This window comes from Phascolarctos cinereus, unplaced genomic scaffold (genome assembly GCF_003287225.1).
Source record: "Phascolarctos cinereus isolate Bilbo 61053 unplaced genomic scaffold, phaCin_HiC Scaffold_7;HRSCAF=346, whole genome shotgun sequence".
Lineage (NCBI taxonomy): Eukaryota > Metazoa > Chordata > Mammalia > Diprotodontia > Phascolarctidae > Phascolarctos > Phascolarctos cinereus.
The window spans coordinates 48,276,307-48,348,395 of record NW_027556180.1 but is presented as its reverse complement, the minus strand read 5'-3'; the positions used below and the strand labels follow the sequence as shown (position 1 = coordinate 48,348,395).

General features: G+C 37.5%; 1 long non-coding RNA gene across 1 annotated transcript; it reads right to left on the bottom strand.

Annotated features, from left to right (window-relative positions):
- Positions 1-40,944: 40,944 nt before the first annotated feature.
- Positions 40,945-42,599, bottom strand: LOC110203339 (uncharacterized). Its single transcript, XR_002322945.2, has 2 exons — positions 42,446-42,599; positions 40,945-41,481 (listed from the first exon to the last, which is right to left on the bottom strand). It is a non-coding gene; the product is annotated as an uncharacterized LOC110203339 (long non-coding RNA).
- Positions 42,600-72,089: the final 29,490 nt, after the last annotated feature.

Sequence of the window (72,089 nt, the reverse complement as noted above, 5' to 3'; positions counted from 1 at the left end):
TTCAGCTCCTTAAACTCTTCTCAAATATTCCAAAATTTTCCTTCTTCAAATTTAATCTTTTGCTTTCTTCTTAACGCAAATCCTCTTCATAATTACTTCCCTTAGTTATAAACTTACTCCTTTTGACTTTTTCTCTAGTATCCTTTTGCAATCTCATTTGCTTCCAGTGTTTCAGTTATCACCTTTGATCAATTTACTTCCGAATACATTTATATCTATATCTATCTAAATAATATCTATGCATGTACACATACATATATAGACGTGTGTGAGAAAGATTGAGAGAGAAAGAGAGAGATTAAGAGAGAAAGAGACAGAGAGACACAGAGATAGAGAGAGAGATTGAGAGACTGACTTTTACTTTCTTCTGAGCTCTAGACTGTAGTCTGCATTTCTGACTGCCTACCGAGACATAATCACTTGACTGTCCCACTGGCAACTTGAACACAAGAGGAATCTATGGAGCTGTGGATTTTGAATCAATAAATCAGAGTTTAAATCCAAGTTTTCTCATTTACTGCTTATGTGACATTGGGAGAGCCACTAACTTCTTATGTTAAATGGACTAGATGACTTTTCATATCTTTTCTAGCTATAAGTCTATGATCCAAAATTATGGCCATTGTCTTTTCCATTTAAATCTGCTCTTGTTGATTTGAGTTTCACTAACATCTCAATTTGTCTTACCAACCTGTCTTACCTTGTCTTATACCATCATATTTTATTTTTCCCTTAGGTTTCTTTTTCTATTAATTCATTTTGATTTATCAACAATCACTTCCATAAGCTTTTGAGTTTTAAATTTTTCTCCCTCTCCCTCTCCCACCTAAGATGGCTCACAATCTGATATAGGCTATACATATACATTCCTATTAAACGTATTTTCACATTACTGACATTGTAAGGAAGAATTAGAACCAATAGGAGGAACCACAAGAAAGAGAAAACAAAACAAAACAGAAGAAAAAAATAGCAAATAGTATGCTTCAATCTGCATTCAAATTCCATAGTTCTTTTTTTGGATGTGGATAGCATTTTCCATCATGAGACCTTTGAAGATGTCTTAGATCCTTGCATTGCTGAGAAGGGCTAAGTCTATCAGTGTTAGTCATCACACAACATGGCTGTTACTGTGTACAGAATTTTCCTGGTTCTGCTCACTTCACTCAGCATCAATCCATATAAGTTGTTCCAGGTTTTTCTGAAGTCTGTCTGCTCATCATTTCTTATAGCACAATAGTATTCCTTTACATTCATATACCACCACTTGTTCAGCCATTCCCCAATTGATGGGCATTCCCTCAATTTTCAATTCTTTGCCACCACAAAAAGAGCTACCATAAATATGTTTTGTATATGTGGGTCCTTTTCCCATTTGTATGATTTACAACCAGTGTCTCTGATAAGGGCCTTATTTCTAAAATATATAGAGAATTAATTCAAATTTATAAGAAAATATATCAATCATTCCCCAATTGATAAATGATCAAAGGATATGAATAGGCAGTTCTCAGATGAAGAAATTAAAGCCATCTATAGTCATAAGAAAAAAGTGCTCGAAGTCACTATTGATTAGAAAAAAGCAAATCAAAATAACTCTGAGGTACCACATCACACCTATCAGATTGCCCACATGATAAAACAGGAAAATGATAAATGTTGGAGATGTGGGAAAATTAGAGCACTAAAATGCATTGTTGGTAGACTTGTGAAATGATCCAACTATTTTGGAGAGCAATTTGGAATTATGCCCAAAGGGCTATAAAAATGTGCATACCCTTTGACCCAGCAATCGCACTTCTAGGACTGTATCCCAAAGAGATTGTACCACCATATTTTAGCACCAGTCTTCTCCTCTTCAACTAGCTTCTTTTGTATGTCACAGGAAAAATGAAATTGGGGGAGCAAGTAATATCCTTAATGAATAAAGTAGCATCTCTTTTCATTCAGCATTAAGGCAAATTGAGATACAGAGGAGGGAAACTATGGAAACTTCTGTCAAATAGCCTAAATCTTATTTGAAAATTATAAGACAAAGTGACTTGCTGTGGATGTAAGAGGTGGAAGACTGGTTTCGAGTGAAAGGAAAGAGGAAAAGAGAAGTTTAGAATAGTCTCCCTAAAGAATAACATAGAGGTAAGAAATAAGAGTATGATATAAGGTAAGAGTGCAAGGATTATTGAGTAGCAAGAAGGACCTAGATGAGGTTGCATATCACAAATTTGCAGTGGATGAACCTCCCTCAATTACATGACTTTCTCCTGAGATGCTGAAGAAGAGTGGGAGATGAGAAATTGAAAAACAGGGAAGAATCAAATGATGGGTGTTTCCGGGAGATGGTGATTTCTTTGTAGGTAATGCCCAAATGTTGTGGCAATATGGAAGTGGGAGTTAGGTATCCCAAGCTAGTATGACAATATGATAGTAATGATGTCATTGATGTTAGAAGTCTGAGGAGGGATCTGAACTCAGCTCATTCTGACTCCAAGTCCAATATTCTATGCACTATGCCACATCATGTCTCCTTAATTATTAATTAGTTCAACATTAAAATGGTGAATTATGGAGTGTTTTCAATTCAATTCTGCAAACATTATCAAGATTGGGCATAGAAGACAATGAGGCCGGACTAGGGAAGAGAGATTGGGAAAAGTGTTGGCTCAAGGAAACATAGATCAAAATAAGGGGAAGGGAACCAGAGCAGTGATGGCTAATCTGTGTGGCATATCCTGCCAGCAGAACTTCAGTGTTAGAAAAGTAGGAGAGTTAATCTTTACAAATGTTTGAAATAGAATGTGGAAACTGATGTTTTGGAGTTTTTCTTCCTGATAGCCTTCCTTTAGGTTGTTGTCTGTTCCTTAAGACTGTCCTATTATTCACCAACATACAGCCTACATTTAGTTGGACCTTTCACTATCTCAACAAAATGCCAAATTTATCCTTATATTCATGACCACTACAGATTTAGAACTTGAGGGGATGTTTGAAGTAAAACCCAACCCTTCATGAGACAGTTGAGAAAACTGGACCCTAAAGAGAAGAAATGATTTCCTCAGGGTGATACAGCTAGTATGTGTGCAAGGCAGGATTCAAACCTAGGTCTTTTTGGCTTCAAGTTTAATACTCTATGTACCATATCACACTGTTTCTCTGAGCCATTGATACTATAATTAGCCCTTGCATCCCCCAAGCTCACTCCAAACAAATTCACTCACATTCTAGACTATTATACCATGCTTTTAAAAATCGACTATTCTGAAGATCTAAAAGTCTATCATTTAGAATCTGCACTTTTTGCTACTCTTATTGTCTCTGCTTTGATATATTTTGGTTATTAACAGCTGTATTAGAAATTCTTGGGCTCATCACCTGAGTGTACAGGGTAGAAAGATTCCCTCTCTCTAGTCTGATTTTGGCTCTTTATTAATACACACACACACACACACACACACACACACACACACACACACACACACACACACCCCAAACCCTATTTGACCTTGGTGAGCTGCTGAGGAAGTTTCTGTCAAAAAAATTCTTAGACCTTGTGTCTAAGACTTTTGCTTTTTAGATCTCATCATGTTTTAATTCTGATATGAGTATATTTTTGATCTATAGTAGAATATTATTACAGATATATGGTAAAGACAGTGTGTCGCACAGGATAAAGAGTTGGTGTTGGAGTCAGAACGACTTGATTTCAGGTCCCACCTCTGACACATGTAAAGCTGTGTAATCCCAGATAAGTCATATAATATCTCAGTGCCTCAAGCTACTATCTAAGGCAAGTTACAGAAAAGTTGCTGGTCTGCATTGGTAGAAGGACTTCTCCATCTTTATAATACCACAAATTTAGATCAGCTGACAAATCATTAAAACACTGGTTATAGGGACAGGATTTCCAACCACCTTATTGGCTATATTATAGAAAGACAGGTTATACCTTATTAGGTACATGGAAAACTTGTTAGCTTTCTCTCCCTAAATGAGATTATAAGCTTCTATAGGACAGGGATCATATGTATTTCCATATTCCTCAAAGTGGGCTTATAAAAACAACAACAGTTAATGTTTATATAGCAATTTACAGTTTGCAAAACTCTTTACACTCAAAACCCTGTGAAGGAGGTACTACTATTCTGAGACATAGTGATTCACTACATATTTGCTTTATTGAGATTGATAGAGCGGCTATTTGTTTCACTGTGTATTTTAATGTCACTTTTATTTTGTTTCCTAGATTTCGTTCACCTGCCTTTTTTTAACGTTCAGGAAAAGGTCTATTGAAATGAAGGAATTATTTCTGAAAGCACTGAAGAGATTAACCTCTAAATAAATATGTTTATATTTTTATTTGTAAGCTACTGGTATAATAGAATGGGCTTTCGATTTTGAGTCAAAGAATATAGGTTCAAATCGTGAGTCTTGCTACCTTAGGTTAGGCACTTAATCCTACTTTGGGCCTCAATTATCCTGTGTGTGTGTGTGTGTGTGTGTGTGTGTGTGTGTGTGTGTGTGTGTGAAATAAGAAGGTTGGGCTAGATGATCTTAAAAGTCTTTCCCAGTTGCCAATTCACCTCCAGGGGCAGTGGAAAGCTAGTTGTGAAATCACAGGACATAGATCTGAATCTTGGTTTTCATGTCTCATTTCCTTGTCTATAACATGAATGGTCATTTGACTAGATTGCTTCCCCCGTTCCTTCTAGCTGGAGTCTTACGGTCACATGAAGTCTGTGAAGTTTGTTTCCGAATTTGAGACAAACTTGCTGATCTGGAAGCCCTTTTTTTTTTTGCTGGATTATCCCTCACTACTCCTCTCTTCCAACCTGCAAACCTTCAGAAGTCAGCAAATGAAGAATAAAATAATCCTAAATCCTGTGGCAATCACTCTATTTCTTTGGTATCTCTTTTAATACATAAGTAGATAAGTGGGTGCCATCTCCCGTCATCCTAATTTACATCATCTCCCCAGTGGACCCAGATGACTCCTGAGGAGAAAGTGAGGCTGTTGACTTTGCACAGCTCTCCCTCCCTTCAATCCAATTCACTTGTGAGTTGTGGCATCACCTTCGTGATGTCATGGTCGTCTTGGAGAAAGAAGGACAAACAACAAATCATTAAGTGCTATTGAAAGTATAAATGTCCATCTCTCCACTTTTTAGCTATTCTATTCCTTTTGAAGGAATAATCTTTTCTAAAAAAATTCCGATTAATATTATATGTCCTCTTCTCTCCCTTTCTGTAACTTATCCTCCACATACCTCTTCTTTTACATAGATAATGAAAGATGCTGAATCTCTATGCAGTTAGATCTGGTAATTAATTTAGCTTAGAGATTAACCAAAGATTTTCAGTCTTCACATACCAAGAAAGGTGAGCAAGGGTCAGTGTAGCTTAGTGGTTAGAATATTATAGACCTGAAGTCAGGAAATAGGTTCAAACTGCCTCAGAAACAGTTGTGTGAACATGAACAATTTTCACTTATCATCTAGAAGACTCACTTTCCCCATTTGGAAATCATAACAGTACCCACCTTAAAGGTTTTCAGTGAGAGGTTGTTCTCAGACTTTAACATGCTACATAAAATAAGCTCTTGCTATTAATGAATGCAGTTGTTTGGGTATGTATTTATTTTAAGTCACAAATCAGTCCTTCTTAATTTGAGAAGTCGTTAAGCAAATTCAAATTCTGTTGCAGAACAGGATGTCAAATAACCTGGGCCTTCCCAGGAATCAAGAATTGTTCTTCAGAAACAAGTGCTTCTTTTTTTTTGCTTGTAACAAAGTATAAATGGGCATTCTACAATCCCCACAACTCTCCTCTACAATGATTCCCATCAATGTATAATTAAAAGTGGATTTCCTTTTCCTTGTTTAGTTGGGGATAGGGGGAGGGGCTGGCAAACCTGAGGGATGGAAAGTGAACAAAGAAAACTTTCTTCCAGAGTCTTCCTGCAAACAGTTTATCAGTTACAATTCTTAGGGGTCGAATAGCTGGGCCATTCTAAAGAAGTTCTGGGAAAAAAAAAAAAGAGGGAGAGAAAGTCAAGCGGGGGTCTCAGAAAAAAAAAAATTCAAACTGCATGCCAACTAAGTGGAAGAAAGAAAAAGGCAGGAAAAACCCCTCTCTTTTGTTGGAAAAGGAACTAATGAAGCTGCTGTTAGAACTGGCCACAATGACCCAACAGGGCTGTGCACCCACACCCATTGTGAAGCCGCCAGTCACTCCCAGGAATGGGAAAAGGAAATACCGTGGATGAAGGAGCTGGCGGGAACTAATGCTTTCCCAGTTTCATGTGGGGAATCTGGTTGCTGGCATCCATCATTCTGTGCCAACTACCTCAAGTTAGAGTAAAACATGCAAGATTGTCTACTTCTATCTTCCAGAAAAGATGGACTGGTGGGGGGTAAAATCCCATTGTCATTATAAATTGCTAATTAAATAATTATCAATTAGATGGGCAGACAGAACTAATTCCAATGCATTCCTTAGAGAGCTGTCAGTAAAGAAAAACAGTAATTTTGATTTTTTCCCCCTACACTCTTTTGCCTTGAGGCTCTAAATAGAGATGATATATGGTAAGCCCTACACTGCTTTCTTCTCAACACATATTGTATATTAAGGCATAAAGGCCAATATGAAGCATGAGGAATATATTGAAATCTTAGGGTTTTTTTTTTTCATATAAGTGGCCTTAATTCTGCCATGTTAATTGGATACCAGGGTCAGTTTCCAAAAGGATAGAGCAACCTATTTTTTCAAGCTAGGTTAAACAAAACTCAGTTTTCTAAAATGTTAATTTTACATCTGATATGCAAACTTATCCCTAAAGTATTCTTCATATTGGACAATAAGTATAGCTAAATTTAGAATCTAAATTTTAGACATTTTATGATCAAATATGCTAGAACAGGTACACACTTGATTATTGAGAACATAATCCCTGAGTGATCTTTGCTTTTAAAAACACATTGGTAGACAATTAGGAGAAAATTTTTTTTTGTCAAATTTTTGATGATAATCAGAACTCTAAAGAAAACTTTTGTAATGAACATGAGAGATTCCAAATCAAAAAGAAACTTTCAATTCAGGTAACTTTCTAATAAATATTTGTTGAATAAGTTGAGTTTAATTGAATAGGTTGAGTTGAATTGAATTTATTTAAAAGGGATCTTTCTTTCTCGATAGGTAACTGTCAGACTCCCAGGTTCATCCCATGATGAAACATGCTTGTGCTTGGCTCAGAGTTTGCAGAAGCCCAAATACTAACCTGAAACGAGTAGGGCATGTTATTAAGAAAGATGTAAATGGAATTCCAAAGCCAGTCACATTAAAACATGAATACGCGTCATGGCAATCAATCCATTTGTTGGTTGGTTCTGTCTTTTGTCAATTCTTTTGAAGTGCTACAATCTCATTGTTGCCTTTTTTGTTAACTTTCAATTTTATTCAATACACATTTATTAAGTGCCTGCTATGTCCCAGATACTGTGAGGTGATCAAACTTGAGAAAATCTTGCAACGTGGCATATGAGATTTAGTATTAAATTTTTAAAAATCATTATTAAATGGCAGAGAAAGGAACTTGCTCTTTTTCAAGGATTTATATACCAGTTTATGTAAGCAAAAAACTCCATAACAATTAAATGCTATATAAAAAGGAAAAAAATGTGAGAGGGATGTGTGTGTGTGTGTGTGTGTGTGTGTGTGTGGGGTTTTGTTTTTGTTTTTGTTTTTGTTTTTTTGCCAGAAATTTGTTAGATTTTTTCGATAATAAAAATGATGCTGGGATTTTAAAGTTTAACTTTTGAATCACTGCTTTTTGCATACCATGTCACACTTGATGATAAAAATGAACTAGAATTTATTATTATATTGAATTAATTATTTTGTAGTATATTGATATTGTCCCTTCCAATGCTTCCATGCTCCTTATCACTAGAGCTTACTTTTGAGAACTTCGAATCAATTGGTATCTCAGAAACTTTAGGTAGGTTCATCATGGGCCAGGTCCTTAATTTGATTTACTTTAAGGAATACTTAATGGTTAAAGGTCCTCACTGTGTTGTATTATTGAATTCTTGTTCATGATTCAGGATTGATCCACTTCTGCCTTTCAGCAGGGAGTAGATTTCCAGTGTGGCACAGCATGATTTCAAATCAATAAGGTTAATAGATGTGGAGGCCACACAGTTAGAGGTGATGTGGCTGGCATTTCTGATGCCAATGAGGAAAATTTCTGATGATGAGATGTCACTTTTGTGCTGGCAACAATGTCTCCCAGATTATTTACAGAACATAGTTGGTTAGTAGACTATAGGACTGTAAATGCCCCATTAATCTGAATTAACTTTAAAGAAATTATTTCAATTTATCTTGGGATTTTTTTCCCTCCAAATTACTGGCCTCTATGATTTCTGAAATGCTAACAGCTCCCTTACTACAGACAAATGACAATACTTGGTGTGGATTTTCATTATACATTTAAAAATGTTCAACAGGTCTTATAATTCCATGGAATGTCAGTTCACTTGAAGAAGAAATACTTTTTTTTCCCCAAAACATTATATTTTTAAAATTTAAAATGTTACAATTAAACATTGGGTTTGCAAATCTTGAAATCAGAAAGAAGTAGGAAGTCAAGGTACAAAAAAAAAGTTTACTCTATGTTATATTTACACTGCTGGAACAAATCAAGCACAAAGATATTTGTTAAAGGAAGAATGAAAATGTCATTTTGTTCTTGTTGCATTCTAATTTGGTAAGACTGTTTTCTTAGATGGGAAGCCCACTAATAACCCCTTCTAGAACTCGACAGAACAGACAATGTCAGATAATCCACAATGAGCAAAACCAGCTGAATCCACTGTTAACGGTAAAACTTCCTTCCTTCCTTCCTTCCTTCCTTCCTTCCTTCCTTCCTTCCTTCCTTCCTTCCTTCCTTCCTTCCTTCCTTCCTTCCTTCCTTCCTTCCTTCCTTTTTCCCCATTCCCTTTACAAAACTAACCCATATTTGGAGATTTTACACATCTATAAAAAGATAAAAAGGGTACATCATTTCAGTATAAGATACATTTTAGCCACTATCCAAATTAAAGGAAGTTTGAGAGTGATCTGTTTAATCTCTTCCTCTTGTAGTCACTTATCTTGTAAAAGAAAAGAAAAAAAAGCATTTCCCAAAAGAAGGAAGGAAAAAACTTTACAAAAAATTTGTTTGCTGACCATGTGTCATTCTGCTCCCACCTACCATATGCTTTCAGTTTGTGTTGACTCTACTGTACTTTTACAGACAAATTGATAATTACTTCTCTTGGAAACATCAGCTAATAATTATTGTACTGTTTAGACAAATTTTGGCCAGAGGAAACAGAGCAGGCATTAGAGAAGTGATGCAGCAACAGATTGAATTATGGTATTATTTCCATTCTGACATGCTCATTAAACATGTTAAATAGTGGAACATATTAGGTTAACTTGAAAATGCTTAAAGATTGTAGAGCCTAGCTTTTTTTTTCTTCAGAAAAATGCACTGGAAGAATCTCTGTTAATTGAGTTGTAATCAGTTAGTATTGATCATTAGCCATTTCTTTTATCAGCATGGTGAAGCAGTTAATGATGATAATGACGATGATGATGGTGGTGGTGGTGCTGGTGCTGGTGTTGGTGGTGATGATTCAGTTTGCCCACAGAAAGGAGGGAAATGTGTTCCAAGAACCTGAAGATAATTTCTTTTCAGGGTAAATACACCCAGGTTTACATAATGTGGCCACCATAAGAAACAGGCCAAATAAAAGATTTAGATGAAGTTTAGAAAGCACTCTGCCTGGTACAAAAACATATTGCTTTTCCCTAATCTGCCTTGTCCATTTTTAGCCAAATCTCCCTTGAAATTAAAGATATTTGCTCAGGGGAAAATATCTAAAGTAACCGTAATAAAATTAAAGTTAAAAAAAGACACATTATTTTTACCTTAGCTTTCCCTCAGGAAAGCAGTCCTTTTGCCAATTACACATTCAAAAAAAAAATCATGTCTAATTTGAATAAATTAACATATTTTGTGTCAAAAATTAATTCTGAAGCAGGAACAAAAAAAAATAAAGAGCCATTTAAGTTTTGTATTTTACAAGGAAAAAAAAACCAACTAGCATCGTCAGGGTCCATGACAGCTCTGCTAATTTGATGGTCTTTGATGTTAATTTAGGGTTGGCTTTAATTTCAAAACATATTTTTCACTTAATAAGGGAAACAAAAGAAACTTTCTCCTCTCATCCCCAGTTTGTGATCTCAGAATGTTTTGGTTCCTCCAATGTGAGAACGTGATTGTTTTTATTTCCAAGAAGAGATAATAACACTGGAGCAATAAAAAAGAGTCAAGGCAGCTTGCAGAGCACCGGAAGTTCACAGCCAGAGACTTAATTTCTCACACAATGTACTGTGCAATGGGCCCATTAACATAGATGAATAGGCTCTTTAAAGGTTTTTTTCCTTCTTCCAGATATGCAGCTGCCGCTGAATGGTGATATGTTAATAAGGTACTCACATGCCTATTCTTCAGGTAGTCAGGCTTTCTCTACCTAGGTAATCTCCATATAGGGAAAGCTATTAGGGGGCTGTATCTTATACCACACCTTCAATTATATTAACACCTGCACAGATAATCCACGAAAGGTAAACTAGTAGGGGGCCTGTGGCCTTAGTCCACCCCTTTTCTCCCCTCAAAGTCACATCTGAGTTTTTTTTTAAGGGAAAAAATAGTAAAGTCACTTTTATTACACATCAGTAGGAGCATTCTGAAAAAGCTTTCATGCCTAGGAAATTGTTATTTCTTCAAACAACTGACAGCCTGCCGAGGAAACTCTAATGGAAATCCAGCTCCTGCATTGTTATGCATTGCCCTCATGTAGATACTGGGGGGTGGATTAAGTTGCTTCCAAAGGGTCTATTGTGTTCAGCATTAATTTGCAGGGCTCTGGATATTGGAGTTTGAAGGTTTTACAACCTTAGTGTTTACTTAGATGTTCTCCATTGTAGTTTTGTTTATTCGCCTCCATTGGCTCTTATTTCCCAGGAAATGTTACATTTATCTTTATTAACAGCAAATCTGGTGCTATGAGTCAGAAGGAAAGAAATAATTACAAACTCTCTCCCATTTATTAATTTTAGAGTCTTAGAGTCTTTGTCTTTCAGGGTCACTATTTTTTTTAAAACTGTTAGTTTGGTGAAATATTACACAAATAAATCTCTTTCTTAAGAAAACATTTGCACCATTCAGTTAAGCAGTAACATGACAACATATTTTGAAATGAGTGTTGAATTATATTCTTCTGAAAAACTTGTAACTTTAGGGGAAATTATGTTTCCCCTTGTTGCCTTCAGTATACTATGATTACAAAATATAATTCTAAGCAAAAAGAAATGTTTCTTGATTCAAGATGAGGAAATTTGCTAAGCAAATGGTGAGTCCTTCCAAAAAAAATGTCAAATTATGAGGATCGTATCTTAAATTTCAGTTATTACCTTCCTTTCTTAAAACTGGCTATTTTTCTAAGTGGACTTTTATTTTAATACACTGAATCCTACGTGTGGTGTTATACTTTTAGACAGTCTGAGGAAGTCTAATCTTTCTGTTAAGAGAGAATAAACTTTCATCTAAGAAAGTTCATTTGTTTGGCTTCTTTTCCCATTGGATCTTGAAGGTGATAGCTAAACATGCATTAAAATACATTACAGATTCAATCAAACTACATCCCCCAAAAAGTGTTCAATGGAACTAACTATGATCTTAATTTGAATTTAGAAGCTCAATTGAATAAAGTACATTATGCTTGAACAATTTCAATTCCTCCTCTCTTGCAAGCTTTGTTTGAGAAAGGAAATCAACAGTAAGCTACAGGTTAGACTCCAATGTAAGTAAATTCTTTTTGCTTTGAACAAATTCTTGTTTGTTTTGAGCACTTGGTTAATGTTTTGGACATCTCACAAATATTTTACAATATAAGTACCACTGAAAGCAACCATGGTGATATTATAGGTTGATAGGCATTGATATGGAGGAAGAGACTTGAATTGGATGCAGATGCTGGTTTCTAAATGCTACTAATGAGCTGGATGAACTTGGGCAAATCACTTTTCCTTCTGGAGACTCAGTTTACTTATTTATTTTAAAAAGTGAGCGCTTTGAATAAGTTGATCTCTAAGGTTCTCCTCAACTCTAAAATTTTATGAATCTGTCCCACAGCATTGATTGGACTCTTACTGGTTTCAAAGTGCACTTCTAAGCCAGGAGAAGTTCCTAGACAAAATCATTATCATCATATAACAGCCTTTACAAGTTCTTAATCATGGGGATTTATACTAATGAAGAAATGTTCTTATTGCTTATATCTAACTTTGAATAATTTCAGTCTATTAATTAGGTCCTTTTTTGGGGGGGGGAGCAACAAAGGAAACTCAACACTCAGAAAACTAGCTTTGATAGAACACAGTGAAGAAGATCCCAGTCTCCCCTGAGGCATTCCATTCCACTTTGGAGCAGTTCTAATTGGGAACAAGTTTTTCTTGATGTCAAGGCCAAATTGATTCTTTAAGACTTCCAACCACTGTTCCAAGTTCTGCCCTCTGAGTCCAAGCAAAATAAGGCAAATGCTACTTTCAAAGGCTTCAAATACAAAGCTGACAACAAAGTCTTGTTAGCTGAGAACAAAATCTCAAAAGTGAAATAATTTAAATCGTCCAACAGAGGAGACAACCCAAAAAGGGAGTGGCAATCCCCTCCCCTCCGATGTCTGTAAGTCCCACGTCATATAGAATTCAGACAAAAGAACAATTGGTTGGCACAGAGACAATTTCCAGAAAGGACACATGGGTTGCTTGAAATGTGTAAGGGGAGAAAACTCCCCATATTCCTTACATCGATCTTTGGATATGACTAGGTTTCTTGTCAGCATAACCTACTTCCTGAGTTAAGGATTAAACAAATCTGGTCTCTAAAGGTACAAGTCTGTTTTCTCAGCCACATAGGGCTAGGTTCAAATAACACCATAGTTTTCCCACAATCCCCCACTTCTCTTCTTCAGGGAAAGCATCTCTAGTTCCTTCAACTAGTCATCATATCATATGGACCCAAGGTCCTTCACCATACTATTTGCCTTCCTCTGACAGCTTCCCAGTTTATTGATGTCTTTCCTAAACTATGTTATCTGACCAGAGCAGAACACTGAGGTATTATTTCCTCATTCCTAGAAGTTAAGCCAAGATCACATTTGATTTTTTACTAGATCACAATTGATTTTAGTTTACATGTGCTATAGACTCATCCCCCAGTTAAATTAACAAGCTAATATCTAACCATGCCTTTCTCAGCTCATACTTATGAAGCTGATTTTTTTTTGAACCTAAATGGAAGTTTCAGTTGAATTCCATCTTAGATTTAGACCAATGTTCTAGCCTTTCAATATCTTTTTGGATCCTCATTCTATCATCATGTATTAGTTATCCACTCCCTGGCTTTGTGTCATTTACAAATTTTATAGGCATAACTTTATTTTTTTATCTATTTATCTATTTTTATCCATTTATTTTGCCTTTAACCAAATTGATAAAAAAAAAACTAAACAGCACAGGGTCAAACGTGGACCCCTGGGGAACTAAAAAAAGGCCTTCTGCCAAATTAACATTTAATTCTAAATGACTATTCTTTGGATCCAGGCACTCAATCAGTTCTAAAACTATATAATTATGTCATCACATAGGACACATCTCTCCATCTTTTTCTGCAAGAATAGCATAATATTCTACCAAATTCTTTGCTAAAGTCTGGGTAATTTCTACAACAGCATTTCCTAGATCTTGAGAGAAATTATTTTCTATTATATTAATAACCTGTTATTAATTAGGATCCAGGCTTTTTATTTGCTCATTCAGGGACCAGCCCCTATAGGCCAGTCAGTCAGTCTCTGAAGGACACTACTGATAGATGAGATTGCCCAAATCCTCCAGGAACATGGTCCTCCATTTTGGGCAGGACCCCACCAACTAGAAGATCTTTCTTATGTTTAGAATGGAAGCAGAATCTAATCTAGGTGAATTCCAGCTCTAAAGCATTAAGCCCTAGCCCTAGAGTTTAGGGTGATCCAGCTCATGAAGTGGTCTAGGTAGAGACGAATTCCTTTGTCCAAATTGCTGGAGGCTTCCCATGATCAAGCCACATTCTCAGCAGGAAGAGCTAAAGGCTTTCAGTCCACCTCTTCCTCTGAAAGTCCACCCCCCTCATTAATTGTTCACCAATCAGGATTGATTTTCACCTGTCAGGGTACTCCTTTTTCCAAACGCTTTTAAGCATTCAAAGATCTCCATGGATCTGTCTTTGATTACCTAGAGCAGGCCTGCACAACCTATGGACCCATGGGCAGCTTGCAGAGTGCCAAAGTATTTTGGGTGGCCCTCCAAAAATACAGAAGATGTTTTTCCTGGGCTGCCCAAAATCCTTTGGCATGTCACAGGTTGTACAGGGCTAACCTCGAGAAACCATTGACCATCAATTTATTGATTATTGGTTAGCCTGATTAATAAATTTATTATGAATCACACAGAAACTCTGTCTCTTGTGCTTTTCATTTGTTTCAATCTACCAGATAGTAACTATGTCAAATAAGGAAGTAAATTTAGTCTAGAATGACCTGTTCTTTATGAAGCCACGTTGGCTCTTTGTTAAGGCTGCCAGACATTCACTAAGCAGCTCTTAATGGATACATTCTAGATGTTGCCCAGGATTCAAAGTTAAGGTCACTGGTCCATAGTGTATAGACTTAATTGTTTTCCTGTTCTGAAGATCAGGACATCAAACCCTGTAACACCTTCCCCATTTTCCAAAGTCTTTTTGATATTGCTGACAATGACTTAGCAGTCACACTTGCCAGTCATTTCAGTCCCTGAGGATATAATTCATTCATCTGGGCCAATGCCTTGAATCTTCTAAGAACAGTTAGATGTTTTCTTACTTTCTCCTTAGTGATTTTGGGGATCACTTCCCTGTTGGTCATTTTCTCCTCTCATTTTCATGTCAAAGACCACACTCTTCTTGTCAGAGAAAATAGAAACTGATTCTCTAGACCTATGATTTGAAAATGGGGGACACAGCACCTCTAGTACCTGCCTTAGAGGAGTCCTGGGAACAGCAAATGAAACGACATTGGTAAGAAATCCTTTGCAAAGTTTAAAATGACAACATACAGACGGATGATACCACAACAACTCAATTTCAAATATCATTTTGAAGCTTAGAAAATGGTTAAACAAGCATGTTAGTTTCAAAATAGTTCAAATTTAAAGGACAGGCAGCTTGGTATATAAAAGGTAGGGGGCAGTCCTTGGAGGAAAGAAGGTCTGGGTTCATGTTCTACTTTCAACACTAGTTAAACTCTTAGTATCCTATGCAACTATAATTTGCAGAACACATTTAGATTTACATTCGTAGAGAGAGTTTTCTCATTGGGCCTTCTCTACATTGATGAATCATACACATGGACCAAAAAATCCATTTTTATAATACTTCACACTTAATGGGTCATTTTAAAGTTTAGAACTTAATCCTCACCACAACTTTGAGAGGACAGTATTGCAAGTATTATTGGCCCCATTTATTAGATGAGTAAACTGAAAATATAAGGAAAATGACTTTCCTAAGTTCATTACCTAGTAATTGGCAACAGCATCATCAAATACAAGTGTCTTAACTCCATTTTTAGGGCTTGTACTCTCTGATCTCTACTGTATTTTATTGCTTCTAATAAATTTCATTAATTGATGCATGATGTCAAATGACTGGTATAAACACTAACTGCTTTAATTTAAATAAAGAGAGTTTACTGATACTGGAATATTCCTGGGCAAGCTTCAGACAGGAGGTGAGATCTGAATGGAGTCTGTAGGATGCGTACAGGTAAAGAGGAGAAGGGATGGGGAAAAGCATTCTGGGTAGGGATGGAAAAGGATGAAAAAGGCCCTAAGCTGCTTTTAGATATACGAAGGGTGGGCCCCATGGCTTAGAGGCTCTGACTCCTGCTTTTCGGTAACATTACTATGCCCAGGAGAGTGGTGAAGAGTTGAATGTGGTAGTTCAGTTGCAGGCTGACTAAAGTCAATAGTGGTAGCCCAGGTAAACCTCATCCGCCATCTATGTTAGTCACTGAGCATAAAAGTCAATCTAATTCAATAGAGTTCTTAGGATATCTGTTCATCAAAGAGGGAATGCTTAGGTGTACATGCAAGCCTCTGTTGTGGAGGAGTTTCACTGCACTTGGTGTACAGGTAGACAATAAGTATGGGAATGGAAGGGACTTCAGAAAGTATCTAATTTGCCTCCTTCATTTCTTAGATGAGGCACTGGACACTGAAAAGGGAGGTTTCTCTTTGACTTATCAGGAATGAGGCCTTCACACCAGCAATGAAAACAACCCCAACAGGCACTTATTAAATCCTCGTTGGCTACTTGAGGATGGGTACATGGTTTAATTCAAGGACATATAGCACAGACATCTGACTCTGAAGAATTCTAGAAGGCTCCAGAGGTAACCAAATACTTTAACGGTAAAGTCTATATGTCTGACCTCACTAGAAAGACTAGGGATATGGGCCAAGAACTGATCTATTTGAGCAGCATCACTAACAAGTCTTGGAGTCTAACAGTTTCCACACTTGAATGAGAAATGATAGCAGTAATTCCCATTTTCCCTTTTCCTAGGAACAGACGTATAAACATTACAGAGGACAAGTATGAGAGGACAGGCAAAGGCAGCTGTGACTAGTCAGGAATCCAAAGCTGATTCTTGCAACTGTAAAAACATTTTCGATCACTGATCTCATCTTTGGAAACACTCATACACCCTTCTAAGTCTGTTGATGACACTGAGCTTGTAGCTGCTCCTAAATTTACCTTTTTCATGTATGTTTATACCAAATTTCTATAGAATGTTGGTTGAAATTTATGTCCATCTCATATTTATGTCTATTTCAATGTAAGGGTAGGTCTGAGGCTAGCCCAATATCTGTTGAGGCTAGCCCAATATCTGTTGAATGTTTTGTTTAGCACTAATTTCTTCTTATAATCTCATTTATCCAGAATCCTTTTAGGTGACCTTTATGAAGACCAGGTAAAAGTTTTGTATTTTTATTTCATTTTGAAAAATTCCAAACACAGGCTAAGTTTGGTGGCTGCATATTGAAGCAGGATCTATGACTTGTCAACATTAATGTAAGGTACAAAAGTAATTAATGTACATTTAAGTATAATGGAACCTCCTTGAGGGCTGGGACTATTTTCCCATTCTGTCTTTGTACCCCAGTATCTTGGACAGTTGCTTGTAAACAGTAGGAAATTTATAAATGCTTCTTGAATAGAATTAGGTAAGAACTATTCTATTCATAGTGCTATGAGTTTAGTTATTTTTCAGGTGGAATTACAGAATTTGGATAGACTAATATAACTGAGGTAGTGCTCTGTAAAGGGCCAGCTAGATGGCACAGTGGATCGAGTGAGGGAGACCTGGAGTCAGGAAGACTCTTCTTTCTGAGTTCAAATCGGACCTCAGACACTTACTAGCTGTGTGACCCTGAGCAAGTAACTTAACCCTGTTTTGCTCAGTTTTCTCATCTGTAAAATGAGCTGGAGAAGGAAATGGCAAACCACTCCAGTACTGATCTTTCCAGAAAGCCCCAACGTGGGTCTTGAAGAGTCAACAGCATTGCTTCATTGCTGGGTACGTATTTCACATAATAGTCAGTAGAAGGTAAGCTCCTTGAGTGAAGTGACTGTTTTCACTTTTGCCTTCTCAGGACAGCACCAAGAATATAGTTTGTGTTTAATAAATACATCCTGAATTCAATTATTGGATGACAGAAAAAATCAATCAAACAGGAGGTTAGGAGAGAAATAAGAAATCCATTAGGAATAAGAAGGGAAGAGAATGTATAGAAAGATTATGAGTAAAAAACTTAGAAAAAGGAAAAATAAAATGATAAATGGAAAATATTGATTAAAAACACAGTTTTAAATGGTTATTTTAACTTTGTTTTACCAAAAGGAAAAAATGGACATACAGTCCCAGAATGGAGAACTACAACAGGTAAAATGATGAAAATATAGGCAGAGGAAGATCACACTGAGACTAGAATATAGGTTGAGAATTATAGGTTGAGAATAATAGGTTGAGAATACGTTGAGGATAGAATATAAAAATAGCAGTTAAAACAATGCAAATTCAAAGAAATAAGAAGACAGGTGTAGAAAACAAGAAAAAGTCAAAGGAAAGTCCAGGGAACATGGGGAAACAAATTAAAAACTTGCACACACAAATCTATATCAAATTGCTTGTCTTCTCAAGGAGGGGTAAAGAGAGGGAGAGAATTTGGAATTCAAAATTTAAAAAAAAAGAATGTTAATTTTGTTTTGTATATAATTGAGAAAAACTTAAGAGAGAAAAAAGTGCATACATGATGAAGAAACAAACTCAAAACAACAGGTGATACTATGTGAGTGCTCTAAATCACAGTCACTGCACAGGTGACATGTAATGTTGGTTTTTGTCAGCATAAGAAGAAATGGATGGAGATTTGCAATGGAAAAGTGGGCAAGAGGACGTGTGAGCAACAGCACATGGCTCTCATTGCACTTTCAGCATTTAAAGAAAACTCTTGCCTTGATTTGTAAATGTGGCCAAATCTGGGTCCTGGAAATCAGTCCCTAGTGCCTCCTCAATTCCCTTGCCCTCACCCAATGAGAGCAGTTATTAGGTCAGTATGCAATCCCATCATCTAACAATGTGGAACTGTGGGGAGCCACGTGGTCTGAAATTCTGCTGTCTGACTTACCAAATTAAAAAAAAAGAAAAGAAAAGAAAAGAAAAAGAAAAGGGGGGAAAGGTGTTCATTCTCTCCATCACAGTGTTCTGGGATCTCTTCTCTTACCTTTCTACAGGCAAGTAACACATGCAAATCTCCCCACAAATCAGGAAGCAAATAGGCTCGTTCCCGTTCACTTGTCATTGTAATGAAGCATCTGCTTACAATTTTTTCCTTTTCCCCTGTAAGTTCATTTCCCCCCCAACTCACCCACTGCGTGATCTGGCTCCCAAACCTCGCCCTGCCACCTTTCTGGCTGCTATATCGTCTTTTCCTTGTGGCTACATCACTAGGCGCCTGAGCAAAGAGCTCATTAACAAACTGGTGCGGTAACTTGCACACCGCAATCCCTCTACTGCTCCTGGAGGCGGCTTTTGACTGGGTGCTCTAATGCAGTGAAGCTCAGGCAGCAGGCAGGAGCGGCTGAGAACTCTGCAAGAGCCGCAGCCCCAGCAGCAGCAGCAGCAGCAGCAACAGCCACCGGGAGACCCAGCCCAGAGCCATGCATAGCAGGGCTTGGCAGAGGCAAAGGTAATCCCGTTGACTTTCTGTTCCATTTCTGGCATGGGCCGTGGCTTTCCTCAGCTGGAAGGGCAAGTATGCAAAAGTTGTGTTTAAAATGCAGACCAACTTTGAGCAGCTAGAAATGTGCTTTAGTGAGGCTGTAAGGTTTGAGTGAAAATGCAAACAACTGAGACTCTAGAAGAGAGAGGACAGCTAGGGAGAAGGGAATGCAGAGCAGATGCAGATCTGAGTCGAAGAGGGGTGGGTAGGCTGTGGGTCTGGTCATTATTTTGTTACAAGAGGTGAAACAACGGGCTGAGGGTTGGCAGATAGGAGGAATTTCTGCTTTCAGTTAGCAGGGCATATTCACTGAAGCTCGGAGTTGGATGGCACCTCTGAGGTCATTTGGTCTAGCCTTAGTGATCCCGCTTAAAACTGTGTTCCTTTTGTAGGTTGGCTGCAAAGTTTGGGACCACACCTTCGATGATGAAGGCAATTGGGAAGCATAATCCACCCAGGTGATGGGTCTGCAGGTCTCCTCTGTGACTACATGCATACACACATGTGTGCATATATGTGCATATACATGTGTTTATATGTGTATTTATTATATACAGCAGGTGTGGCAACATGCATACCTATGTATAGATATATATGTATGTGCATCCATGTGTATTGTGGGTGTTGTGTGTGTATATTATATATACATATATATATATACATATATATATGTATATATATTTCTGTCCTATTGAAAATGATTATAAAGGGAATAAAAGCCACATGTGATTTTCAGTAGTATCGGTTGCATTGGACTTGGGGGAATAAGCAACGTATTTTCATTTTAATATTGCACATTTGATTTTTACATAAGAAAATCTTCCTTTCCCAGTTGCTGCTTACTACTTAACCTCTTCATTTCTGAGTGCATCTTTATGAAAGTAGAAAACATTAAACTGAACTGGGATGCACTAGTCAAGAGAAATACTAGCTCACCTGAGCTAGGTACTGGCACCATGCTTTGTGTTTCAATCTCATTCAAAGAGTAAATGCTTGTGCTTTGCCCACTTCATACAAGCTCATAGTACGCTGGTTCTTCCTTTATCCATTTTATTGCACCTCAAGATGAGTGAAATATGTGAGAAAAACAAATGAAAACTGGTAAACACTCTTTTATGGAATATTTACTGAATTTCTGGCCAAAGTTACAGTTTGTCTGTTCCACATGAAGGTGAAATGTATTTTTAGGACATTTCATTTAAGCAAATAACTAAATTAATTTTAATTTCATTTATTTATTTATTTTAGGCAGTAGGGGTTAAGCGACTTGCTCAGGGCCACACAGCTAGTTAAGTGTCAAGTGTTTGGTCTGAGGCCAAATTCAGGTCCTCCTGACTCCAGGGCCGGTGCTCTAGCCACTGCACCACCTAGCTGCACCGTAAATAAATTAATTTTAAAGAGGTCTTCTTTTCCATTATTTTATGTGACTTGAGAGAACACTGCTAAAAATCTATTATTGTCTGGGATAGTTTTAGAAAGGAACAAAATTCAAAACACCTGAATTCTCATACTTTGCCTTGACTCCCTTGGACATTAAAAAAAAAATTCAAGTAGTGTTTAGTTTAGATTATCTCAAAGAAATTAGTTGGAAAAAATGTATTGAATTGATGAATGGGACAGCAGCCAAGGTGACACTTCAGGTTTTTGCTCCAATACTCCCAAGATCTGTCATGTCATCCGTGAGGATATTTCTTCCAACAATGTTGTTATTAATTAAAAAAATAAAGGCAATTACTCCTGAAATCCTCATTGCCTTTGTGACTGTATAAAAGGTACCTTGCTGAAGCAGACATTAGAGAAAGGCTAAGTTCCACCGAGGGGAAAAATAAAGACATCTGACAAGTCTAGAATGATTTCCTTAACTAATTTCATCAGAATAAGTGAAACCAATGATAATTTTGAAGTTTGATTATATTTATATATAATTTAGTGTCAAAAATAACCAATTTGTGGCCTTAATATAAAGATATAATGCTCTATGGAAGATCATGCTTAACTTGAGGGTTTTTAAAAATCAATAATGGAATAAAAGTAGACATAAGTTTTGCGTTTAATTTAATTCTGTGATTCCCCACCCCCGTACCGCATGTCAACATGAACGTCTAAACACGAGCTTATTAACTGACAGGCATAAAATATTTTCATTGAATTATGCCTGTGTTCTGTACCAGGACATAATCCCTCCAGTCCTGACTTTGCCCTTGTTTATTTAAATCTGATGTGCACCGATGATCAGCCTTTCAGAGAGGCTGCATATCCATGAATGTGGGATGCTGTGATTAGACATTCAAATGAACCTAGTCTCTTTGAATATGGCCTAATGATTGAATGTTCCCCAAAACACAGGGACTCCTCAGGGAAATACAGTGATGCCTCAGCACATTTCCTCAAGGCCAGAGACTACTTGAAGCCAAGAAGCTACACTCTACCTAACTACTTAGGAGTCCTCAGCTTTAATCACCACGGCTAAGTTCACACTTAAGCAATTAACCATATGATTGCTTCAGTATGAATGAGCTTACACCTCATCAGTGTCTTTCCTTCAGGCACTGACAAGACAACATAGTCTGTGCCTCGGGGATTTATCCGTTTGTCTGAAAGGTACAAGTCTCTCAATGTAAAGGCTCATAAAAAAGATATTGTGTATCTTCATTTATTCCCCAGTGTTATTTCCAAACATTTCACAGCCCTGCCCCCTCCTCACACCCCTCCATCAGTGGTTGGCTGCTCTCTCTTCTCTCTCTCTCTCTCTCTCTCTCTCTCTCTCTCTCTCTCTCTCTCTCTCTCTCTCTCTCTCTCTCTCTCTCTCTCTCTTACTTTGTATATAATTTGTATTTATATGTATATTTATTCATGTATTTTCGTGTATAATAAATTGTCTTAAATTTACCCAAGAGGCAGCATAGCACAGGAGAGCAAGTTGGTGTCAGGTTCAAGGCGACCTCAGTCTCTTCTGAACACTCACTCCCTGTGTGACATTGGGTGGGTTGCTGAGAAACTGCTAGTTTAAAAAAAAAAAGACCTTTGTATTTATCTGTGCATGTGTTTTGTTCTTCTTCTCTTCCCTTATCCCCCTCTTGCAAAATCTCCTATAAGGAAAGGGACTATTGTTTTTGTCTTTGCAGGGAGGAAATAAAAGAATAAACATAGAGTGCCTAGTATGTGCTGGGAACTGTGCTAATCATTTTACAGAGATTATCTCATTTAATTGTAGACCCAAGAGCTTGGCACTGGGTCGGGGGGGAGGGGTGAAGGAACAAAAAGCTTCCACTATGCGCCAGGTACTTTACAAATATTATTTCATTTGATCTTCACAAAATCCTTGTGAAGTAGGTGCTATCATTAGCTTCATTTTAGAGTCGAGGAAACTGAGGCAGATAGAGGTTAAGTGATTTGCTAAGGGTCACACAGCTAGTAAGTGTCTGAGTTTGAATTTGAATTGGACACATATATGTCCTATATGAACACACACGTGTACACAAAGACATATATACATATATGTGTTTATATACATATATAAGTTTATATATACACACAGACACAGACACACATATATATAAGTAAATTTATAAACATATATATATATATATATGCCACTTAAATATTTGTGGAATTGTTGAATTGAGATACCGATCCCCCTGCTCACTTTGGATCATGTCTACAGTTATAATTTAGGATTAGATGATTCTTATGAAGGTTGAAGCTTAGAGAGCAAACCTCTCTCTGTACCCTTCACCCTCTTAGTTTCTTGTTGGCTTTTCTCTCCTTTGCACAGAGGTGAGAAAGACCTTTCTCCCTGGGCTTCTTCAGTATGGAGTCTGTGTTTGTTTTGTTTGTGTTTAGTTTTTTGATAATTATATTTCAACATAATTGGTTTTCTTTGTAATCCTGTATATTTTTATGTATTTAAAAACCTTATGCCAATAAGGGATCCATAAACTATGCCCAACTGGCTATAAAAATGGGCATACCCTTTGATCTAGCAATAGCACTTCTAGGGCTGTATCCCAAAGAGATCATACAGATGGGAAAAGGACCCACACATACAAAAACATTCATAGCAGCTCTTTTTGTGGTGACAAAGAATTGGAAATGGAGGGGATGCTCATCAGCTGGGGAATGGCTGAGCAAGTTGTGGTATATGAATGTAATGGAATACTATCATGCTATAAGAAATGATGAACAGGCGGACTTCAGAAAAACCTGGAAAGACTTGAATGGACTGATGCTGAGTGAAGTGAGCAGAACCAGGAAAACGTACGCAGTAACAGCCACATTGTGCGATGACTAACATTGATAGACTTAGCCCTTCTCAGCAATGCAAAGATCCAAGACATCTCCAAAAGTGTCATAATGGAAAATGCTGTCCACATCCAAAGAAAGAACTCTGGAGCTTGATTGCATATTGAAGCATACTATTTGCTATTTTTATTTCTTCTGCTGTGTTTTGTTTCCTCTTTCTGGTGGTTTCTCCTATTGGTTCTAATTCCTACTTACAACATCACTAATGTGAAAATATGTTTAATAGGAATGTGTATGTATAGCCTATATCAGATTGTGAGCTGTCTTAGGGAAGGAGGTGAGGAGGTAGGGGGAGAAAATTTTTAAACTCAAAAGCATATGGAAGTGATTGTTGATAAATCAAAATAAATTAATAAAAAATAAAAAAAGAAGGGGTCCATAGATTTCACAGCTCAAGCCTGTCTGTCCATGATACTAGAAAAGGTTAAGAACCCCTTGGGGTCAAAGTAAGCAATTAGGAATTTTAAACAAGTTAGCTGTAGGAAGAATTGGTTCTCTTTTAGAGAATCCTCTCCTAGGATCTGGCTAGGCAAAGATATATTTACATATGTTGCTGATTTGTTATAAAACTTTGAATTTACTAGACTTCACTTTTGGATCCCCTCAGACTGAATGTTCTTTACAGATATGAATCCAGGCAAGAAAAGTTTGTGTTTTTTTTTCCCCCCTGGGCGTGGACATTTCTTAGGACTATTTACTATTTGGTAAAGTATCCCAGTAGATAGAACAATGGGCCTGGAATCAGGAAGACCTGAGCTCAAATCTAGCTTCAAACACTTACTGGCTATGTGACCCTGGGCAAGTCACTTAACTGTTTCCTTATTTGTAAAATGAGCTGAAGAAGGAAATGACAAACCACTGAAGTATCTTTGCCAAGAAAACCCCAAATTGAATCATGAAGAGTCAGATGGGACTGAACAACAACAAAAAAGTCCTTGAAATTACACCCATTCAGAGGAGAGTGTTTCCAGGGGATTTTATAGACACCCCAACTATCTCATATTCTAGAGCCTCACCAGAGCTCACATCACCATAAGACTAAATTAATTTTTAACAATCAATTAATTAATTATTTAATAGCAAAAGTCAATATTTCCAAAGTGCTTTCAGCTTTATAGAGAGATTTTATAGAAAAGACACTGGATTATGTAAAGAGACCATAAGAGGTCTCTCCTAATCCCTCATCAGGCATATGAGGAAATCATACCGTGAGGCACTTTGCAGATAAAGAAACCAAATCTCATAGAGATTCAGCAACTCAGACATGCCACACAGCGAAGAGATGTCAAAGCCAAGATTCAAACTCAGGTGTCCTAATTCAAAGTCCAGCTCATACATAGTTCATCCATATAATTTTATTTCTTTGCAGGAAGGAAAAAAAAATCAAAATGAGAAAGCTGGTAACTACTAAAGACTACTGAAGCAGTGCTTAATGTAGCCACTTCTCACCGAGTAAGGCTTTTAAAGATCATAGATTCAGAGTTAGAAGGTATCTTAGAAGTCCATTTAGCCCAAGGCTCACGAGTTAAGGTCACAAAGGTAGTAAGGTACAGTGGTAGGATTCAGTTGTACCTCAGTGTCCTCTTAATTTCTTTCAATTTTACTTTACGATATCCCCAATCATCAATAGACAATTGGACCTTGTGGGATCCTACATCTAGAGCTGCAAGAGCCGGTAAAGGTCATATAGACTTCTGAGGATGCTTGCTCTCACTGGTGTGCTGGAGCCAGCTCATACCAGCTTCTGGGAGTGACTTGTTAAATTTTGAGTTTAAGCATCAATACCTGGGAAATCAGGGGGGAAAGTGCAAATCAAGGCTTAATTTATTGTTTTGTTGATTGTCTAGGCTTAAGAAAGTGATAGAGAAAATGCTAATTATGCAGATTTAACTTAAAAGAATGTCATACAGCCTTTTTCCCCCTCTGGGGAGAGCTAGTTGTCAAACATTCCCTGCTCACCCCAGCTTCCACCTCTAGTGTCTATGATCTTATGACTTTCAGAGAGTGCAAGTGATTTGCTCAAGATCACACAGAAATTAAGAATCGGATGCAGGATTTGCACTTGGGTTCCTCACCTTCTGAGCCACCATCCCACACCACTTCCTCATTTCTGGCCCAAGAGTGGCAGCAGTAGCCCGCTTCCTGGTGACAGTCCACTCCTTTCTCCCCGCTCAGGAGCTTTCCTCAAGTCTATTCTGGGCTGTGGATTCCCCTGCGCCCTTCTTGCACTTCCAAGTTTAATTTTGCCTTTAAAAACTCAATGGGCTCATCTGTTAAACATTAAGCAGCTCCCATTTGAGCACAGGGGGAGCACTGGGAAAACCCGCAGCTGCTGGAACACTGAAAATGGGTTGTTTTTTTTTTTTAAAAGAGAGCATTTTTTCGAACTTTAAAGCATTTTAGCAGCCATGTATTTCCCAATTCTTCCCTTCCTACTCCCCCTTTCCCCCCCAATGGTTCATCTGTTTAACTTTTATCTGGCATTGGAAAACACAAGCCAGAGCATTAAACAGCCCTCAGATGGGTTTTTGTTTAATGCAAAATGAAAATAAAAGCGGAGGAGGGAAGATCTGTGGGGGAGCTATGGCCCAGAATAGCTTGAAGCATGTCCTCTTCTCTGTCTGTAGAAATGAGGCTGAATTCTATCCATCCACCTAGCCCATCCCACCCTTCCCCTTGCAAGTGACAGAAGAATTCCAAGACCATTTTGCACAGTGCCAAGAAGAGAGAAGGGGAAATCTGTCTGGAGCTATTGGAGAAAAGCTTGATTTAGGATATCAGAGCTTTACTCTGGGGCGCAATAGAAATCTAATTGATTTCTCACATCAGTTTCAGAATCTATATAGAAGGTTGAGTAAATTCTACTCTACATAAGGCAAGGGAAAGTTCCTCCTCTTCCCTATACCCCCCCCACACACACACCCCATATTTGCCCAGCTTCTAAACAACTGGCTATCAGGAGCAATGTTTCTAGCTTTATGCATTCATACTTTTGATCTGGAACAAAAACTGACCATTCAAACGCAAATATCCCTAGGAAGGGTAATACATTAAGCTATTTCCAGCTGTTTTAACCATTTTCTTTCTCTCAGAACAGTCAAGGAGTGGGAGGAAGATGGAAGATAAAGCCTAGTACTTCTCTGGGAAAGCTGATCTGAGTAGAGAGACTAGAGTGAGAGATATCTAGGAAAAGGGTTATGAAGTAGCCGGACTTCCAGCCCAGCAGCCATGGGCGGGATCTCAGGAAGTGACCTTTATGGAGAGATACCCTGGGAACTATTTCTGTGGGGGCTGCATCCATAGCCATGGAAGGCCTAGAGAAGAAAGGTTCTCCCCATTGAAGTCCTGGATGCTATCAAGCAGTTAACCATCAGAAAATGATGTAATTTTATCAATGGAAGCAATATTAAAGGTGATTCACTACTGTCTACTTTACTGCTGCACCCTGAGGACCATGGAACCTTTCCATCTGACTTGCAGCTGAAATGTTCTTTGTGTTATCTCCTCTCCTTGAGAGCGATCCTGTCTTAATTTTCTTTTTCTGTCCCCAGAATTTATTATAGTACTTTGTAGAACTTATAAATGATTATTCATTCATTCATTTATCTGTCCATCCTTTTAATTCATTCATTCACAAGGAGAGATGTGCAAATAGATGGAGGATTGGCAAAGACAAGTCTTATCTTCAGTACGATTTTGGCTAGGTTTGACTGAGACTAATTATTGAACTTTCACCTATGACTTGGACATTATAAACCCTACAAAGATCATTTTCAACACTTTAATTTTAGTAGTAAATTGGGCAAAATTAGTAGGATTCTTTGTCAATTCCTTGACAAATATATGTTTATGTCTGTGCATGTATAAATTATATAATATGCAGAAGTATATATGTGTGGGGTATATATGTGTATATATGTATGCATATGTATAGATCTATATATGTATATATGTATACATACACACTCTTGGCTTATCTGGACAATTATATGGGACTCTCTCTTCATTGGTAGAGATTGATTACTCAGTGCTCTACAACCCCAGTGAAGGGCAGATGGGTGTGAAGAGAGCTGGAGAGAAGAGAGATCTGGACCCTTCTGGTTTCCTGAATTGAGAGAGATATATGACTTCAACCTCTCTTTGGATCCTTGAAGACAGAAAGACTCTGGGAAGAAGCCAATGTGTAGAGGCACTGAAACTTCAACCCAGCTTCATGATTCTCAGCTTACTACACTAGAGACTTCAGGGAATTTTCCCTCTGGGTGATATCTGAGACTGATTTCTCTCCCTCCCAATGGTAGAGCTCCTTCACTTCATATTGTATGCTACATATTCTTCTATGTATACTTTCTCTGATTTCTGTTTTGCAAGGGACTTAAATAAATAGATTTCTTTTCTGTTTTCTATGTGTGTTCATTGTGGAACTGGTATTTGGTGAGAAGGGAGTCAAGTTTTGTCTATGTAACTTGTATCCTGCCTTTTCCATTAATGAATAACAATCAGGAGTGTAGCTTGAGCCTAAGAACTACTCCTCTCTAGACTAATAATACTTAAGACAGCAGATAAATATAATTCTAGTCCAGTACCTTCTCTCCAAGGAGAGCAGAATAGCCAGTTTATGACCCCAAACTCCTGTTTCCCCTCTTGGCAAGAATCAAAAGTCTTCCTTGGAGAAGTTTGAAGGAAAGGAGATTCTTGACATATCTGTTCTTGACTCTCAGCGAACCACATCTACACAGACCTATGTAGGCATATATAACCTAAATGGGCATAATAGCACTTAGAGCACAACTCTTACATATATATATGTATATATGTATATATATATATGTATATATGCATATATATACATATATATGCATATATATGCATATATATATACATATATATATACACAGACATACATATGTGTGTGTATGCACAAAACACACACATTTATATCTATCAGAGGTTATTAGCCTGAGATCCATGAACTTGTTCTTTGAAATATTTTTACAATTTTCCATGTAATTGGTTACTTTTGTAATCCTATGCCTCTTATTTTTATTCATTTAAAACATTCTAGGCAGGGACCCAAGCCTTCGCCAGATTGCCAAAGGGCTCTATGACTCACAAAAAATGGTTAAGAACCCCTAATATAGGTATAGAGATTCTTTCTATGCAAGTATAATGAGAGAAAAGAAAAGAGGAGAGAGAGGAAAAAAAAAGATAGAATTTTATGGCTGGAATGGGTTTTAGGGATCACGTAGTTCCATGTAATTATTATAAATTTAATGAAAACAAGGCTGAGAAAGGTTAAATGATTTTCCCAAGTGACCCAGTTAAAGTCAGAGCCCAGCTCAGGTCTTCTATTTCCCATGTCAGTACCGTCTCCACTACTTGATGCTTCCGGCTCTTTCCTATTCTCTTCTTTTCAATGAGTAGCAAAAGCCACCGGTACATTTTTTCAAAGGTTTTGAAATTTGTCAAGGTTTAAAGCATTGCATTATTTTAGAGGTGTATTTTATTTATTTTCTAGGAATCCTTGAGACTATGGGACTTTAAAATAAATGTTTAGGCTCTATCTGTTCACAAACTAATACTATTAGACTTTTCCCCAAGCTGTTTGTCTCCATTTCTCATTTGGAGTGTTATTTTGGGTCTTTTCTATGTCAACTGAGCATTACTTCCTTTCAGTGCTTCCTTTCAGCCAATAAGAGTTCTAAGTAACCAGACATTTATAGATGCTGTGTCCTTGAATTCTTGGAAGGCAGCATGGCGTAGAGGACAGAAGAGAGCCTTTGGAGTCAGGAAAACCTTGGGTTCAAATCATACCTCTGATGCATAGGAGTTTGTGTAATAGTGAACAAGTCATTTAACTAAATAACCTTTAAATACATCAGGCAAATCTTGAGAACTGATGATTAACGCCAGTGGAAAGAGCCCTCATCCCTGGAGTTACCTACACAAACAAAATCATAGGTCTAGTATCCCCCAAGATCCCCCTCCCACAAAATTAGGCTCCATTTTCTAAGACAGGCTTAATTTCTGTATCCAATCTCTTGTTCTCTCCACCTGCCTTTCACATTTTTTCAGAATGATCACTTTTCTCAAGAAAAGACAGACCTGGATAAATCACTGTGAGGACTAGTCTTCTAAATTCACTGCATTCTGCCAGTATTTATCCTTAATGATGTATATATTATTTTGATGAAATGAAAACCATTTCGTGTTCTTGGATGTTTCAGTGAAGGTTGATATTTTTTTTTAAATTTGAGTGACTGAAGTTAACCTATTTTGTTTTCTGATCATTTTCTTTACATTTTTAAAAATAGGTTCATTTGCAGGAGTTTATATTGATTCTGCTGATTGGAAGAAATGGCAGCCATGAATCTGAATTGTCACAGGTCATTAAATTCATAGACCATAACATCGTTTACAAGTGGAATATTTTGATGTACTATAAACTATCCACTTCTGTAGATTTGCTTGAATGGAGCTCATACACATTTTTTTTTCCTTTTAAAGGATCTACTGATCTCAGCCAGACTGGAAGTGCAGGGTTGCTCTTGTGCCTAATCTGAGCACTTTTCCTGCTTTGTTTCTGACCTGGAAAAATTTGGCTCTCCTAAGGCAATCTTGTCATTCTGAGACTTAACCGTATTGACCAAATCCATGCCTGACTTAGAGGAAAAACCCAATTGGCCTAGTCCACCTTAGCTCAGAAGTCCTCAGTTCAAAAGATCCAGCAGAGATGGATTCTCATATGGGCACCACTGGGAGGGCCACACACAGCTCAATGAATATTTGTAATATTGAACGAAAGGGAGAAGGAAGAAAAGAGAAGAAAGCGATGCAGTATCAAAAGACTAATTCATTTTTAAAAAATCTATTAAATACCTGCTATGTGCCAAATACTGTGTTTAGAACTGGCCAAGGACATGGAAAATCAAACAGATCCTGCCCTCAAGAGGCTTACATTGTGTTGGAAGAAAACAGCATAAGTATTTGTCTTCACTCAATGTATAAATTCCCTCATCTCTCAGTTCCTAAAATCAGGTTTTCCTGATGCCATCATTACCTAGCCTTTCACCTGTTCCAAATGAGCTCATGGCTAGTCTCAGAAGGAGGATGTTAGATTGTGGCCAGGAAGAACACTGGTTAGGTGTGGTTAGCACATCCAATTATGCCCCATTGGGAAAGGAATCAGAGAAACTCAGAATTGGAAGAGATTTCTTTCAAAACTCTCTGATAGTTGCTACTTGTGGAACTATAGGCAAATTACTTGATGTCTTGTCTGTAAAATAAAGAGGTTGGAAGAGGTAGTCTCCAAGGGCCCTTCCAGATCTCTGGTCCCGTGCTAATATACCATCTCTCCCAATTCAAACTTCAACCATGAACCTTCTCTCCAATATTCTTGACAAGTGTTTTATCCAGCATTGGCTTCAAGACCCCTGAGGGTGGGCGAGCAGGGTGCTGGCAAATGTTTAACAACCAGATCTCCAAAAAAGTGTGCATTCATAATACTTTTTTTGAGGCAATCAGGGTCAAGTGACTTGCCCAAGGTCATAGGGTTAGTGAGTGTATGAGGCTGCATTTGAACTTAACTCCTCCTGACTTCAGGGCCAATGCTGTATCCACTGCACTACTTAGATACCCCATGATACACTTTTAAGTTTAATCTGCATTATCAACATTTTCCCCATCATTTTCTTCAGTCTATATAGAAATCAACAAAACAGTAAATCAAGCTCTGATCTTAGTGTTGCTTTATGAGGTGTAAATGCTCATGTTGAAAATTTAACCATTGGCTCTCCTGAGCACATCCCTAGAAGGAGAATCCATTGGCTTTTCAAGCATCCCATTGCACTTATAGATTATTCTAGTAGTTAGGCAGTTTCTTAAATCTAAATCTAATCTAAAATCTGCCTCTATAGCTTCTATGCATTGAACTACTTTCTATTGTCTGGATCCAAACACGATTGGTCCAGGCCCTCTGTTAGGCATTAGAATTACAAAGATAGGTAGGACAAATACTCCTTGTCAGTCAAGAGAATGATGGTTTTGCCTTCTATAGGGTATGCAAAAGAAAAAACATAGGTACTAAAATAAACAAGACTTCTGGGGATGTGTTTAGGAGAGAAGTTTCTGAGGCCATAGCATCTAGAAAAGAGAGTCTCTGGATGTTATATACTTTTAATTCCTTGAAATGCTTAAAATAATAAATTCCTGCCATTGTTTTTTTTTTTTAATTTTATCTCCTTCCCAATGGGGAACAATTGACCAAGTCTGGTGGCTTGTAAATTCTTGAACATCTTTCCCACTTTTGCTGCAGAATGGAAAGCACCAATGAATCACACAATGGGAAGGAAAAATTGCCTAGAAGTTCTCTCTCATAATCTGCCATTGTGGGGATTTGTCAAGTGTGCTTTGTAGAGGCAATCCAAATCTGGATCTTTGTTCTAAAAAGTTTAAACAGACCCTTAGGTGATGTGTATTTTTCTTCTTTTTCTATTTAGGTGGACCTACAGGGAGTTTTGTTTCTTGAGACCAAATCACCAGTGTGGATCCATTAAGAAGCTAGTGATTTGGAGGAATTCCCAGATATTCTTTCTTGGATACCATCTGTAAGTTCAAAAGTGGTGATAGAGATGAACAAAATTTTCCTGTTCTGTCTGTGTTACCAGAACATTGTTTTTTGACTTTACATTATTTTTTGTCATTCTTCCCTGTTTCCACAACATGTATTTTCCTACTGATCCTTGTTTCCTGAACTGTACACCTTGCTCTCCATGTTATCAGCCAAAATCTCTTGGACGTTCACAGTGTGCCAAGCACAGTGCCTTTATAGCAAAATGATAAAATAAAGTAAAATCAAAAAATAGAGGCATGATCCTTGCCACAATCTCACTATACTTACCATTGAATCAGGGAAATAGAATAAATATATTTTAGAAAGAGAGATTTAAGAATCTATACTAAAGGAAAATAAAAGACAAATGAAGAGATATTTGTAAGAACTCAGGGAACACTGACACAGAAAGTGTTTTGGAATAGTTGAGGAAGACTTCCGGAAGAAAGTGGTGTTAGAATCAGGAATTTCTTTGCACATGCTTGTTGTGAATATGTCTTCCATGATGTGTGTGGGGAGGAGGTGGTGAGGGAGGAGAGGATGGTGCAAGTGAGACTTGGTGTCAGGATGATCTGGATTCAAATCATGCGCCTCAGAGACTGTATTTATGACTCTGGCTAAGCCATTTAACCTTTTGGGTGTCAGCTTCCGTATTTGCAAAATGAAGGGATTGGATTCACCTATAAGATCCTTTATGACCCTATATCTTCAATCCGAGGATGATACTGTGATGTAAGGATGTGGCACATTTCATTCAGTCAGCTCCTTTTTTTTTTTTTTTTTTTAACAGTTTCTGGATTTCCAGCATCCTTTAACATCACAGTAGAATTGGCTTGACGGTAGATATTCACACCCAACCACCTTGATATTACAGACTTTTAAATACCTCATTACATCTTCAGTGTCATTTTCTTAATTCTCAGAGATAAGCTTTAAAAATCCTGGTCATGGAAAAGTGATGTCATTATAACATTTTTATACACAAGGAAAAAATAATATTAAGGAGCATTGTTATGTTTTCTAATACAGACCAGAAGCATGAAACGAATGCCAGGTTCTGGGAGACTTTCATGTCGACCTCTGTCCTTTTATGATCTTAAAAATCTGTTTGGCATCAGAAACTGCAGGGACACAGGACAGGGTGCATGGGGAAAGAGCATGTCCTACTAAGTCTGACTATATCCAGGGGCACTTAGGAGGTTACTCAAAAGGAACAAACAGCAGGTAATGAGGGACTTTAATAGGAGTAAAAATGCTTTGAAGTTGGATGGTTTTGCCCATACAATTTCTTTTAAAGAGATGTCATTTTGGTTTTTGCTTTTGGTAAAAAAGCACAAGGAGACCCAAATGTAAAGTTAATTCAAGAGTCTAAATTCCAGGGGAATGCAGAAAAATTAGCTAGGCAAAGCATGTCCCTGAAGGGAACAGTGGTGCCATGGAAAGAACACTGGATGCCCAGTCAGAAAATCTACTTTGCATCCATTGATCTGATTTTTGAAAGAGGGGTGGCCTTGGACAAGTCATTTGTCTTCTATGGATCTCAATTTCCTCATCTTTTAGGAGAGAGGATTTTGAGGCCATAGAGTCTCAAAAGGAGCATTTCTGGATGGTATATACTTTTAATTTTTAAATGAAAAATTAAAATTAAAATAAAATTTTAAAAATCCTGTTTTTTTTTAAATCCTATCACTTTCCCAGGTGGGGCAAATGGCCAAGTCCAGTGGGTTATAGATTCTTGAGCATCTTTCCAATTTTCATTTCCCAGAATGGGATGCATCCACGACTCATACAATGGGAAGGAAAAATTTCCTGGATGTTCTCTCATAGATGTGCTTCATAGGAGTTTGTAAGATCAGGGAGATGCAGGAAAACATAGGATCATGGATTTATAGCCGAAAAGGACCTTAGAAGCCATCTTTTTCCACCTCTGAACATTAAACCGTCAGAACAGCTTGTGAAAAAATAAGGGAAATGTTTTAGTTAAGTGAATTATTTAATTAAGCATCAATGTTTCCTTGCAGAATATATGGGAAAATGGGTTCAATGGAATTTAATTCAGGATTACTTTTTTAAAAATATGTTATATACTTAAAGAGTTATTTTTCCCCTTTTCATTGAGAAGTGCATATTAACACTTTATTGGGACTTTGCTAGTATCTGGTTTCTGTTTTCCTACGTCCTGTTGCCTGGGTAAGTGTCAGCACTGTGCTACTGAGATTGACCTCCCACTTTCAAGGACCTGACATGACAGTACAGATCATAAATATCATACAAATATCAGTCTTGTTCTAGATGGAATGCCACCAAAATTTAACTGGTTGTATTGTCATTTCATAAATAGGCAAAACATGAGGGTTTAGAGCTAGAGAGAATTTCCAAGCTTATTTGATCCAAACCCCTAATTTTACAGATAAGGAAACTAAGGCCCTAAAAAGGAAAGTAATTTCATAGGATAGTAGATTGGGAGCTGGAAGGGACCATCTTGTAGCCTAACGCCATTTTGTTTTTGGTGAGACAATCGAGGTTAAGTGACTTGCCCAGGGTCACATAGCTAGTAAATGCCTAGTGTCTGAGGCTGGATTTGAATTTGGGTCCTCCTGACTCCAAGGTCGGAGGTCTATTCACTGTGCCACCTAGCTGCCCCCTAATGCCATTTTGTAGTGAGCAGCCAGGCATGGACTTGTCCAAAGTCTTGTAGGTAGTAATTGGGACCCAGTCGGTAGAACAATTTAAACCCAGATCTTCTGAGGATAAGTTTGTGCTTTTTTATTCTTTCTCCTATATTATAATGCCTCTTCAAATATAATTCAAGTCACAGAATCAAAGAGCTGAAACTTTAATAACTTCATTTGGTGTATGAGGAAACGAAAGTCCTGAATGGGAAAACAATATTTCTCCAAGTTCATCCAGGCAAGTAAATGGCAGAGTGATGTGAATATAATTCTCCTAACTCCTGTTAGGAGAATATTCAAGAACAGAGTTATTATCTATGTAATGTAAATTACAGATTGTAAAGGACAGAGGACCAATACCTTTGTTGTGAGGGCTTGCCGAGTCATTTTTACGCTGCTCATCTACGTTTGGTGTCCACCTGTCTTCCAGCTCTCACCTGTAGGTCCAAGAAGTTGTAGCATTCACAGCGGCCACAGCTGAGTGAGTAAAAATGATTTGGCAGATGGGCTAAAGCAGGTTGAGAGTAATTGGCCCATTCAAACCCATTGGTGAATTAGGGGGATGCCTACTCAAGCAAGTGAAGACTTCTCCTGGTAGAATTCATGGACAAGAAAGATTTGTTCCAACAGCCATGAAGGCTGCTGAAGAAGGCACTCTGGAGCTTGGTCAGACATCCAAGATGCCAAAGTCATCCACTGCCTTCTAGGCCATCTCCAGTCATCTTGATTTTGTTTTACCACTGGACTTGGATGACTCTGGAAGAGAGTGAGGCTGATGACTCTTCACAACTCTCCCTCACTTAAATCAAATTCACATGCAAGTCAAGACACTCATTATTCACTATTTTACCCCAATGTTGTGATATCGTTAGTGTTCTTCAAAAATAAAGGAATATCTTTCATGACATTTTTCCCGCTTTAAAAAGCTCAATTTTCTGTATGTGAGAGAATAGGGCTAGAAATAAGTTTTATGATAAATTATAAATAAGGTCTTATGATTTCTTTAATTAAAAGGCCCATACTTACTGTTACATTGCCATGTGATTGTTTTAGTAATCAAATCATAGCAATGATGAGTGATTATTAAGTTAGCTCTAAGTTCTGAATATATGTGTGCATGTGAATGTACAAATTTATGCATACATACATGAACATGTGTATATGTAGTTATACAGATACACATAATACATAAATATATATACACACATAAGGATCTATATATATTTCAAGAACAAAGATTTCAATAATGTAAGGACATTTGTATTAGACACATACACTTGTCTATAATTCTCCTTGCTGGTTAATCGTTAACATATACATTTACATGTGTGTACATATACATACACATAACATTCACACACTTATGCTAGAATATACACACATTTGTCTGTGTATTTGGACCTGGCCTATGATTTCAATGGTATTAGGCACACTTAGTGAGGAAACATCCTTTATTGATACAACTGCTCTGGAACTTAAAGTCTTAGAGAATTGGTGGAGAGATGAGGGGGTCATAAAAGGTTAAATGATTCACCCAGGGTCTCACAGCTAAAATGTCAGAGGTAGGACTTGCTGACTCCAAGGCTGGCTTGCTATAAACTCTTTTCTCTCTCTGTTTCTTTCTTTCTCCCTCCAAAAACATGTACTTATACATGTACTCACATTAATACAATACGCATATACATGCATACACATGGATGGCAGAGATCTTCTTTAGTGTTTTCTCCACTATGTTCTTCTACTGTATACTTGAGCTTTGTGAGAGACCACTCTATTCAGGCCTTCTATACTAGGACAACATCCCCTTCCAAGGTCATCTAAGTAGGACAACCTTCTACATGCCTGGTACATGTTTTACTTGTGAGGCTAGCCACAGGCTAAGCCTGGCGTTTTTTCACACACTAAACCAATCTTGATGCCCAAAGACCCCAAGGGCTAGACCTAGAAACAGGGCAAGAAAATCATACCTTGTCTCCTGACCAATTAAATCGCTTGAAAGTCCAGAGTAAAGCTGGGGAAGCTAAGCTTAGAGAGAGCACCCCAGAAGAGAATATCGAATAATTGTAATGCATAATTAAGCCTACCTGCTGCTGCCAGATAGATTTCCTACTGATGCTAGTGCTTGGAATCAGTGTAGGATTCATCACAAACCCCATCAGAACACACCCCTGGAGAAAAGGGATTTAGAATGCATTGGGGATCATTCAGCAGCTGTGTTCTTGCACCCTGACTTTACCAGGGATCCAGTGGGCTCGACTACATCCTTGAATAAAGTTTATTGGGATCTGTGAATTGGGTTGTGTTGACTCAGTTTCATTTCTTTGGCATGACTTCAAACTGGGTACATAGCAATCCAAAGAATGAGGAATGAATATGAGAGGTGTCTTTCTGATGGCAGGTTACTAGCTTTTTGCCCACCACCATGATAAATTATTGCTTGGTTACACTGGTATGAAGATAAATCTATATTGCTGGCATATCAGAAAAGCTAAAAACAAGCTGAGTTGAGCAAGCACCTTTATGTTCTTGACGGTGGTCTTTTATAATTGTGTATGGGTTAGCACATGGTCCAATAATCACTGGAGAGAAACTCAGAAACTAGTCCACAGTAATTTCCTCAGGGCTTGTCAATAGGTTTTCATTTGTGAATGAGATATAATTAAAATATAAAAATAGATTTTGGTATTTTTCTAAAAATCACAAATCAGTTAAAAAATGTTGTCAAGGTATGTTCTATAAAATCACTAAAGACCTTTGTTTTTTGGGGGGTGCAAAGGAGAGATGGAGGAGGAGGAAAGGAAAGATAGAATAAAAATATTGTCCTTGGAGATTTTCCCATTCCTTTGAGCAGCTTTGAATCTTAAAGGAGTTACTGAATTACAGCCTAGAACTAGTGATAAAAAATAATCTATCATCCTAGAAGTTACCAATTTAAGGCAGTTAAAAATATTTTTATTGCATTCTTAGTAATTTCCCATGGAAGCATTTCTAAAGGTTCAGCAAAACATTTACACTTTTAAAAAAGGTTTTAAATTAATTTATAACTCAGCTATGATCTTCTTTGGGGGAGCCTCAAAACAGCAGGTGACCTTTTATCCATAATGTATAAGCTACAACATCTCAGCACAACAGAGTGAATTGGAATGGGATTCTATAACTTCATGTATCAAGTTTCATTTAGCAAAGGTCTTCTTGGCCCCTGACTTAGAACATTTTAGGGTTTTTTTTTCTTTTTATACTTCAGTGGTTTTGAATTGATTGTTTTCCCTCTGGGTTATTTTAAACCATAGAACACTGTGAAATGTAAAGAGAATACAAGTCTAATGCTTGCCATGGAAATGTTATGACATTATTTAATAAAATATTTTCTTTTAATCATAAATTCATTAATAGGAAGAATTAATAGGAAGCAGGCAATGTATTCTTGAAAGCTCTTCCCCTATCAAAGGGTTGGAAGGGGAGGTTGTCTGAAATTTCTAGATATGTTGTGGGTCAGTATTTGCTCAAAATCCATAGCTCATACCTACCAATACAGCTATCTTGTACCAAACAGTCTTTTCATTGGTTAAAAAGAAAAGCAACATCAACAATCTTTTACTAACCAAAAATTGTATCCATGAAAAGCAAAGACATTTAATTAAAAAGCAGAGGAAAATAAGGGCCAAGAAAGATTCTTCCCATATTCCTAGGAGGGTATCTTCTCACAGGTTAATACTCTTCTGGTGGGAGAGGGAATATATTCAGGGAATGTGTGTGGCCAGGTGGCACCAATGGAGGGACATACAAATAGGGATTGCATGTGGCTGGTGAATATTCATGGAGGGGGCACACAAAGAGATAGGACTTGTATTCTGCCTCCAAAGATTGCTGTATGCAATCACTAGTGTCCTGTGTTGATATCAACAGCTTTCTTCATGGATCTGGGATTCTCTGCTGATCTAATCACTCTGATATAATTCTCTCTTATATTATTTCCATTAAACTCCTCTCTCAAAAATCTTTCCTGAGCTGTTTCTTTTGCTACTCTTTGTTGACATCTTCTGCTGCCATCTGCCAGTATATTAATTGAGTTTCAGTTGCTAGGTTGTCTCTGCTTTTTTAGCTCTTAGTTTCAGGGGCCATTTCAGCTCTTATGTGATTTCAGAATTTGGTCACCCATGTCTAGTCAGCTAGCTAGAGACATCATTAGGTGTTGAAATCAATCTTTTTGAACTTTCTTTGTCCTCTGCTGATACCCCAATTCTCAGAAAATTCCTTTCAACTGTTATCATACACTGATTGCTAGCTGTGGTTCTAGGAGCTCCACTGCAAAATTAAAGAGGACGTGGGTAGAACTGCATTGTGGACATTCCTTTCATTTCCCATTACTGGATTGGTTTTATGTAAATTACATCTAGAGAAAGACTGAAAAATGCTAGATGAAGTTTTAGAGTTGGCAACCTTTGGCTAACTTCCTCCTGGAACCAAATAACTGTACTTACTGCATAATCACAGTTCACACCTGTATAGCAATTTACAGTGTACAAAGCTCTGTCCCTGAAACAGCCCTGTGGACTGGGTAGTAACAGTATTATTTGTATTTTGTAATAGTTCTAGAAAAGCACTTTGTAAAACATAAATTGTTTATTTTTTCTGGTTATTTCTGTTAAATTTATCAACATTCTTCTGGTCACTTATATTGGAAAGTTGAGTCATCCTTTCAATCAATTTTTAAGTTTAGAATTGTTTTTTCCATTATTATCTATTTTCCATTTCCACTGATACTTCCCTAATTGAGTTCATTATTACATCTTACCTAGGGTATTGTAATAACCTTCAACATGTACTCCAATTTCTCCTCCAAGCTAGTCAATACGTGTTCTTCTAAGATTATTCTTTCTAAAGAACAACTTTGACCACACCATCTCTTTCCTTAAAAAAACCTTGAATAGTTTTCAATTAAGTATCAAAACCACATCCTCAGCCTGACATTCTAAGGTCTCTACAATAAAACCCTGCCTTTCTTTCTTTATCTCCTAAAATCCCTTTACATGTATCAAACTGAACTATTAGCCATCATCTGAAACAGGCCCAGCATTCTTATGTCTCCATGCTTTTTCTCGTGTTATTCTGTATACCAAAATGCTATTTCCCCATAGCTGTCTGGCAGCATCCTAAACATCACTCAAGACTCATCCTAAATGTTCCAAAAAAGCTTTAAAGTCATTTGAGAAGCTTTGATCCCCATAGCCCATTGTAGCTACCATATTCTCCCTTATAGTGTAGTTATTTATGCATTTCCCTTCTCTTCCCGATTTGGTTGTAAACTTCTCAAGGACTATGTCTTGTTGATTTTTGTTTAGCTACCAAGAGGCACTGCTGCATAGGTACTAAACCCTACTTGTTGATGAGGGCCAGGGGCTGGTAGGCTCATACTCACCTTGGTCAGTTATGGGAGTCATGTAAGCTCCCCCTGCATCCAGGGCCATCTTCAGGCATCCTGATCTATATCTAGCCACTGGACCCAGATGACTCTATAGGAGAAAGTGAGGCTGGTGGCTTTGCACAGCCCTCCTTCACTTAAATTCAATTCACTTGCTTGTCATGGCTTCACCTCCCTCTTCGAGAATGAAGGACAAACAACAACAGCATTGAGTCTCCTAACAACAGAGAACACTAGGGAAATAATGCCAAGATCTCCGTGTTCTTAGAGAGCTGGTTGCCTCTGTCCTAGTTTACTCCCTTTTGTAGGTGACAGCACTTACCTCATCAGTCTAGGGGTATAGTCTATGTGGAATTATCCAATTAAACTTTTGGCTCAGCCCCCAGCCACCAGGGAATGTCTATTCTCTTGTCTTCATGCAGCATTTCATTCAATTACATAAACCTATCATAATGGAGTCAATCACACAAGGATGGTTTAACTGGATGCCATTCTTTATTCATACCTATAGAAACAAAGGAAGTAAAACAAAATACATTGAAACAACTATTGTGATGGTTGTGAGTCCATGACACCTCTAGACCCAGGTAACTCTTACCCTGTTTATAGTTACACCCTAAACCCAGGTGTTCTAAGAGAATATCCAGGTACTTAGGCTCAGACTTCCCTATCAACCATTCCTTCCAGGAGTTCGCAAACACAGTCAAGATTTTCATATTCCTGGCCTTCCAGATTGTTGGCACCAATTGAAGAGACTTGGTACCTGAAGCATCAGTTCTTCTGGCTGATTTCCTTTGCTCACAAATCTGTTCCTGGCTAGGACTTCCAGTCTTCTTTCCAATTGTTTTTCCTTGGAGGCCAGTCGTCAACTGGGCTATATAAAAAACTCAATCCTTCTTCAAGGCTTATGACCCACCAGTAGGGTTGAAGTTGACTCAAGGAAAAGACTTATGCAGAGGAAGATTCCTTCCATTCTTTTAATTCTTCTCTTTCATCCTTAAGCCTTCTCTTCCCTAAGAGTATGGAAAATTCAGAGGGAGGAGGCATTTATTCCTGTGCCTTGGCTTAGAAAAGTGTTGATTCTATTTCCACACTATTTCCTTCTCTGCATTCACAGAACTATGGGGGATCTAAGATGCACCCAAATAAGTAAATGATAAGTAATAGGGAGCCACTGACAGATTTTGAAATTTTTCTGATTGGACCCTTAATTTAGCAAGATTGTTTTGACAACTATATTGAATTGGAAAAAAGGTAACACTTGGAAACATTAAGACTAATTAAGACTAATACAATACTCCAAATGAGATGAAAAAAACTTATCCCAAAGAACATCCTCTAGATCCCACAAAGTTCACCAGTATAATCTACATTTCCTGCATTCTGCTTCCATGCTTTAATCTCTAGACTGAGACCCTTAGGATGGGCTGGAAAAAAAAAGTTCAACTGTCTTTCTAAAACAGGTTCCCGGACTATCAACATTGTGTGTGCCCTCCTCAGCGCTCCAGCTGACTGGCTTCTTATCTATCTTTATATGTAAATTGTGCTAAATTTAACTAAATAGACAAGGGGGTCTAATTTAAAATTCCTTTGGATCATTAGTTGCACCCATAGAGTGGGAGGCACTTTTCAGGCATTCTTTCTTCCAGTTTTGAGAGATTTGAAAAAAAAAAAGGCACAACATGCCTTGTTAGCTGTGGTTTTTTTTTGTTTGTTTGTTTTGTTTTTTTACCTAAGGAATTTTTGAAGTGTTACTTAAACAAATATCAGTAACATGCATGCTACCGTTGGGTTTCCTAAATGCTAGTAAATTCACAAAGTCAATTTTCCTTCTGCCACTAGAACTTTTTTTCTACCTTCGAGTGAAAAAGGAGTTTTGCTTTTGACTGAAGCTTTCCTCCTCCCTCTCGTTTTACCACCAGCCAGCCCTGCCCCCATATCATATATTTTCCCCCCTGCTACTGATCACTTAAGTACCTGTTCTTACTTCCACCTCAGCTAGTTTCCTCCTGCAACAGTGGAAGAAAAGCATTCTCGCTCCAGGATGCCCCATTACTCGTTTTCTGCCTCTCTTCTGCCTTCAGCCCTGGCTGTGTTTGTTGGCTCTTTGTTGCTATGGGAGGATGTGACAGGGAGGCGGCTGAATGCAGTGGTTGTCAGTGGAGGAGACGGTAGGAGGAACAAAACCACACTAAAAAAAGCAGCAGCTGTCTCCAGATTATTTATATCAAAGCACAAATGAGCAGGGTATCCGTTTGGCATGGGCCAGTATCGGGGAAGAAAGACACGGGAAACCTTACCCTTTAATTTTTTGTCCTAGGTGATTTGGTGTAAAAGATGGTATGCAAATCCCTGTCAATCAGTATAGTTCACTTTTCCCTGGGCTGAGGTGAGGAAGGTATGAAGATGAGAGAAGACTAAGTGAGCTGCCTACCCATCAAATCTCAGTTCAGTCAATCACAGGATTTAGCATTGGAAAAGACCTTTGAGGTCATCCAGTCCAGGTTTTCCTAGCCTGGGGGATATGGACCTCCAAGGGGTTTATAGATAAATTTCAAGGGCTCTATGAACTTGGATGTGAAAAATGTTACATCTTTATTTTTACTAACTTTAGTGTTACCTTCACTAGTAATGATTTTTAAGTAATTGAAAGAAATGCCAAATTTCAAATTTGGCATTTCTTTCAATTACTTAAAAATCATTATTCTTAGGAGCCCATGGGTATCACTAGATTGTCAAAGAGGTCCAAGAAACAAACAAAACAACCAAACAAAAAAGGTTAAGATACCCTGATCTAGTTCAAGTTAGGAAGAAAATTGAAACCCAGAGATCTTACATGATTGGTCCAACTTTGCCAAGGAAAAAGTGGCAGAGCTGAGGTTCCAACCAGGAGCCTTTTGTCTCCTGTGCTCTCTTTCAGTGTTCTTTCCACTATAAGGTGCTGTTTAGACTAATGAGTCTGGAACCCCACCATCTCCCAAGGGAGACCATTCCACTTTTAGACTAGTTTCTAGCTAGCTCCCATTGCTCAGAAGCGTGGGGCAGTGTGATGTACTAGATCACGTGTCGTATTTAACCCTGAGGACTTGGATTTAAACACTTATGCTCTCATTTACTACCTATGCTACCTTAGGTAAGCCCCAGCCTCCATAGACCTCAGTTTGTTTATCTATAAAAAGAGAGGCTTAGAACTGATGACAGCTAGGGTCCCTTCCAGATCTAAATCTGTTGCTCTATACAGCTTTTCCTTATATCTTATACTACCTACATCCCTGAACCTTCTGTTCTTTACTCCCAGTTCTGTGTTCTGTGGCTAAACAGAACAGTCTTTCAAAGGACCACTATTTAAACACTGGAAGATGGCTATCACTTGTCCTTACATTTTCTCGTCTTCAGGTTAAACATGCCCAGTTTCTTCAAATGATTTTCATGTCATATGATCATGTAGCCTTTCCACAATCTAGTTGCCACAATGTTTTTTGTTTTGTTTTGGTTTGGTTTTTTATTTGGCTAGGCAATGGAGTTAAGTGACTTGCCCAAGGTCACATAGCTAGTATTTGAACTCAGGTCCCCCTGACTCAGGGCCAATGCTCTATTCACTGTGCCACAATGTTTTTTTCAAAATTACTACCCACTCAAAAAAAAAAGTCTTGCTTTCCAAGTAGTGAGTTCACCTTCACTAGAAGTATTCAAACAAAGGACATCATCTAACTTCCAGTGAGGTTATAGAAAGGCTGTCACCATGGGGTAGGAGTTTGAACTTTTTGGACTTTTGCAACTCTGAAATTCTATGATATCTAGAGATCAGTAAAAAACATTTGCTTTAACAAATAATTTTGGTGTCCTTGCTGCAAAATATTTGCCAGAAATATGAATAGGTAAAAGAAAAATGATTATTTTTATTTTCTTATTTTCAATGTTACTTTCTGGAAACGAGAGATTATTCATTCACTCAAGAAATCTTCATTGGCTATAAAATCTATGAGCAACATACCATACACGATATAAAACTGTCTCAGACATGTTACCTGCCCTGAAGAAGCTCACAAATCAGCTGGAATGATGACACATTTTCCACCGAAGTTCCTCATGGATTGAAAAAGGCTGTTCCAATGGAGACAAGGTCTAGCAGATGCTACCAAGCTGAAAAGGCCAAGTTCATTGCTGGAGATGAACTACCTATGTTTTCTGAGTACCAGCCTCAGTTCAAAAAGGTTCCTCACCAGAGGGGCTGCCCAGGAAGGCATTTTCCAGTCATGTAAACATTTTAAAGTCCATCCACTAATTTAAATGGAGTTTGGCAAGCTATCTTGGGGGAAAGAGTGCACATATCAGTGAAATCACTGATCCTCTAAGTCCTGAAGATGATAAGACATATACAGAAATCTCTGCAATAAAAAGTAGGGAGTAAGAAGTGCCACGTGAGTAGTAAAACTCAATGCTGTGAAATTGGTGGGCCAGGGTGACTTCCTTTAGGCATCATAGGATGCCAAAAGGCATCATGAGGGAGGTTCTGCTTTTATACAAAGGTACACCAACATATATTCATCACCTTCCCTCAAATATTCTGATTTCCCAGTTCCCCATCCTTCTCAAGCACCCATGACCTACTGCACTATTTCCCCTTAGCTATGAGATATTTACATCTTTTTTCTTGCCATCACCTGTGTATTTCAGGTCCACATTCAAGAACTCCAAAATTCCTTTCTCTGATCATAATCTAACATTCTGTATCTCCCTATGCCTTACTACTCTTAAACATATTCTTTTTTTTAGAGTTGAAATTGGTATGATTTAATTTTTTAATTTTTTAATTTTTTAAAATTTTATTAATTTATTTTGATTTATCAATAATCATTTCTGTATGCTTTTAAGTTTAAAATTTTTCTCCAACTTCCTCCCCACCATCCTCCACAAGACGGCACACAATCTAATATAGGCTATACGTTTACATTCCTATTAAACATATTTTCACATTAGTGGTGTAAATAAAAATTAAAACCAATGGGAGGAAACAAAACTCAAAAGAAGAGAAAAAAATAGCAATTCAACTTTCATAGTTCTTCCTTTGGATGTGGATAGGATTTTCCATCACGAGACCTCTGGAGATGTCTTAAATCCTTGTATTGGTTGGAAGGGTTAAGTTTATCAATATTAGTCATCGCACAACAATGTTCTCTTGGTTCTGCTCATTTTACTCAGCATCAGACCATACAAGTCTTTCCAGGTTTTTCAGAAGTCAGTCTGTTCATCATTTCTTATAGCACAATAGTATTCCATTATATTCATATACCACAACTTGCTCAGCCATTCCCAATCCTCTCAATTTTCAATTCTTTGCCACCACAAAAAGAGCTGCTTTGAATATTTTTGTACATGTGGGTCCTTTTCCCATTTGTATGATCTCTTTTGGGATACAGCCCTAGAAATGCTATTGCTGGGACAAAACGTATGCACATTTTTATAGCCCTTTGGGCATAGTTCCAAATTTAAACATGTTCTTTATACTTACTATGATGTCTAATCCCATGTCTCAAAGTACTTTAACAATCCTGATCCCTTGGTGAACCAGTTCAACTTTCTAAGCTATCCCCTACTCTCTAAGTCTTTTCTTCATCATTCATGCCTTGACAAATCCTGAACCTTGGTTATGCCCACCTAGCTGGGTGGCTTAGGGGATAGAATGTTGGAATAAGGGTCAGGAATATCAGAGTTCAAATCTAAACTTAGACATTTACTAGGCTTTGTGACTCTGGTCAAATCATTTACCTTCCATTTGCCCTCAGTATACTCATCTATAAAACGGGGATAATAATAGTCCCTACCTCTAAGGGTAGTTGTGAGGATCAAATGGGATAAAATCCATAAAATGATTTGCAAACATATAAATGGTAGATATTCTTTAATTATCTACCATCTGCCTCCTATGATCCTAATCACGTGCTACAGGATTAAGCTAAAGGAAATAATGAACCTGGGTCTTTTACAAAATTATTATTTATTTAACCTTAATAAGGCCTTCACTACCACAACTTCTGGTCCTCCCCAATTGATCAAATGAACAGACCTTAAACTATTAAATAAAATATAGACACATTTTCAAAAAAAGGGCTAATTTAGAGGAAATGTCTGTATTGGAGTCTCTTATACTAATGAAATGGTCTAGACCAAACACAAATCTCTCTCTGTCTCTCTCTTTTTCTTCCTTCCTTCCTTCCTTCCTTCCTTCCTTCCTTCCTTCCTTCTTTTCTTCCTTCCTTTCTTTCTTCCTTCCTTCCTTCCTTCCTTCCTTCCTTCCTTCCTTCCTTCCTTCCTTCCTTCCTTCCTTCCTTCCTTCCTTCCTTCCTTCCTTTCCTTTCTTTCTTTCTTTCTTTCTTTCTTTCTTTCTTTCTTTCTTTCTTTCTTTCTTTCTTTCTTTCTTTCTTTCTTTCTTTCTTTCTCCCTCTTTCTTTCTTTCTCTTTTTCTCTCTCTCTGTCTCCCTCTTTCTCTGTCTCTTTCTTTTCTGTCTGTCTGTCTCTCACTTTGTCTCTCTGTCTCTTCCTCATCTCTCTTCTGTCCATCTATCTTCTACATATTTATCTGTGATTTTGTTAGTGCAGGGTAATCCCTGGGTATAAATGCCATCAAATGAAACAGAATGATAGCTCATCTATAATTTAGAATATCAGAGAGTTGCCTGGGACACCAAGTTACATATATAAAAAATTTTTTCATAAATTGAGAATGTTTTCTTCAATATCACTCCTTAAATACTGAAAAACATTCCAATAAAGGAGATGGAATCACATTATAAATCAATGCATTTCCTAGACTTTGTTAAGCTAAACTGATACAAAGCCAAGTGGATAAAAAGCCTCCAATCCAAAAACCTGCTCATGGAGAGAAGGGACTGACTGGAAAGGGAGTATGTGACTCTTGTACATATCCTTCCATAAACCTTCCAGGTAGGGTCCATCCTCTGAAGTTCTTTCTGTAGGTCTTTTGGCTTTGTGTGGATACTAGTGAGCACATGGCCTGTCCAAATCCCTTTGTTTCATTTTCTGACAGGCCAGCCTCCCTTCCCAGTCATGCATCTTCCAGATCAGTGGTGTCAAAGTCAAATAGGAATGGAGTTACTAATCCATACATAAGCCTCTCTGTGGGCTGCATATTGACTTAGTTTTAAAATGTAATATACCTGTGTTTTATTATATTTTAATTTATTTTAAATATCTATTCTGAATAATTAAAGTTTAATTAATTATAATATTTACTCATTTAAAAATTATTTCATGTATTTCCCAATTACATTTTAGTTAAGTTTGAGTCTCATTTAGGAGTGTTGCAGACTGTGTGTCTCATACTTCTTTCCCAGATGATATCTTTCTCACTGCTTTTTCCATGTAATTCTTCACTAATAATATGTGCAGCCTCTTCATGCCTTCCATATGTTCCTCCATTGACCTTTGGCTCATCTGGAATTTAAATTATAGATTATTGAATTATAGATTTTTAAATAAGAAGGGGTCTCAGAGGCCATCTAAGTCATGCACTTTCATTTTGCAGATGAGGAAACTGAGGCCCATTGAAGTTAAATGGTGTCCAAGGTCACACAAAGAGTATAAATCATAAATGGTTTTTGAACCTAATTCCTTTAATGCCCATACTCTTTCCCCTACCCTGCCTTCCTTAATTTCTTAGAGATTCTAATATCTCCTGAGTCACAGCCATATAGAACGGTCAGGATATTGATACCAAAAAATAATCATTGTTTTGTTTCAAGTAGAAGCTTGGAGTTACTAAAAGTGCTCCCTGCTAAAATTGTTAAAGTCATTTGAACTGGCCCATCTCCCACAAATCACTTATGGATCTAGTTCATTGTCCATCCACAATGTTACTTAATTAGGTTTCAATCAGGTGACACATCAAAAGTGTTCCACTATAGTATATATTTCCTATAGTATACATGGTCTCATGGACTGTTAAAGCTGGAAGGGAATTAAGAATCAAGTTTATTGAAACATCGATCATCCTGATGCCTAGGGGATCTATACCTGTATAGCCATAGGCAAGTCAAGCCCTCTCCATGGGCATCTGTTTCTTTATCTATAAAGTGAAGACATTATCGCTTCCCTGAAAGAGTCAAGAGGGTCTAAGTAATGACCCATCCCTTTCTCCTTGCCCTTTAAAAAGAATGCTTACAATTAGGAATCTTACCTAGAAAGCGTATCTTAGATTTTCTAGTGAGTTCAATTTTCTAGTATTATTATGGGACATGCACCTACAAAGAATGATACAAATTATCATGGTCTTCAGATGAGTAAACTGAGGCTGAAAGAGATGTAGTGTTACACCTGCAATTTCCATAGGAATTTGGATGTGGATTGGTGAATTTTTTTTTTCTGGGTAAACCTGTGATTGCTTGGGTGAAGAGGACTCCCAATAAGGAAACATCCTTGTCCAAAGGGAACAGCACTTGGTTTGTGACTTGCAGTCTTTGAGAGTTGTTTGGGGGCCACATAAAGATTCATATGGGCACGATTCTCTATCCCATTGGCACAACACCCTTGGCAAGGAACTTAATGAACCAGAACAGTGACATAGAACCCTTATGATAATACTCTTGTTGGCCTCTGGATTTGTTCATTTATGAAAATTAGGATACCTGGACCACAGGATCCACCTCTTAGAATCCCTAATTTCCTTCACAGCTCTGCTCAAACCCAAGACTTATTACATGGGCCTTCCCGGATTTCCCCTGCCGAAAGTTGCTAGAGTCTCCCCCATAAAATTGCCTCGCATTTGCTTTGAATATACTTATTTTATATCAACTTATATCTGTGTGTTTTGTTTCCTGCAGGAGAATGTAAGCACCTTGAGGTCAGAGACTGTTTCATTGTCATCTGTATATCCCCCACATTTAGCATTGTGTCTGGCACATAGATCATTATTAGATGATATAGATGTTAATAGATGATTGCTGGATGATTGATTGGGGACCTTCTAGTATACAATGCCCTCATTCTATCAAAAATCAATCAATAATCATTTAGTAAACATTCATTAAGTGCCTATTATTTGCCAGGTACTGTGCTAAGCTATGGGGTAAAAGACAGACCATGTCCCCTGGGAGGTTATAATCTAATGAAGGAGACATTGTACAAACAAATATATACGATGCAAGCTATACACAGGATAAATATGAAATAATTAACAGAAGGAAGCTGCTAGAATTATGAAGGGTTGGTAAAGGATTCCTGTTGATGAGATTTTAGTTGGGATTTAAAGGAATCTGGAGAGGACAGTAGGCAGAGTTGAGGAGGGAAAGTGTTCCAGGCAATAAGGAAACTGTAGCCTAGAAAAGCAAAATGATTGGTAATAGGCAAGTAGTGTGTTCTGCTTCAACAAGGGCGCAGTCCTTAGGGTGTCTTCCTGGATTATCTTATTTTTGCCAAGTTAGTATGGAAGATGAGGCGGGCAAAAGTAACAACCCTCTCAAAACTCAGCAACAACAATACTAACAAAGCTAACATCCAGGCTAGCTGCAGGTTCTAATATTTGTGTGCGTGGGCTCCTAACCACTTCCTCAAAGATGAGGTCCAGGATGTGAAAGCTGGCTCCTAAAAAGGGCAGGCGCAGTGCTCTAGCAAAGACTTGATGGAGCCACTCATGACTACAGTCTCATCTTTGGGAGGAGCCATAAAACTCCATTCCTGGCACTGACTGTCACAGTGGAAGCACTAGCTCCAGTGTCCTGGCCAAATTTCAATTTGGATAATTGCATTCTGCTGACTTAAAAGGCCACACGTTGTTTCAGCTAGATAAGGTTCTTTTTCCTTCCTGACTGAACAGTTTCCCAGCACTGTCTGTGCTCTGTTAAAATGGTTTTAACCACTGTTGCTCACTCCTAAGTTGGATGGATTTCAAGGCTGAACCCAGTAGTGACTTTTTGTGCCTAATGCTTATTAAAAATCAACCGAGCTATGCAGGTTGTTCACACCTGAACATTTGAATGAAAACAGTTTATTCATAGACATATAGGGATAGAGGCAAGACTTGTGATTTCATTGGTATGGAGGATTCCTGTTGTGGAAACTCTCTACCAGGGCAGGACATCCTTGCTGCTTAGAGGTTTTAATGAGTTGTCTAGAACATTGATAGGTTAAATGACTTTCTCGGATTATACAACCAGCTGTGGTCAGAGGGAAGCTTTATCTGAAATATCTCCACTGCTACAAACCTTGGTTTCACCTGTTTCTTTAAAATACAGTTCTAATGACAAATATAGAAGAAGAAAAGAAAGAAAGAAAGAAAGAAAGAAAGAAAGAAAGAAAGAAAGAAAAAAGAAAGAAAGAAAGAAAGAAAGAAAGAAAGAGAAAGAGAAAGAGAAAGAAAGAAGGAAGGGAGGGAAGGAAGGAAGGAAGGAAGGAAGGAAGGAAGGAAGGAAGGAAGGAAGGAAGGAAGGAAGGAAGGAAAGAAGGAAGGAAGGAAGGAAGGAAGGAAGGAAGGAAAAAAGAAAGAGAAAGAAAAAAGGAAAGAAAGGAAGAAAGGAAGAAAAGGAAGGAAGGAAGGAAGGAAGGAAGGAAGGAAGGAAGGAAGGAAGGAAGGAAGGAAGGAAGGAAGAAAGAAAGTTCTCTACTCAATATCTCTTGCTAAGAGGAAAGAAAAGCAATTAAGGAGTATAGTGGATAGAGGGCTGGTCCTGGATTCAGCAAGATATGAGTTCAGATCCTCCCTTAGATGCACATGAGGTCTGTTACCCTGGGCACATTATTTAACATCGCAGTCTCAGCTTCCTCAAATGTAAAATCAGGATAATAATATCACCTCCCTCAGAGTGTGGTTGTGAGGATCTAATGAAATAATTCACAGAAAGTCCTTTACAAACTTCCAAGTGCTACATAAATTCTAGCTCATTCTTATTTCACAGGGAAGATTTCCTAAGATGACACTAGTCTTGGAATCTATGCAATTTTAAAATGCATATTTCCAGAGGAAAGAAGGACGGGTCACATACTCCATTTCATGGCTATGTGGATACTCTAATCCTGTCTTCCTGATGTTGAAAGAGCTTCAACATCCTTGCAGGGTTTTTTTAGGCCATTTCCAGTAACCCCTAAAGAGAAGCCAGGTGACTGCTTCCAAAGAGAAGAGCCAAATTTTCGAAATCTCTCTTAAGAGAATAATAGCAGGATTTTATTCCTAGTGGATTACAGTCCACATTATGAAACGACAGCACATTTGGTACAATTATGCACCACTGGCAGCCTTCTCTCAAAGGAAGCCTTTTGGTAAATGAACACTTAGGATCATTTTGGAACTCATGCATCTTGCAGCTAACACTGTGCTAAGTTAAGCAGTGAACACTATGCCCATCTGGTAGACAAGAGAATATCTGCTTGCAACCTCATCAGCCCCTTTCCTGTAAAAGCTCTGATTTCATTAAAGGTGACCCGCAGGAAAGCCTGGGCAAATTGAGAGGCTCTCTACCAAATGCACTGAATAATAGAAAGAAGGGCACAGGGCAGCAATTACGCTGACTATCCTCCAGGACTTTTCAAGATCCCCCAATGTTGCATAGGTGAGCTGCCTTTTGGCTTCCATGTCCTATGAAGACTGAATAAATTCAGGAGATTGAGAAGAGGAGAGTGGAGGATTCCCGATACTATGAGAAGGATTGCTCATCTTATCATGAACATAACAGAGAACTGATTAGCTCATCATGAGTATATCACTGTGAAATTTGGAGCCCTCTTTAACAGGACTGGGAGCCATAGTTTGCAATTACCATGCAGCAAAAAAAAAAAAAATTGTGAGATTTCAAGAACTAACCATCAGAAGTATCTACCCTACTTGTACTAGTTTAATCAGACCATCAGCCCTAGAAATAGTTTTCTGTTTCTGTTTCATTTATTTATTTATTTTTGGTTCAAATCTACTGTATAATATCACCACTTTTGAGAGATTGGCCACTGTTCTGAAAGTTAGAGTCTTGCACACTTGTTGAGGGGTGGGGCATAAGGGTGAGGGACTAGGAGGTTGTGACTTAACTGTTATAACAAGGCTGGGTATGTGATGGAGGAAGAATCTGATCCTGGGTCTTCCTAACTCTGATGCAGATTGCCTATCCATTATGCCACTGCTACCACTGCTACAAACCTTGGTTTCACCTGTTTCTTTAAAATACAGTTGTAATGACAAATTTAGAAGAAGAAAGAAAGAAAGAAAGCAAGAAAGAAAGAAAGAAAGAAAGAAAGAAAGAAAGAAAGAAAGAAAGAAAGAAAGAAAGATAAAGATGGAAAGAAGAAAGAGATATAGATGAGAGGGGAGTGGAAATGAAAGAAGGGAAGGAGAGAGGAGAGGAGAGGAAAAATAAAACAAGCAAACAAAATACCTATCAACTATTTTGGAACTCATTCATATTGCAAGCTCACCTGCCCACACCACGGTCAGCAACTAGGACAAAGAGGGAGAACAGCCAAAATTATAATGGCAGGCATCTATATAATTCTTTTAAGGTTGGAAAAGCACTTTAAATAGATTTCCTCATTTTTGTCCTCAAAATAAATCTATGAGCAAGGTACTATTTTAATCCTCATTTTACAGATGAATAGACTGAAGCTTACAGGAGTTAAGTGAATCCCTCAGGCAAGAGGCCACCTTCTAATGCAGGATTTGAATCCAGCTCTTCTCAGCCTCACGTCTGGCATTATATGCACTACATAGCACTCTACTAAAACTCAGACTTTCATCAAAATGGGAAACCTGGATTCTAATCTCAGCTGGGACTCAATCACTAATATGCTGTGTGACCTTTGGCAAGTTGCAGTCTCTGTGGGACAGTTTCATGTAAAACATGTAAAATGAATGGGTTGACCTGAGGATGTCTAAGGTCCCTTTCAGCTTTGTGTCTAGGTAATTGCACTTATTCTAATCATTTTCTTCAGTGAAGTGTGAGATATTTAAAAATATGTATGAAAGTCCTATCTATCTACTATCTATTTCTATTCTATTATCTATATCTGTCTTATCTACCTATGTCTATCTGTAGCTATCTTTCCTCTTTTAATTTTATTTATTTTATTCTGAACTTAAGAAATAAAACAAGTATTTCCAAGGCATAGTAGAAGAGGAAAAAAAAAGATGATTGTACATTGAAAATCTATTATGGACAATTTGCTATTCCTATTAAATATATACTAAAGATGTCATGGAACTTTTTTTTGGTTTGTTTTTGTTTTCCTTTTTTTCTCCCCTCTCCACCCTAGAGATGGCTATCATTAGACACAAATATGTATGTATCTGCATATATATATACACACACATATATATATATACACACGCACACACACACATACAGACATACATACATATCTATAAAACCATCCTATACATACTTCAGTTTATCAGTTCTTTCTCTGGTTGTAGATAAGTTGTTTCTTCATATGTCCTTTGTAGTTAATTTGGGTATTTATAGTAGTCAAAATGACTTAGTCACTCAAAGTTGTTCTTATACAATGTTCTCTTGGTTCTGCTCATTATGCTCTTCATTATTTCATGTATGGGGACAGCTAGGTGGGCACAGTGGATAGAGCATCAGCCCTGGAGTCGGGAGAACCTGAGTTCAAATCCAGCCTCAGACACTTGACACTTACTGGCTGTGTGATCCTGGGCAAGTCACCTAACCCCATTGCCTAACAAATTAACAAACAAAAACCATTATTTCATGCAAGTCTGTCCATATTTTTCTAAGATTATCAAGCTCATCATTTCTTAATGCACAGTAGTATTCTATCACAACCATACACCACAACTTGTTCAGCCATTCCCCAATTGATGAGCATCCCCTCAATTTCTAGTTCTTTGCCACCACAAGGAGAGTTGCTATAAATATTTTGGAACACATGGGTTCTTTTCCTTTTTTCCTAATCATCTGGGGAAACAGACCTTTCTCTCTCTTTCTCTCTTTTCCTCTCAATCTCACCTACCAAGTGTCAGATACTAGTCTAGGTTTTAGCAATTTGAAGGGAAAATGAAATAGTTACTAAACTCAAGGAACGTAAGTATGAGTATGCATATGTATTTCTTTGTCGACATACAATAATCTTATGTTATACACGCATGCATACATACATTTTCTCATTAGTAACAAGCATCAATAAGAAAGCATAAAAAGGTCACGCATAAAATCATAAGTCATTACTTTTTTTTTAAATTGTGCATGTGAACTTTAACAAGGCAATTACAATAATATCCTGTTCACTTTCATGTCTCTTTCTGAGTTCTTTTTTAACTCTATTTCCCCCTAGCTTTTGTCCTTCCTTTATGTCTTAAAACATTTTAAACTTTCCACACCTTTCTCAATGTTCCTCTTAGCACTGACCACCTCTGAGCCTTCCCTGGCATTTTGGTTGTGATCTTCACTGTTGCTTTTTCACTTTAGTCTCTACCCCCACTTCACCATCAGCAACTCGAGCGTAAGATCATCCTGTAGCCAGCCTTTTTCTGCATCCTCCTACTACTGACCTCAATATACGAGCAAAGAATTCAGATTGGGGAAGTTCCTTAGAGATTATCTCGAAAGTTATATACAGACTTTGCTGATTGAAATTTTGACTTTCTTACTCAAAATTTGTTAGGAATGTGTTACATGTTAGAAATATTCTTGTTCGGCTTGCTGTATGTTCAGCTTGGTTGTATACAAACACTGCAGCTCCTCTGACACACCGGTGCTAGCTAGTGTCTTCTCTTTGAGGTTATAGTCCATCTACTCTGCATATATCTCGTAGGGATGTACATGGTTGTCTGCACATCTTATCCCGCATTAGAATGTGAGACTATATAATTTGCCTTTGCATCCCAGTGTTTAGTACACTGTCCATATTAAGCATTTAATGAGTACTTATTAACTGATTCATTGTGTTGCTTATTTATATTTAATTTATCATATTTAACAAACATTTATTAAACATTCTCTTGCCTTAGCCTCTACAGCACCAAGATTCTATACAAGGATTAACATTAGATGGCTTCTGACTTCAAGGAGTGGCCACCCTGCTGAAGTCTTCTTTGAGAGCTTACATTCTATAGCCTCTTCAGATTACAGCACACCATGAGTTTAAGAACTTTCTCTGGGCTCTGAGCAAAAGGAACAGGGAATGAGAATATTGAATTCTGTAGAGGTAGGGGAAAGGAGGAAGTGTCAGGAAGGAGGAAGAAGGAAAGGGATCGAAGAGGAAAATAATAAGTAAATGAAAAAGTTACAGAATATGAATGTCTGGGCATGGTGGTACATGTTAATAATCCCTGCTCCTGGGGAGGCTGAGGCTGGGGGATGGTTTGGGTTTATTGTTCTGAGCTTCAGTAGGGCAAAAGCCAGTCAAATAGCTATACTGATCGAGTGTCCACACTAAGTCTGGTACCAGGAAGTCGGGACCACTAAAGCTATCTAAGGAGGCTATGTATATAGCCAAGTAGGAAATACATGAAGCAGATCAAACTTTTGTGCTACTCAGCAAGAGGATTGACCTATGAGTAGCTTTACCTGCAGACCATATAAGAAAGGGAGTTGAAGTCAAAGAGATGCGTGTATGTATATGTATACATACATACATACATCTGTATCTTTTCATATGCAAAAACATATATATATATGTGTGTATGTGTGTATATAAACATGTGAGTATATGTATCTATGAATACACATATACACATGCATGTGTGGTTTTGTAGGTATGGCTGCAGAAACAGCTAGATGGCTCAGTAGGTAGAGCTCTAGGCCTGGAGTCGGAAAGACCGGAGCTCAATCTGGTCTCAGATACTAGCTGTGTGACCCTGGGCAAGTCACTTAACTGGTTGCATTAATCCACTGGAGAAGGAAATGGCAAAAAAGACTGCAGTATTTTTACCAAGAAAACTCAAAGGACAGGATGGTCCACACAGTTAGGAAGAGTTGGACACAAGTGAACAACTAAACAAATGTGTGTATGTATATTGAATGGGACCTCTAAGTCTATAAGAGGGAAAAGAGGAGACTAGATGCCTCATCAAGGCAAGGGAAATTTTCAACCAAAAAAAGGAGAAAGTTAAATACTTCTTATTCCATCACAACATTTGTTATGATGCTAAAGAAGAACACAACCAAATAGTAGCTAAGGCACTTTTTTTTTTAAACCCATGGGTCTGGCTTCTCACATTTTGCCTCTTTAGGCTTCAGTTTTATCTATACTATGAGCGGATTGGACTAGATGCCCTCTCAGGGTTTGTTTTTTGATTTTTTTTTCAGCTTTAAACATATAATCCTATGAGTACATCCTGTTTGATCAAACCGTGCTAAACAAATTACTAATCTCTATAGTGTAGTTATACTCCAGGTGGGTCTACTTACACCTCCCTTCTGGCATATGTTGTGTACCTTCAAAGGAGGAATCTAAGCATGATTTTTTTTCCTTCTCTTTTTATTTCTTCCCCCCCCCCCTTTTCCCTCCCTGTTAACCAATTGCATTTTTTTAAATAGCTCATATTGCAAACACTTCGATTCCTAGATTCAATTGGTATCGAATTCAGCATGGCTTGTTAAATCCAGTTCCAATAATGATCATCTAAGTGCCCTCTAGATTGCTCAGCGACGGCAATTGAGGGCCTTGCTATATGGGCCAAAGTAGCCTTCGTGAAATTGCCGACCAAGGGACCTGATAAGAAGAACAGCCATTCACTTGATCAATTTTATCCCTGCTCCTACAGATAGGATTTTCACTAGCAAAGCCTAGATGAGCACTGTGCAGCTAAGAGGTTACCTGAGTAGAGGGGAAAACTGGGCTCGGAGAGCATTAATTTTGTTCCTGTTGCTAGGACAACCATTTCTTTCCACTATATGCTCAGACAGCTGAGCTGGCTCATTTGGAATCTGCTTTTGAGATAGTCTAGACAATTTTTTTTTTAGCCATCCAAGGAATGGCTCTCCCTCTCCCTACCCAAAGCCACAAACACAATAGCAAGTAAAAATATGTATGCATAATTATAGCTTTTTCCTGTTCAAATTTTAGGTAAAAGTCAAGTTTGAAATCCAAAAAGTCAGTAACATTGAAGAACAATTAACATTTCTATTTTTGTTACATCTATGGCTATAAAAAGATTTTTGCCTTATATTCTTGTCTTTTAACAAAAATGTTTTATTTAATTTAGGCCCATACATTATTTTTACAGGGATTAAATGCATTTTAATAGTTCACTAGGTCAATATAGCACTGACCTGAGATTTCACCCATATGGGAACTCCCAGTTTGGGAACTGTTGCCACCAATGTTGATGATACATTATCTGTGACTTATGGGGTTAGTGAGTTGTCAGAAGCTACCAAGAAGGTTAATGATCTCCCAGGCTATGGTGACACTCCTATGTAGGCTCAGAGAAGGAATCTGAACGTAGGTCTTCCTAGGTGGCACAGTGGATATAGCCCTGAGCCTGGAGTAAGGAAGACCTGAATCCAATTCTGGCCTCAGATATTTACTAGCTGTGTGACCCTGAGCAAGCCACTTAACATTGTTTGCCTCAGTTTCCTCATCTGTAAAATGAGCTGGAGAAGGAAATGGCAGACCATTCCAGTGTGGTTTGCAAGTAGAAAAACAACTAAACATACCTTTATCTGGCTCTATTTAAAATATACCTACCCAGACTTATTGTTAACGTATAAATATTATATATTTTTTTGCATTTTAAACATACATAATTAACTAATAAAGTTAATGTTATGAACTGTAGTAGCAAGGTCATAATTTTGTAAACCCAATCAATTCAAATCACATTTCCTCCATATCTTATTAGATAGTAGAGAGCTTTAAGATTTTCAAAGCAATATGTGTGTATATATATATATATATATATACACACACACACACACATACACACATACACACATATACATACACACAGTTATATATATATGCATGTGCATAGATTTCTATATGTACATATGTGTATAGGTTTGTATAGGTCTGTTCATATATGTGTATGTATGTGTGTTCTATTTGAACCTCAAGGCAACACTCTGAGATAGATGCTATTGTTATCCCCATTTTACAGATAAGACTGTGGAGACTTAGCTAGGCTAAGGTAGATAACCAGTGAATGCCTGCAGGATTCCTACCCAGGTCATCTTAAGTATCACCTGATGGTACATCCTGAGGGGATGAGATTCCTTGAATTAAGTTAGATTTGTCTTTGGATGACAGGCTAGAACCTGATAAAGCTTATAATGTGCTGCTATGGCCTTTGGAAACTAATTATAAAACAAAGGCATTCAAAAGTAAATTTCCAAAAATTAGCATGTTTAATATTAGAATAACTTGGTGAGTCCATTGTTGAAAAAATTTCCTTGGTCCTTTGAGGTATTTTAAAATTCTGGTCTTTTTTCAATAAATAAAATTATATTACATGGCTATTAAACAAAATAAATAATAGTTACTTACAAAGATTAAAATCCATTTTAAAATCATATAGTAGAAAGAATGCTGGCCTTGAAGTTAGAAAGCTGTTGTTCTTCAGTCATATCTGATCCTCATTTTCTTGCCAAAGATACTGGGGTGGTTTGTCATTTCCATCTTCAGATCATTTTCTAGATAAGGAAACTGAGGCAAACAGGGTTAAGTGACTTGCCCAGGCTCACACAGCTAGGATGAGTCTGAGGCTGGATTTGAACTCATGAAGAGTCTTCCTGACTCTAACTGTGGCACTCTATTCACTGCACTACCTAGCTGCCCCAGATAAAGGTGTAAATCATTTTGTAAATTATAACACATGGCAAAAATCTGAGTTATTATTAGGGACTTAGGAATTTATGTGTAAGGACACAGGAGAAAAATGTCCTCTTCAAAAACAGACAAGTTTCTATACTTGAGTTCTTAATTTTTATGAAGTCTGACTTTACTCCTACAACAATCTGAGCCCCTATTATTAGGGGAAGGGAAGAAATCTCAAACAATTTTTTAAAGCAATTTCAGTGGTTAAAGAAAATAGCGGGAAAAAAAACATGGCCTAATGTAAATAGGCTTGAGGCTGAAGAAAGAATTGATGAGAGAGATTTAGGAGACTTTGTCTAACTATTTGGAGGGCTTTCAGATTTGGTATTGATTGCACTGTGTAGATTGACCCCCTAGAACCCATGACCTTTGCTGCTTAATAGAATGTCTTTTTCCTCCTCCAAAGTTTCCAATACTAGGTGTTCATCAACATTGATTCAGCACATCATCATTGAAGAGAATGTGATAAGTCTGTATTTATATCCATCCAGGGACCATGCTGATGAAAACAGCCATCTCCAAAATGTGTGATTTCAGATGGTTGTATATCCCTACATTTTTCTTAATTATTTCAGACATTTTATCTATTATACCATGAACTTCCTGGGAGGATATGGAGGAAGGGGAAAAATGCTCCTGCTGACCCAGAAGAAGAAATACATCTTCTCTTAATAAATCCCACCTGAAATCTTATAGGGTTGAGAAAGAGGTAATAACAGTTAGCATTTATCACCCTTATGGTTCCATGCTCTAAACTTTTCTTGCTTTCTGAAAACTACTTTTCCTTCAGTGGCACGAGGGCAGAAGAGAGGACTGTCAGTCAAAGCAATAAAGGACATGGGGAACAGAAACTGGTACATTCAAAGAAACCACCATTAGGAAAAATCAACTGTGGGAAATTATATTTAGTACTCTGGATTCTACTTGGAGTTTAGAAAGCCATCATTTTCCTAATAATAGATGACACTCAATGTGCACTATGTAGGTCATCTCATTTAATCTTAACAATAACCCTGGGAGGTATGGGCTATTAGCTTTATTTTTACAGGTTAGGAAATTGAGACTGAGAACAGTTAAGTGCCTTGCCTAGGGTCACATAAAAATATCTGAGGCAGGATTCAGACTCAGATCTTCCTTCCTCCAATAAGCTAGACAATGAGTCACCTAGCTGTTTGTGAGAGAAAGTAAATGATGAGCCCATCAGAGACAAAATCAATAGTACTGACTTCAGGCACCAGGCAGGAATGGTTAAATGCATGTTGTTGATTCCATAGTATCCAAGTTAAGCATTCTTAGTATCCTTATGTTTAGCATTCCATAAAATTCGATGTGAGCCGTGCCTATGTACATGCCTTCTCTCTATGGCCAGGGTGTGAAAAGAAGGTCGATTTGCCTGTAAAGTCATCAGAAAATGGCAATATGAATGTTGTACCTGATGCAACTTACAGAAAATTTGGTTCACACTTGGAAATGGCAATTGAGTGCTTAAAACATAATTAAAAGGAGTTACCTCCATTAAAGAGTTCAGAGTATATTTACTCTTTATACATGGCTAGCTCTATATGGAGGTAAAGCAAGCTGTCTTATTCATATGGTCAGAAACTTTCAAATTGGTGTTTGTAACTCAAGGAGTTCTAGTACTAAGGAGGCAAGCGGTTTGATTGTACTGGAGTGAAAGTCAGATTTATCTGAGTTCAAATCAGATTGAGACATTCACTGGCTATATGCCCCCAGGCAAGTCAGTTGACTACTCTAGGATTTAGTTTTCTTATCTTTAGAATAGGGGAAATAATAGCACTTACCTCCCAGGATTTTTATGAGGATCAAATGAAATTCCATATGGAAAGAGCTTTGCATCTATAAAATGCTATATACAAGCTAGTTATTTTTCATAATTAATTTATCAGTTATTAACACCTTAAATGCAATAATTTATTGACGTGCTTTCAAAATGATAAAAGGTAATATGAGATTCCTGGGTGAATGGATTGAAGAGGTCAGAAATCTTGACTCCAATTAGAAGATTGTTGTAGAAGTCCAGGTGAAAAAAAAAATGGAAAGATCCTGAAGTAAAGTAGTGGCTATGTGAGTGAAGAGTGGGGCTTAAAAAGGGGGAAAAAATCAAGGATGACACTAAAGTTGCAAACATGAATGACCAAGTATGGTGGTACCTTCAGTAGAGATGGGAAAATTTGTAAGAGGGGTGGGTTTAGGAGGAAATATAAAGAATTTTATTTTGGACTCATTGAATTTAAAATATATACCAATATTCCCACCATCCTGATTCCCAGGTTAATTATCTTTCCACTATAATATTTCAGTTAGTCTCAAAGAACTCAACATTTCACTCTTTAGCCCAGTCCCTTAGCAAAGGATGAAGGCCAACAGAGTTTGAAACAATCTTTGTCAAGATGGATCTCCATTCATTGGACTACTTGGTTCTGCCATTTAAAATATCTCTAACCACTTTCTTTCTGAGAATCAGTTTCCTTCCTATTAAATGGAAGAATTGCATTAAGGTCACTGTTAGTTTGGAATTCTATTGTTTTAAGATGATTTTAGTCTTTGGGGTTAGTTCACCTTTCAAGCAAAGTCTTGGGTAAAAGGAATTATTCAGAGTCCAATTCCTTTTCTCACCTGGGCTATCACTGCAGCTTGTCCACTTGGTTTGTTTGTTTGTTTACACTCTATTTGGATTACTCAGTAGGTTTGTTTATTTAGTTAAGGGTCTCTGGCGGCTCAGAATAAGCACTTAAGGGGGTGGGTCTTGGTGTTGCCTACTCTGCTATCTATCTATCTACTTGCAAGGGCCTGTATTTGAGGAAGTAGTTATATTAAGCCCTCTGTAATTAGTTAGCTTTCCCTGGGTTTTGTCCTTTGCTTGTGGAAGCATCCTCTTTTCTGATGGGCAGAAAAGTTGATCGACTATTTCTAAGACATTCTCACTATCCAGGATGCAACTTTCAATTCCATAACTCCCAGGGTTGCAAAATCACTGAATCTCCAAATGCTTATGCAAAAAGACTACTAATTGATTACAGAAAATGTCATTCAAAACACATCCAAGGACCCATAACTCTCCAAAACTTAGGCAAGTCTCTCTGGGGATAACTTGGAAGCTAGATTCTATGTATATATGTATATCACACTACATATATGCATAAGCATTCATACATGTTTACTTACATAAAGATATATGCATTCATGAATACCTATTTCTATTAATATTAACTAGATCTTGAATTTCTACTGCTCACATTTTAAGAGTGCTTTTAGGTTTACAAAAGTCTATTTCATTTGATACAACAGTCTTATGATAGGTGCTATTATTATTCCTATTTTATAGATATGGAAACTGAGGCTGAGAGAAATTAAATGAATTGTCCAGGGTAGCATAGTTACCACATTTCTGAGGCAGGATTTGAACTCAGGCCTTCTTGACTGCAAGTCCAGCAATCTATCCACTATGTTGCCTACCCTCTACACACAACCAAAACATATTTAATATCCTTCTATTTCATCTATTTTTACAAAATCCAGCTCATTTGACCTTTAGCCGTATGTTATGATGGACAATTCCTGTTTATCATTCATGTTACTTGTGTTTTGGCAATAAATTGGAGCTCTTGATTAATGCTTTTTTGTTATTTTTTTTCTGTTATTTAGAGAGGGCCCCATTTATCTAGAACCAAAGTAGAGATTAGGTTTTACCTCTTCAGCTTTCTAATTCTTATTGACCATCGACCTTTTGAAATTACTTTGAATTTGCTTCTGTAAGTATATGTCTTATATTCTCAGTAGAATTTAAGCTCATTGAAAAAAGAGGCTATGGAATTTTTTGATCTTTGTGTACCTTGCAAATAGGAACATCGATCGGACCTATAACTTCATTTAGTGTAGGGAACTCCCAGATAAAGAAATCCCCGCTACCATGGCAGGTTGGCACCTTCTCTACCACTTAGAGTTCTGGGGTAGTACCTAGAGTACTGACAAGTTAAGAGATATGACCTGGGCTGTATGGGTAACATATTTCATAGAAATGACTTAGTTCAGGTTTTCTTGACTTCAGGGTTAAATCTCTTTCCGTTACACTACTCTATATCCACCTTGACCATAATAAATGCTTAATAGTTGTTGGTTGTATTAAAACCTAGTTCATTAAGCATTATTCAGATAGCCTCTTAGTAATCAAAATTTGGAGTATGGTTCTTGATTTTTTAAATCCCATCATATTATATTTTGAAAGGGTGTTGAATGGTTCTACTTGAAAATTAAAATTGATCTTATTCCTATTTTAAAGTGTAGCATGCTAATAGGCCAAGTTGTAATATTTTAAGTATTTTTTTATCATCAAAGCTTATTGAGAGTTATGATTTGACAGTTATTTTGAAAGTCACCAACTACAAATCATAGAATGTCACATCACAATTATGTTTTTGGGTTTTCTCCCACTAACATAAACAATGAGACATTCTCAGATTACTTACAAATTCAAAACTAAAGTAATTAAACAAAATTATTTTAAAATAATAAACTGATCTCAGCATTGTCCTGCCCTCCCTCATTGACATCCAATTCACTTGCAAGTCAAGGCACCACCTCTTAGAAGTTAGGGTCTTCTTTGAGAACAAAGGACAAGCAGCAGCAGCAGCTTCTTGTGAAATACTAGTGGAGTAATTCATAGTTGGACCAGTCATCTGGCAAGAGTGAAGGGTAAATGATATACAGTCCATTTTTTTTTCCCATTGGCATGCATTTAATATCAAGAGAACCCAAAGAAGGCCTCCACCATATTGGATGTAGCCTCTTGTGAAGGATTTATGGGAGATATTGACAAAAAGCCACACGGGATGATAGGCCATGCCTAGGCAATGATTTGTATCATTGACAGGAATATTCCTGTCAAGGAGATTATGGATCCATTGAAGTACTTGAGCACTGTGGTTTTCAACTCAAATTTAATCTGGTCTTAGAAACATAACATTATTATACTTGAATCAGCTTGCCATCATGGACTCCATCAAGAGAACCATTATTTCCAGTTTTCTTTTCTTTAGGCAACTGGGGTTAAGTGACTTGCCCAGGGTCACACAGCTAGTAAGTGTCAAGTGTTTGGTTTGAGGCCGGATTTGAACTCAGGTCCTCCTGACTTCAGGGCCAGTGCTCTATCCACTGCATCACTTAGCTGCCCCTCAGTTTTCTTTTTTTAAATAGAAAGGTGCATCTGGAATATTGTGGTCAGTTCTCAGCACCACAATTTAAGAAGAACACTGATAAGTTAGAGTATACAAAGAAAAGCAACCCAACCACGAGGTGATTAGGGGCCTGGAATCCATATCATACAAGGATTCCCTGAGGTAACTAACTGGGGATATTTAGTTTGGAGAAGAAAAGACTCAGGGGGCAATATGCTAACACTAATGTGAAGAGGAATGAGGTTTGTTCTTTTGTCCTCAGAGAGGGAAACTAGGTTAGAAATTTTCAAGAGGATTAACGTAGTCTTAATGTCAGGGGGGAAATAAAATAAATGAAAACAACAGAAACAAAACAAAACAAAGAATGACTTCATGGATCATAGAGATTCTAGAAACATTAAGGAGTATAGAGTTTAAATTTTCTTATTTTACTTTCTGCTGTTAGAACTGTCCAAAAGTGCACTAGGCTATCTTGGGATACGATGGGTTATTATAGCAGACACTACTTATAGGTTGTATTATAGTGGAAACTCCTTTTGGGTAGAGGTTTAACTAGCTGGCCGTTGAAGTCTTTTCTAACTCAAAACTTCTGTGATTTTATAACCCTGGAAACCACTCAACCCAACCTCTTCATCTTTGCTATTCTCAGCAATCCCAAAGGTCTCATGATGAAAAATGCCAAAGAAAGCACGGATGTTGTCTGAAAACAGACTGAAGTAAACTAATTCTCTCTCTCTCTCTCTCTCTCTCTCTCTCTCTCTCTCTCTCTCTCTCTCTCTCTCTCTTTTATCCTTCCTTCCTATCTTCCTTCCTTTCTTTTTTCTTTTCTTTTTTATTTCTTTCTGTTTCTTTCTTTCACAAAATGACTAATAGGGAAACATTTTACATGATTGCACATGTATAACCTATAGCAGATTGCTTACTATCCCAGGAAAGGGCTAGGGGAGGGAGGGAAATACAGAATTTGAAACTCAAGACTTTAAAAAAATGAGTGTTAAAAATTGTTTTCACAGATTGCATTGCTATCTTGGGGAGGGGGAGGGAAGGGTAGGAGAAAAAAATTTTGCAACTTAACGTCTTGTAAAAGTCAATATTGAAAAATATCTTTGCATGTAATTGAAAAAAAATACTATTACATAGAAAAGATATTTTTACTTGTAATTGGGGGAAAATAAAATATTATTTAACCAAACAATTAGGAAACTTAGACATTCCACAGCTAAGTGGTAACAGAGGCAAGATTAGATACAAGGTCTCTCATTTAGGAATTTTTTCGACCATACTGTGTGATGTTTTCAAAGATGTATAATTGGAGAAATTGATCTCTTTTGTTTATATCATATATCCAACATCTTGAGAGAATGAGAGCACTATGCTTTGAGGGTAAAGGATAGGGGGTTCTTTGAAGATTACAAAAGCATGTCAGTTTTGGAAGGCTTCCATCCTATCATTATAATTTCTGAATACCTATCCTCAGTTATTCCTCATTCATCAAACAAATATTTATTTATTTATTATTTATTGTGGCATCTACCATGTACAGATCACTGTTAGGCACTAGGGAAACTACTATGTTCATGGAGTTTATAGTCTAGTAGGGGAATAACACCCAGTGAAGAAAAAGGAAGGGGGGAAGACCACACATTGTCATTAAATTTAGCATGAGATGCCTAAAATTCAGTCTATCCAAAAGTTTTAAAATACCATTTATTCCAATGAAAATTAAAGCTGTAAGCATTCACTGTTAAAAGATAAACAAAAGTTTATTTTGTGCATATGAGTAAGTTGTTTCATTATGTATGTGTGAGAGGCAATTTTTATTCCTTTAATTCTCTTTTAGGTCTACCTCCTCCCTTCTCACTCCCTTTCAGAGCCACCATAACTGTCATGTAACAGGTTTTTATGGCATTTTGCCCAAAGGAACTATGAAATAATAAAACTCACTTTTGTTGAAGGTTGGTACCATGCTGCAACCTTCTTATACACCCTTTCTTTGTTTTGATGTGAATTTTGCATTTCACATTTTTTTTTCTACTATGGCTGCATGTTTTTAACAATGATCTCGTGAATCAGTCAGAACCCATGTCCTGTACCCTGTGGCACATGCTTCTCAGAGCAGACTAGAGTAAGTTTAGAAAACATTCTATTTAGATAAGTGATATGAAGCCATATTTGATTAGCAGCCACTTACCATTTCTTTATTCCTTCTTACATAACAGCTGGAGGGTGGAGTCCATGCTAGGACCCAGTTCATAACATTACCAAACCCCATGCAATGAGGGTTGGCTGTCTTTATATTTGTCCTGATATTTTCTCCCAAATAACACTCAGTAATTCTCCTTTACTCAGTTGCTCTCTACTATTTCCAAAGTCTAACTAGAAATCTTCTTCCTACATTCATCTTCATACAGCAATGCTGTCAAATTCAAATAGAAATGGGGGCTAATAATCTATACACGAGGGCTGCTAGATGGCACAGTGGATAGACTGCTGGGTCTGCAGTCAGGAAGATTCATCTTCCTGAGTTCAAATCTGGCCTCAGGCACTTATTAGCTGTGTGACCCTGGGTAAGTCACTTAACCCTGTTTGCCTCCGTTTCTTTGACTGCAAAATGAGCTGGAGAAGGAAATGGCAAACCATTCCAGTATCTTTGCCAAGAAAACCCCAAATGGAGTCATGAATAGTTGGATAGGACTGAAATGACTGAACAACAACAAATCTGTATGTAAAGATCCCTGTGTGCCACGTATTGATTTAGTTTTAAAATGCAATATTATTGGTTTTATTGCATTTTTATTTATTTTATTGGCTGCATCCTACAGCATCAATGTACTAACTCCAGAGCCTCCAATATGTACTAGGTCTCTATGTTCTTTCCTTACCACCTCCATATCAAATTTTAATCATTGCCAAGCTTCCACAGTCTATTTTCTGACACCATTCCACCCCCTTAAGTAGTCCTAAAGAATGAACAGAAGCTTCAGGAAGCTCACAGCACTCATAGTCTTGGATGTATTCTCAAGTTTACCATACAAGAAATGATTGAAAACACACACACACACACACACACACACACACACACACACACACAATTCAGGATCTATATGATGGGAAAAAGAAGTGGATCAATCATATATCAAGACAAAAGTGAGAACAAATGAATAATCAGAATGATGCCTTGGCTTCCCTAAGACACTAAAAGAACAAGAAAAAGGATTTATCTGAACCTTTATAGAAAATTTATAGAGAAACATCGAGAACTCTATAGAGTGAGAAAGCATTGAGAGTTGGCTATCTAGAAGGACTATCTCGCATAGAAGGATTTATCAAAGTACCTGACATAGAAATTTGGTAGTTCAGTGGACAGAGCACTAGGCCTAGAGTCAGCAAGACGTGAGTTCAAATTCCACATCAGACACTTACTAGTTATGTGACCCTGGGCAAGTCATTTAACTTCTGTTTGTCTTCTTTTCTCTACTGCAAAATTGGAATGACAGTACCTACCTTGCAGGGTTGTTGTAAGGATCATATGAGATGATTTGTAAAGAGCAGTTAGCACAGTGCTTGACACATAATAGGTATTATTTAAACGTTTATTCCCTTCTTTTCCCCTTCCCTAGATTTTTAATTCATACAAATGGATCGCCATTATTGATACATAGGAAAAACCTTAACAATGTAAACTCATTTTAAAATCTCACGGAGGAGGATGGGTGTTGGAAGATCATGAGCAGTAGAATTTCCTAAAATGGTAACAGGTGGTGGTGGGCAAAATAAGCTTACCGAAGACTTGGCAAGAAACCCAATGAAATTACACCACCCTGAGAACATTATAAGATGACTATGTGAAGAAGACAACAAATACTTGAAAAATCAAACAGACCTGTCAAAATTATTCTACAAAGCTACTCTCTATAATTTCTGTGGAGTCACCACCTTTGGATGAAAATTTTCCCCAATAATTTACATAAAGTAAAAATAGTACCAAAGAAAAACAAAGATGGGAAGACCAGATCAAGTATGTAGAGAGGATGTACGTGAAGGATAGAACACAAGTTGGAGACCATTGACAGGCTGATTTTCATTGATGCTATTACTACCAAAAATTAAAAAAAAGCAATTGATAAAACTTCAGCAACTACTAACCTGTGAGGTCTTTTTTTTTCTATCTTTAAATCTATGATACTATTGTCCTACTGATTAATATGTCAATTTTCCCCATCTCTATGATGATCTACACGTACTTAGAGGACATCTTCCAAAGAGGTGTGAGAAGGGAGCAGGCTTTCTCTTTTTCATTACACAATTGACTGAAAGAAACACAGAATACAAGCTGCCATTGACATTGTGTGTATTGTTGGTTGACTGTTAAAAAAAAAAGGGGGGCCTTTGATTTGGTAAAGCAAAATCCTTCCTAAAGTCTCTTCTCCAACAAGGTGTTGATGATGCATCTTTTAAAGTCATACAAGATTCTATAAATGATGCAAGAACGAAAGTCCCTTTGTTCAACAACGCTTTGACTGTGAATTTTAAGTGAGGCATAAAATAGAAATATGCACTGCTTAGAAGTGTTTTCTACTATTAGGGAGGATGCATTAGCACAGAGTACAAATGGAAGAGAGATTCCCTATGGCTTCACATTAATTCAAAAAAGCATTTATTAAGCACTATACAAGATACTGAAGGTTCAAATGTAACAAAGTGAAAGTCAGACCCTGCCCTCCAGGAACTTGCTTTCTGCTGTGGGTATACAGCATGTCCGCAGATAAAAAGCTACAATATGATAAATGGTGAGGCCCTCCAGATATTTCTCTTTGTGGATGACATGCTGACTGCATGCAAGTCCTAGAATACATGCATCTCAAATCACATCTGCTTAACTGTTCTAGGCTAGGGCTAGAACTAATCTAAGTCTAGAATTAATCATTTCTGCTTAACTATTCCAGTCTGGGTCTTCTTAATCTGTTTTTGAGTCACAGACCCCCTTGTTAGGCTGGTAGTGTATAGATCCCTTTTCAGAAGGATGTTTTTAAATGCATAGAATGAAATGTGTAATATTGCAAAGGAAACTAATTAAGTTGAAATTCAGATATCAAAATACATTTTTTTAAAACAAGTTCACTGATCCTAGGTTATGAAACTTTATCTAGAGGCAACAAGGAATGACTGAAGATTTTTTTCTGTATCCATTGAAGAAAATTTGGGGAAAATAAAATGTGAAGAGAATAGAAAAATGTCAGCAGCTGAAGGACTCTAGCACTTTAAGTAGGCCTTTTAAATTCAAAGTGATAATGAAAAATATGTTTTATCTCTAGAATTGGTCTTCTATTTCCCCCAGCTTTATATTGCCCCCTCCAGATTATTCGGAATTGACATTTTTAATTTGCTATGTACATAAGATTCTTGATTTTTTATTTCATCGGTGTGGGAACTCACTCAACCAAGCAGATTACAACCCTAACTCTAACACATTAGGCATTTGTAGACTTGCCTGAGGTTCAAAGAAAATGGAGGACTTGGTAAGGATCACATGAGCAGCATGTGTCAAAGGTAGCATTTGAACTCAGGAATCCCTGATTCTCAAGTCTAATATTTTTATTGATTACACTATACTGTCCTTAAATTATATTTATGAACTAAAACAAGCACAATGACCTACAATAATTTTGTGGTTATTGTTCTCTTATAGTTATTCAGCAACACGAGATTACCACCCCCCCATACACAAAAAAACCATAATCCTTTCACCGAGTTGCAAAGATGCTTCCTACTGAACTGACATATTAAGTGAAATCTATTTACCTTTGATACAGCTTGAATCAATGCTTTTAAATTATTACTAATTGTTTAAGATTCTTTTGCAAGCCCCACAAGATTTAGATTGAACAAATTACCTTCCTTTAAAAATCTCCTTCAGTTTTAGGCAAATAAAGTAAGAAGCCCCATAGGTATGGCAGTAAAAATAGTGATAAAGGCAGAAATATTTAAATGAGTAGTGCATGGAAGTCTCTCCCCAAAGTCGGGCTGGGGGCGGGGGTGGGTGGAGAAGTGGCATGTTTTGGAGATGCAAGAACCAAACCATGAAACCCACAGTTGAAACATTTAGGATGACTGTGAAAAAGGTCTATGCTCACTTGTTAAAGAATGCACTAGGGCCGACTGAAGCATATGAATGGTTCTTTCACAGGTCACAGAATCTATTCAGTTCATGGACATTGTTATTATCCCACAGAAATAGATGGTCCTAATTAATATTCTGAACATACCTGGGAGAACATTCTTAAGGAAATCATCCTCTGGTGGTTTCAGAATTTAAAACACACACACAACTCACAGTAAAGCATTAAAAATTGAATCCAGATAATAAAGTCAACGGCACTCTGAGTCTAATGCCAGCTGCAAACTGCATGTTTATATACACTTCTTACTAAACAGCAGTTAACGACTTGGAGAATAAAATCGAACTGGTCATTGCTTTGACAAGTGCATTCCCTGCCAGGTTCCCGAGTAGCTTGCTAAGCTTATAAGTTACCCATAACTTTGCTTTTTTTCTGGGTTCAAGTAAGAACAACCACCACAAAAAAAATAGTGTAGGTTTCGAAAAATCAACATTTAGAAAATTTTAAAATTAAATCTTTTATCCTCAAAGAGAAAGTTCAGTGTTTTTCTTGGGGGGAAAAAGACATTTTATCTAAGGGATGAAACAAAAAGGCACCTAAAAAGTACATCTTCAAGATATTTTCAGTGTGTTCCAAAGCATCCATCATGATTGTAAAATACCCCTGAGCTTTTGGCATAAGCTTCAATAGAAATTCCTCACACATAGACACTGTGATGTGATCATTTATCCACTTGTCTTTCACTTCTTGAGAATTTGGGACATCATTTCTGCACAATCACTAGCCATTGTTTTCTTCGTAAATTCCACCACTACAACTGTGAATTAAAATAGCATAAAACAACACTAATTTAGAAACACAATGTTCCATTTGTGCACTGGGAATTTTCTTGTGAGTGACTCTCTCTCTCTCTCTCTCTCTCTCTCTCTCTCTCTCTCTCTCTCTCTCTCTTTCTCTCTCTAGGACAGAACAGAGTCCACTCTAGCATGTATAACACTCTTTTTAAGGGCAATAAGTCTCAAGAAGAGACAGAGTTGTTAAAGGTGGTCAGTGGTTAAAGTACATATCTCATTTAAATACCTACATTTAGCAGAGTAATTTACTCCAGAATGAGAGTCAAGTGTTCAGTACCCAAACCTAATTCAGCACATGTAAAACACAATCCCCATCGCAATGAATGGGGCCATTCATTTCCTAGCACAGAAAGAGCCTCCTTCTCTTTGTCTTGCCTCTTTAGACTCCCTTGATAGCATTTTTCCCTCTTTATGGTCTTTTTCAATATAGATGCTCCCCTGCTTAAATATGACAAAAGCCACAAGTAAAAAAAAATACCTAAGTATATGGCAGATGCATAAGTGCACCTTGGGATGAATAGATTATGGACGATTAACTGTCATCATCCCCCCATTTGATTTTCACCCGTTCCTGGAGTGTACACCTGTGGCTTGTTAGTGATGGAGCCAAAAGTGATCATACAAATCCCTGGTTCAAAGGTAACCTAGTAAAATGTGTTTTCTCATTTCTCGAGAG